General features: G+C 45.6%; 1 protein-coding gene across 1 annotated transcript; it reads right to left on the bottom strand.

The window, feature by feature from the left end:
• Positions 1-2,924: 2,924 nt before the first annotated feature.
• On the bottom strand, positions 2,925-52,161 carry lats1 (large tumor suppressor kinase 1). The gene is made up of 8 exons (XM_038800624.1): positions 52,016-52,161; positions 49,491-49,998; positions 36,595-36,745; positions 30,419-31,989; positions 16,869-17,451; positions 9,604-9,786; positions 6,551-6,657; positions 2,925-4,603 (listed from the first exon to the last, which is right to left on the bottom strand). Exons 2-8 carry the CDS (start codon positions 49,881-49,883, stop codon positions 4,088-4,090), a joined length of 3,504 nt encoding a protein of 1,167 aa, XP_038656552.1. The 5' UTR covers positions 49,884-49,998; positions 52,016-52,161; the 3' UTR covers positions 2,925-4,087.
• Between the last annotated feature and the right edge of the window lie 5,583 nt (positions 52,162-57,744).

Consider the following 57,744-nt stretch of genomic DNA (forward strand, 5'->3'; position numbering starts at 1 on the left):
AAATGCTAGGATCCCAAAGAAGGCCCTACAAAAAACAAAATCCAGGGGGGGGGGCTAGCCCTCCCGAATCTACAATTCTACCACTGGGCGGCAACAGCCGAGTGAGTAAGGGGATGGATCCAGGAGCCAGAAGCCGAGTGGGTGCGTGCGGAGGAGGCCTCCTGCATGGGGACCTCCCTCCGGGCCCTCGCCACGGCAGCACTCCCATCCCCACCCAAAAAACACTCCAGCAGCCCAGTGGTGACAGCCACCCTCCAATCCTGGAACCAACTGCGGCAGCAATTTGACTTGACCAAAATGTCGGACAAGGCTCCCATCTGCAACAACCATAGGTTCACACCAGCACTGACTGACGCCACCTTCAAAAGGTGGAGGCAGGACAGGGGGACACTGACAGTCAGGGACCTATACACGGACGACAGGATCGCAACACTGGACGAACTGAGAGAGAAATTTCGGCTAGCCGGGGGGAACGAGCTACGGTACCTGCAGCTCAAAAACTTCCTACGAAAGGAGACAAGGACGTACCCACAACCGCCACGACAGACACTACTGGAAGACCTACTGGACGCAAGTATCCTAGAGAAAGGGAACTGTAGTGACATGTATGACCGACTGGTAGATAGGGACGACACCGTACTGGACGCAACAAGAATGAAATGGGAGGACGACCTGGGGATTGAGATTGGGTGGGGACTCTGGAGCGAAGCACTGCATAGGGTCAACTCCACCTCCACGTGCGCAAGGCTCAGCCTGACGCAACTAAAAGTGGTACATAGAGCCCACTTAACAAGAAACCGTATGAGTAGGTTCTTCCCGGAGGTGGGGGACAGATGTGAACGGTGCCAGAGGCCCAGCCAACCACGCCCACATGTTCTGGTCTTGCCCCAGACTTGTGGAGTACTGGACAGCCTTCTTCGAGGCTATGTCCAAAGTGGTGGGGGTGAGGGTGGAGCCATGCCCGATAGTGGCGGTCTTCGGGGTTTCAGACCAGCCAGATCTATTCCTGGGGAGGAGGGCGGACGCCCTTGCCTTTGCCTCCCTGATTGCCCGCCGTAGAATCTTGTGTGGCTGGCGGTCAGCAGCACCGCCCAGAGCTGCAGACTGGCTGTCCAACCTCTCGGAATCTCTCCAAATGGAGAAAATCAAATTCGCCACCCGAGGGTCAGACGACGGCTTCCACAGAACGTGGGAGCCATTCATGCAATTGTTCTGGGACCTGTTTGTGGCCAACGAACAAGAGGAAGAATAGTCGGGTGGCCAAGAATCAGGGGAAAATGGATGGGTTCGTTATGGGGGTTTGATGGCTAGCTAAGGCCCAAAACCAAACTGTAAATAAATGCCTATAAACATGTGCCTCGGCCATATTGGGGAATGTAAAATATGTATGCCGGCTAAAGGGGGTGGCCACAGTTGTTATTATGAAGATGCTTACCTGTAAATACACATGTTAATATTTGCGTGTTTTTTTTTCTAATAATTTGTAATTTGTTGGATATAAAATATGAAAACTCAATAAAAACATTTCAAAAAATTTAGCATGGCCAATTCACCTATTATGTATCTTTGGGTTGTGGGGGTGGGACCCACAGACACGAGGAGAATGTGCAAACTCCACATGGACAGTGACCCGGGGTCAAAATTGAACCCAGGTCCTCAGCGCCATGAGGCAAAAGCTAGCATCTGAATGTGGAAGAGCCCACAGATGCTGTGGCTGCTAACAGTACCATTCCACGGGGCAGTGTCTTAAGAAACTGAAGGATGTATCAGGGGTTGTAGAGTTCTTGGGGTTTTTTTCATAAGATTAAAAAGGTTATGAAGCAAAGATGTTTATGTGTCGATGGGGTGTTCGAGGTTAGGTGATATTAATTGGTCATTAAATTCAGAGCGGGGCAGCACAGTGGCGCAGTGGTTAGCATTGCTGCCTCACTTTCCCCGTGTCTGCATGGCTTTCGCTCCCACAACCCAAAGATATGCAGGGTAGGTGGATTGGCCACGCTAAATTGCCCATTAATTGGAAAAAAAATTGGGTACTTTAAATTTATTAACAAAAAAGAAAAGGACATTTTTCTAGATGCCCTTAACCTATTACCGACTGATGCTTTTACCTTCATGTCATTGAGGAGTGTGAGGTCTTATTCACTAAAGTTATGACACCCGATCCCCCTCATCTGATTTTCACACAATGTTATCTACACCAGTAAAAAACTGGTGATTTTCAAACTGTTTTACTTAGTTGTCACTTTAAAAAGGTTGTCTATTGCATTTTTCCAGTTAAAGTTACAAAAAATTGCCACGGTTTATAAAATAAATTATGCTCAAGTTTTAAAAATAAACTTTAAAAAGTTTTTATGAGTTATCAAAAGCTTTGTAGAACACTCCATAAAATTACTCACCTGCCTCTCAGCGGAAGACTGACCACAATGGGAGTATCTTCGATGTACAATGCAATCAGGTGCTTTGCTGCAGGGGACTTGCAGTTCCTGCTTTCTGTTCTGCAGCCAGAAGTTAAAAATCTAACTTTAGCCACACGAGGACAGGATTTTTAGCTTCGCCGGTAGTAAATGTCGAAACTTACCACAAAATCCAGATCAATCATGTCAATCTTGAGCATGTAACAGTTCTACTTTTAAAAACGTTTTTATTACTGGGAGTATTTGGGAAGGTTCAACATTTAGTTCCCAGCCTTAACTGCCCATGGGAAGATGGTGGTGAACTGCTGCAGTGGTTTGGGTACATCCACAGTTCTGTGAGGGAGGAAGAGCCAGGATTTTGATCCAGTGACTGATTGAACGATAATATAGTTCCAAGTTAGAGTGGTGTGTGGCTTGGAGGGAAACTTTCAGGTGGTGGTGCAAAATGTAAGGATAGTAATAACACGGGTTGATTTGCTTTTAAACTGTTAAAAGATTGAAAAACAAACATTGAAAATGATCTTAGATTTAATGTCATTGGAAGCAAAATGAGACAATGAAGGTATTTACAGTCAAATTAAATGTTTATACAACATGTATAATTTATAAATAAATTCAATGCATAAATTAGAAAAAAAGAAACCTAATAACCTGTGTTCTACACACTTCTAAAAGAAAATTATTTTCATGTAAATTACACCAAACTGATTTCTTCATATTTGGTCAAAGCTAAGCAAGGATGGTTTAAGGCACAGCGTAAAAGACCATTTTCCAGGCTTCAGACATGTATGTTTGCTCCCAAGGCACAACTTGGATAGACAGGACTACAGGTCCCAAATTGGCTCCTATAATGTTATAGCCCTATCCCCACTCCCAGAATGGTCCAAATAATGTTATAGCCCTACCCTCACTCCCAGGATGGTCCCAATAGTGTTATAGCCCTAGCCTCACTCCCAGGGTGGGTCTCCAATGACCCATATAGTGTTATTGCCCTACCTCTGCTCCCAGTGTGGGTAATAAAACGGGCCCTGTAGTATTATAGACCTGTTCCCCACTCCCAATGTGATTTCCATAATGGGCCCTAAAGTGTTAAAGCTGTAATATCACTCCCAGTTTGAGGCCTCGTCAGACAGGTGCATGAGTAATAGCCCGATACTGTTGGAACTCTATCCACTCTCCCAACATACAGCTTCACTGGCTGGAAGTGGAGGTTTGACCCTATGCCATTACATTCCTACCTCCAACTTGTGCTCTCTCCAAGCAAGGCTCGTGCTGGGAATGGAGCCTCGCAAAATTACTCCTTTATACTTTTAATGAAAAAAAAATAGGCACCTACTGTGCACTTGCCTACAGAAAACTCTCCAAGAACATGGGACCATTTACGGTAATAATTAAGACTTAGTGTACATGAAGAATAAAGTCCAGCACAACTTTGCTGATTGACTACTGATCAAATGATCCAATTGATTTTCAACTCTAATGTTAGGTGCTCAAACCAGCATTCTAATCATTCACATGTAACTGCTGGAGGCTTCAAATTACAACATTCAAATAAATTAATACTTACAAAACATATTTTTCTGTAAGTTCTTAAACTAAACACAAAAGCATTGGGTAAAGACTAAAATCCATCCCTGGGAATTAAACAAGGGCAAAGAGTAGAGATTCTCACTTCATACGTAAACCAGCTCTCTATTCTGGCTCCCTTTCCCCGTTGCAGTGTTTTCCCTCTTACTTCCTGTTTGATGTTCAGATGTTTCTCTACCGAGATAATCACACTCTAATGGTTTGGGGTAGCTGTAGGGGTAACCATTATCATCGAAAAACCTCCGGAATGTGAACTCATAGAAGGCATGTTCGGGGTGCTTCCCGTTCTGGTACCAGCCATTGAGTGTGTCATTGACACTTTCACCATCACTGCCATCGCTCCACAACTTGTCGGGATCCACAGGATCAAAATTAGATGTATCTGTCGAGTGCGTAATCTGAGGAATGTATGGAGCAGATTGGTGCCGGATGTCACTGGAGAAATCAATCAATCTGAAAAATGGATGGGCTTTTATTTCATCTGTGCCATTCTTCCCGATCCTATCTTCGGGACCTCGACAGAGCTTGATGATGAGATCAGAGGCCTCTGGGCTAAGTTTAGCCTGTGGTGGGATGTGAAGAGTCGTCTGCCAGTTTATAACCTGGATGATAATGTGCAATAATATAAATCAGAAATCTACCATTCCACAACAGAGATTATTGCTGAATCACTGGATTTTTAAAAAATCTGGAATTGTGTTTAAATGCATTTTAAATGTTAAAAAAGTCCCTCCTGTTGGTGCTGCCATCAATTAGATTACGGCTAAGAACATAAGAACTAAGAGCAGGAGTGGACAAATCAGCCCTTTGAGCCCGCTCCACCATTCAATACGGTCATGGCTGATCTGATCTCCACCGTCCTGCCCGCTCCCCATAACTCTTCATCCTGCTACTAATCAAAAGCAATCTTAAGACATTAAACTAACTGGTCTATAGTGTCCTCCCTTCTGCCTTTCTCCCTTTTTGAATTGAGGTGTTACATTAGTCTTATTCCAATCCACTAGAACCTTTCCATAGTCCAGGGAATTTTATAATAATATAACCATTATCTCTGCCGCCATTTCCTTTACCATCCTAGGATGTAGGCCATCAAGTCTTTGGGGACTTGCCTGCTTTTAATCCCAATAGTTTGCTCAGTACTTTTCCCTAGTCATGGCGATTGCTTTCAGTTCCTCCTTTTCATTACCTGAAACTATTAGATGGTTCTAGTGTCCACCACCGTGAAAACCAAGCAACTATTGATTTAATGTCTGTGTCATTTGTATTTCCAATTATTAACTTCTCAGCCTCATTGTCTAAGGGACCAATTTTGGATTTAGCTACTCTCTTCCTTTTTATATACTTACAGAATCTTTTGCTATCCATTTTTATATTTTGAGCTAGATTTCTTTCATAATTTACCATTGCTCTTTTTCTTCCTTTTTAGTAACCCTTGTTGGTCTTTAAAGGTCTCTCAATCCTCCAGCCTGCCACTGACCGTTGCAATATGGTATGCCTTCGTTTTCACCTTTAACCTCCTTGATTAGTCACAAATGCATTCCCCTACCCCCTTACAATCTTTCTTCCTATCTGGAATATATTCTAGTTGGGAGGAAGTGGAGGAAGTGGACATCTCCTTAAATATCTGCAACTGTTATTCAACTGTCCTACCGTTAAGTCTTTCTACCAGTCCATTAGGGCCAAATCCATATGCCTTCTTTCTTACCTGCTGCATCTGCATATTAACTTTCTGTGATTCGTGCACGAGGACACCCAGATTCCTCTGCACCAAAACATTTTCAAGTTTCTCTCCATTTAGATAATACATTGCTTTTTTAATGTAATTTACTGATGTAATTATCTTTGTTTAACACCAGAACACTAATGTAGGACTCAAGTTTATTGCCCTCAGGCTGAATTTAAAATTCAAGCACGTAATGATCAATCTTCCCTAGAAGATCATTTACTACAAAATTCATCCCAGCTCATTACCAATCACTAAATCCAAAATAGCCTGCTACCTGGTTGGTTTGATAACAATGTTCGAATAAACAATCTCTAATACACTCTATGAACTCTCTCTCGAAGCTATCCTATCAATTTGATTAATCCAGCCTATATGCAGATTAAAATCACCCATGATTATGATTGTACATTTCTTATCAGCCCCCAATTATTTCCTGGTTTATACTATTATTATTAGGGGGCCTACAGATTGCTCCCACCAGGAACTTATTTCCCTTACTATTTCTTATTTCTACCCAGACTGATCTACATCTTGATCTCCAGTGCCAATATCATTTCTGACTGATCCCTATAAGGATGATCCCTTTAACTATAAACTCTTTAACTGGGATTCTTCAGAGGATAACTCCACGGGGACTATACATTTAGACTTTCCTGACAAATAGCCATTTTTTTGCTCTGTGTTGAACAGTTTTATTTCACTGCCATTCATGCTTATTTTAATAAAATATAATAATTGTCCCCAAATGGGCTAAAGAGGGAAAGACGCAAGCATCAGAGTGCAGAAAAAAAAAAGAACAGAACATGCACAATAAATTCATTACCTTGATCTGTGTTTCCAGTGGAGTTTGTGCCAAGAAAGGAGGCTGTCCCACTAACATTTCATAAAGAATGACACCAACACTCCACCAATCACATAACTGGGTGTAACCTACAGGGTACAAATTGATATACACATTACAACCAAGTCAATGATACCATGATTTGTTATTCAGATTTCTATTGCTGACTTGTGTAGCCTGGCTTTGTTATTGAGGTGAGAACTTTTTACTTCTACAAGAAAGATATAATTACTGTAATTGTATATACTCCTAAAACCATGATGTGTCCGTGAAGAATCTATTTATTCCTGGAACCAGGTTTTGTTATTGGTATTATTCAATAATCCAACAAAGATTTGTTATTATTTAGTCATATTCGATTTTTGGATTGAGGTTTGTTCTATTTAACAATATAATGTGGTTTTGTATTTGGTGTACACGGCAAAATCTTGTGAGTGGAATCCCAGGGGACCCACCCACAAGTTAAGTGGATCTTTGTGATCGCTGAGGAGGCCTAATCCCCACATGAATGCATCTCTATGTAACCTGATATGCCTACAAATGTGGTCTATGTCAAAATCAATAGATTCAAATGCCACACGAAATGGCAGCAAGGCAGTCAGTGTGTGAAAAGGTTCTTTATTCAATTCATTCAAACCTTATAATGCCCTGGCCTTGTAAAATCTGGAGCTTTGCGTTGAAAAATGTTGGGAGTTAGCTCCAGAAAGATAGAATAATATTTTTTCTGCTTAGCATGCTGTCTTTCGGCATGCTCGTACAGTCCACCATGTTGTCAATGCAGTCAAACATGTTTGCGGTGTTTTTGTGCGGAAACATTTTACGACCATGATAGCATGGTTAGGGAAACAGATGGGCGAGCAGGTCAGAATTCATTGAACGCTTCATGGGTCTTCAGCCCACTTGGACTCCATGATTTAACGCTCACATATAATCTAACTCCTCTCTGATTAGTCGGCCCCATCATATGACAAGCTTAGACAAATTCCACTAGTCCAATGTTATCAGTACTGAAATTCAGCTCATCATGGGCATCATTCCATGGGATTTGCTATTGTGCTGGCAGTAGTGATTGTTAAGTTTTGACAAAACAGGAATTGTGTCATCCAAGTTTGACTCATTGTGATTTCACTGTGCTTTAGCCCCTTTCAACAGGTTTTATTTAGATTTCTATTATTCATCCCATAACCAGGTTTCAGAGTCCGTTTTGCGTATTCAGATACGTCGTCAGGTTTTTAAGTTCAGGTTTGCATTCTTAACCTTTCAGAACATAGGAACAGGAGGCCATTCAGCCCCTTGAGCTGGTTCCACCATTCAGTCAGATCATGGTCAACGTTCCTTCTATGCTGCATGGGTGTGCAGTTGTGTTGCAATATAGAACATGCTGTGCAGGAACAAACAGGCCATGCAGAGGCAACATTTCAGCTGTGTGAATCACATCAATATTAACATGATTGCAACATACCAGTTGTGCACAACAAACAGAATAGATCTGCATCTTAATTCCACCTAGCCATCTTAGTTCTATAATCCTTAATACATATGCCAAACATTGTCTCAGTTTAGAAAGGTTCAGTTAACCCCCAGCCTCAAGACTTTTATTGGGCTGGAAGAGTTTCAGACAGCTCCAGTTCACGGATTTACTATGTTGCGAGACCAGAACTAGGGGCTATAAGTATGGTTCCAATTCCAATTCTCTTCCCGCACCCTACAAGTACGATAGTCAGTAATAAATCTAATCGGCAATTCAAGAGATAATCTTTATCTAATGAGCGGTGAGAATGTGGAACTCATTACCATTAGGAATTCTTGAGGTGAACAACAAAGATACATTTATGGGGAAGGTGGATGAGAACGAGAGAGGAACAGAATAGAAGGCCATGTTTCTAGGATTAGATGCAAATGGGAGGAAGATCGACATGGAGCATAACACCAGCAAAGACCATTTGGGCTGATTGGCTGCAAGCACTATGAATGGCCTGGGTCTAATTTGGTTTTGTTTTATAGGCTGGGAAGCTTTCTGTCACGTAGAAAATGAAATGTAGACAGAGAATGTGACCAGAAGAATCTTTTAAAGGAAGTCTATATTATGGATGAAACTGGGTGAAGGCAGTTAGCGAGGATTCAGGCGATGATCTCCCTGGCGATGGAGAGGAGGGAGATTCCGTGGTAGTTCCCACAGTCTGCTTTGTCTTCTTTCTTGAAGATGGAGATGATGGCGGCATTTCTGATTTCGGCAGGAATTTTTTCTCGGTCCCAGATTTTCAGCAACAGCTGTCGGAGATAACGGGTGATCTCTTCTCCTCAGAGTTTGAAAATCTCCACTGGGATCCTGTCCACTCCTGCGCCTTTTCCATTCTTCTGGTTTTCGGGTGCTAAATAAAATTGTGTCACCGATCCATAGGAGTTATTAGGACAGGTGACCAAAAGCCTGGTCAGAAGTGTTTTTCACATTTTTCCAATTAAGGGGCAATTTAGCGTGGCCAAGCCACCTACTCTGCACATCTTTGGGTTGTGGGGGTGAGACCCAATCAAACACGGGGAGAATGTGCAAACTCCACACAGACAGTGACCCGGGGCCTGGATTGAACACGGGTTCTCAATGCCGTGAGGCAGCAGTGCTAACCACTGCACCACCGTGCCGCCCTTTAAGAAGCATCTTAAAGGAGGAGAGTGAGGTGGAGAATCCCGAAACCTAAGGCTCAGGTAGGTGAAGGTATGGTCACAAATGGTGGAACAATGAAAATGAGAATTGGAGAAGCGCAGAGATCCGAGGGTGGGAGCAGGTTACAGAGACAGGGAGGGGTCATGGAGGGATTTGAAAACAGGAGTTTTTAAAATGGAAATATTAGCGAACTGGAGTCACTGAAAGGTAATGAATACAAGGACGATAAATGAACAGGACTTGGCGCACGTTTGGATATGGACAGAAGTATCAAGTTTGGCATTGCAAATGTTAGAGGAACTGATAGATTGCAAAACAAAACCCTCTCTTGAATTAGACCAAAGTGTGCTTCAATTAATGTAATTAACCATACCTGTACGGAGCAAGACCTCTGGTGCAATGTAATTTGGTGTGCCCACTAGGGAATGTGCCAGGCAACGTTGATGTTGTCGAGCTGCCCTCCGCTCCAGTGGCTTTAGTCTCTCTGCACACTTACAGCTCTTGGGGTCACCCCATTCGTTACTGAAATCCATGCTGTCCTGCCGAGGATGATCACCTGGGTGCAAACGCATCAAGAATCAGACAAGTAGTGTTTCTGAAGATTGCAACTTCTAGGAGTCTTTGTTCTGTATTGTTTCTCCAGCACTCTTTGCTCCCAAACTTGTCTCTACTACTCTTAGGAGAGCTGGTCAATCTACAAGGACCACCTAGTGATCAGTTATGGGGCTGGCAATAACCATCCACAACACATGTTAAGCAGCCATCTTTGAACTATTTGGCACAGTTACAGCTTTTCTGTTCTGTGCTCTGGAGGTAACTGACATTTACGGCCAGGTGCACGGAGGTGTTTGGACTTGTCTATGTGAAGCTGGGATATGTAAAGGGAGAAATGACCAGGATGGGATTGAATAAGGGTTTTATTGGCAACAGAAGTATCAAAAGTGGTGATCAGTGGTTAATAAAATGTGCACCAAAGTGCATAACCTCAAATCTTTCCATATTGTATTCCATCTACGATTTCTTTGCCCACTTTCCTAGCCTGTCCAAGACCTTCTGCAGCCTCCCCGCTTCCTCAACACTACCTGTCCCACTACACATCTTTGTATCATCTGCAAATTTAGCAACAATGCCCTCAGTTCCTTCTTGCAGCTTGTTAATGTATTTCATGAATAGTTGTGGTCCAAACACTGACCTGCCACTAGTCACCGGCTGCCATTCTGAAAAAGACCCCTTTTTCCCCCACACTCTGCCTTCTGCCAGTCTGCCAATCCACTATCCATGTCAGTACCTTGCCCTGAACACCATGCGCTCTTATCTTATTTAGCAGCGTCCTGTATGGCATCTTGTCAAAGACTTTCTGGAAATCCAAATAGATCAAGTCCACTGGTTCTCCTTTATCTAACTTCCTTGTTACTTCCTCAAAGAATTCTACCAGATTTGTCAGACATAACCGCCCCTTGACAAAGCCGTGCTGACTCAGCCCTATTTTATCATGCACTTCCAAGTACCCTGTAATCTCATCCTTAATAACGGACTCTAAAATCTTACCAACGACCGACGCCAAGCTAACCAGCCTATAATTTCCCATCTTCTGCCTCTCTCCCTTCTTAAACAGGGACATTACATCAGTTATTTTGCAGTCCTCTGGGACCCTCCCTGACTCCTGTGATTCCTGAAAGATCACCACCAATGCCTCCACAATCTCCTCAGCTATCTCCTTCAGAACCGTGGGGTGTGGTCTATTTGGGCCAGGTGATTTATCCACCTTAAGACCATTCACATTCCCCAGTACCTCTCCTTCGTGATAGCTACTACACTCACTTCTGCCTCCTGACTCTCGAGGTTCTGCTATGCTACTGGTGTTACACACCTTGGTGCACATTTTTTTAACCACTGACTTCACCACTTTTGATACTTCTGTAGCCAATAAAACCCTTATTCAATCCCATCCTGGTAATTTCTCCCTTTACACTCCTGGCTTCACATAGACAAGTCCAAACACCTCAATGCACCTGGCCATAAATGCCAGTTGCCTCCAGAGCGCAGAACAGAAAAGCTTCAACTATGCCAAATACTTCAAAGACTGTGAAAACTGATGCAAAGTACCTATTCAGTTCTTCTGCCATTTATTTGTTCCCCATTACTACCTCTCCAGCCTCATTTTCCAGTGGTCCAATGTCTATTTTTAATTCTCTCTTTTATATATTGAAAAATACTCTTACAATCTTCTTTTATATTATTAGGTAGCTTCTACTCATATTTCATCTTCTCCCCCATTATTGCTTTTTTAGTTGTCTTCTGCTCGCTTTTAAAGACTTCCCAATCATCTGGCTTCCCACCAATCCGTGCCACATTATATGCTTTTCATTTGCTGTCCCTGACTTCCCTTGTCAGCCATGATTGCCTCGTCCTCCCCTTAGCATGTTTGCTCTTCCTTGGGATAATTAATTTATGTTGTTCCTCCTTAAAAAAAACCTCCTGCCATTGCTCTTCCCTGCTCGGCTCCCCTTCCAATCAACACTGGCCAGCTCCTCCCTCATCTCTTTGGAGTTACCTTTATTAATTGTAATTGGTAGAATAAATACTCCAGGTAGACGAAGTACTCTCAGTGCATGGATTTCCATTCTTATACCTGTCCTCAAACCCCTCCATGTTCCTACATATCTCCTGCAAACTCTCCCTGCTCTACATTTCTACCTGCACCGTCGGCTCTTTTGCCTGTTCCCCTCTTTCCACCCGACATCAGCAGATGTATGCTCTGGTATTTTGTTTTCGTGACTTTCATTTTGAGAGCTGCAATTTTGGTTAATGCAAGTTGAATTCAGAAAATGAGAACTCTTATGTGTTTGCGAGATTTGGAAGAGGATTTGGGCAAGGGTCTGCGTGATGGTGCAAGGTACGTTGACACCATCCTGCATTAGCTGCCGTGTCTACAGACCTGAGGATATCTGAAGAAATCGACCATTGCAAGCTCTTTTTAATTAGATTGGTCTGCTAGAGCACTCCAGGTCTTTCTAATCTGCTTCTAGTGACATGTGCAACAGCTGTGCTCAGAGATACAATTCAGACGACAGATCTGACATTCATTTAACTATTTCATAAACCCCTATACTGCAAGCTGTCAACATTGATAGTTGGGCAGCACGGTGGCGCAGTTGGTTAGTACTGCTGCCTCACGGCGCCGAGGTCCCAGGTTCAATCCCGGCTCTGGGTCACTGTCTGTGTGGAGTTTGCACATTCTCCCCTTGTCTGCGTAGGTTTCGCCCCCCATGACCCAAAATATGTGCAGGTTAGGTGGATTGGCCATGCTAAATTGCCCCTTAATTGGAAAAAATGAATTGGGTACTCTAAATTTATAAAAAAAACATTGAGTGTCTTTATATTTGACCTGTGCCCCTGCCTGGCAATACCTGCATATACAGATAGGAGCTCATAAAACCTACCCCCTTTTTTAACTGTTGCAATTGAACACCAAGCTAACATACAATAGAGTATAATAGTTGGTCAATCTTTTATTGCAAGAGATTTTTGAGCAAGCTCATAAAGTTAATGACATTCATTTTACATACACTCTAATTATTTTCACCTAGTGTTTAGAACTGAATAAATTTAAAAGCTGTGGAACAAGTTTCCACCAACATAGGAATGTGCATACCACTGTTACAAAATGTGGGCATGCATCATCTGCCTAAACAACCATGAAGTAACAAATTTAGAAAATGATTTCACAGTCCCAACTGTGCCTACATCTTATAAAACGGAATACTCCCCCCCTGATTTGAATGATAAATTCTCAAATGTAACAGAATAGGAGCAGACACTAAACATAAACTCAAACTTTACTGCAAGTGTAAGTGATGAACGTTGGCATAATGCACTTTTAGTGATGTCTGCTGAAGAATCAACATTGGCCAGGGCACCAGGGGAAACTCCACTGCTCATCTTCAAAGCAATGCCATGGGATCTTTTGTGTTTACCCAGGGCCTTTGCAGTTTAACATCTCTTTTGAAAGAAGGCACTTCTAATAGTGCAGCACTCGCTCAGCACTGCATTGGAACTTCAGAACTTCTGTGCTAAAATAGAAAAATTCGCAATGTTCTGGCTCAGAGGCCGAGTGTTACCAACAGAGCTTACATGGCTGACATAAAGCAGGAAGAAAAGTCAAAACCCAGCATTAGGATGGATAACAAATGCATTCCAGCGAAGGAAGCACATTGAGTAGCAAGATGTTCTGAATCATAGAGACATAACCAAGAACTAAACAAAATCATTCAGGAGGGAATGTTTAAGGGGCTCTAGAAGAGAAAGGAGGTGTACAAGCTGCAGTATGACGAGTTGAAACGTGCACAGCAGACGGCAAATAAAATTTAGGGCGTGTTTCACAGATAGGAAAATTGGAACAAGAATGAGAAGATGAATGAGAAGTGAAGGATATTGGTTTATTATGAAAAGAATAAATCATCACTTTAAAGATACCTATATTAATACGTTTTCAGTAATCTTTTAACATCCTAAAACTTATTGGAGAGAAGTGAGGAGGAGGAAGATAGTGAGAGATAGTAGAGGAGGGGAGACAGTCAACAAGCTTTTCATTCTAAAGCCAGTGTGAGTGCCTCTTTCTTGCCAAGCTCAGTTAATTATCAGAAACAGTGTCACCTAAGGAACAAGCTTATTAACTTATCACTGGGGTGTTCCCCACTGATTGTGATGCATTACAACATAGAACATAGAACAGTACAGCACAGAACAGGCCCTTCGGCCCTCAATGTTGTGCCGAACCATGATCACCCTACTCAAACCCACGTATCCACCCTATACCTGTAACCCAACAACCCCCCCTAACCTTACTTTTATTAGGACACTACGGGCAATTTAGCATGTCCAATCCACCTAACCCGCACATCTTTGGACTGTGGGAGGAAACCGGAGCACCCGGAGGAAACCCACGCACACTGGGGGAGGACGTGCAGACTCCACACAGACAGTGACCCAGCCGGGAATTGAACCTGGGACCCTGGAGCTGTGAAGCATTTATGCTAACCACCATGCTACCCTGCTGCCCCATGCTACCCTGCTGCCCTGCATTGGAGTATCAACATTGGTTACAATGGACTGGGGGTATTGCAGTGTTATGAATTCAAGGATTTTGGGCAGCACGGTGGCACAGTGGATAGCACTGCTGACTCACGGCACCGAGGTCCCAGGTTCGCTCCCGGTTCTGGGTCACTGCTCATGTGGAGTTTTCACAATCTCCCCATGTTTGCGTGGGTTTTGCCCCCACAACTCAAAGATGTGCAGGGTAGGTGGATTGGCCATGTTAATTGGAAAAATTGCCTTTTAATTGGAAAAAATGAATTGGGTACTCGAAATGTAAAATTAAAAAATCAAGGATTTATGTTTCTAAGTGTCTTAAGGTGCTTCACACACAACGGGGAAGCAACTGAAGAAAAACAAGTGAAGGAGAGAGAGAAACTGAACTGAAAGGACACAGAACCATAATCAGAGATTTCTTCAACACAGGAGAGAGAGAATAATTAAGGAGGCAGGAGTGAGAGAAAGAAGTGAAAAGAAGGAAAACAAAAGAGTCAACAGGAAGGAGAAAAATAAATAGGACAGTGAGAATAATGATATTACAAACTTTGCAGACAGGTACAAGCTTCAGGATCCATAACTAGTGGGGCAGAATCTTCAAGATGTTTCTCAGTAGGGTCCAGCTTAGTTTAAACATTTCAGAACTGTGAAAAGCCCCTCGTCGTCACATTCCGGCGCCTGTTCGGGGAGGCTGGTACGGGAATAGAATCTATGGGATTCTATTCCCGTACCAGCCTCCCCGAACAGGCGCCGGAATGCGACGACGAGGGGCTTTTCACAGTAACTTCATTTGAAGCCTACTTGTGACAATAAGCGATTTTCATTTATCATTTTCATTTTAAGTTGTGAGGATCCTCCTGTTTAAACCTGCTTTCCCCAGTGTATTCTCTTTATTTTCTGTTCCTCTTTGCTTTTATAACTTTTGTGCCTGGACAGTTGCTGGAATTTATGCCTTTCAGATGGACTACACGTTTATTTTTCTTTAAAAACTGGACACCCCCATCAGATGTGCTATTTGATCTTGCCTCAGGAAACGCCCGGTGAGATGGGCCGCTTGGTTTGGTCGAATGATGGCTCATCTTGATTTGGCTGGCAGCCAACCAGCTACTTTAAATTACCAGGTCTTAACTAACCCTCAATGCTGATTGGGGCTAATCATTTCGGAATGTTCCTTGCTGTGTGAGTCTGTGTGTTTGTTTCAGAACTCAGACCTGAACAGAACTCTTTTAAATGTCTCTTCCAGAAAGGGGGAACTCTTTCTCGAATACCTTGCTGAGGCTCACTCCAGGTAAACGGAGCAGCAAGTGTTTTTCTCTCTATCCTGCTAATGAGTGTTTAATGCCTGAAGAGGGAGCTGGGGGGAACTTTCCAGATTCCTCTCAGTGTTAAGATTACCAGATCACTCTAAGACTTTGTGGAAGCTGCTTCCCTGAAACTCTGCTTATCTGGGACAAGCTGTTGGCCAGTCTGCTGGAGTGGGAAACAAATGAGAAATTGAACAGATCTGAAGTGCATCTTCCATGTGAAGGTCCAGGATAACACAAGTTAAAGTGACTCCCTGGAGGGGATCCTACAGTCTGAGAATCCGGCCTGACTGTTTCAGTCAGAAGATCCAAGCTAACTGGTGGTTTCAGCACTTCCTGGGAAGATAGTTGGCTACAACGATCTCAACATCATAACACGGACACTCATCTCTCTTTTTTCAATTTTAATCCCTATCATTTTTACCCTTCCCCTTCCCTTTGTGTGAGTCTGTCTTGTGTGCTTTTGGGTATAGGGTGAGACGATAAAGCGTGCAGGGTGATGGGGGAGGGGAGAAAAAGTAATAGAGTTGGCCTATATTCTACAATAATTATCACATGTTTTATATCTATTGGTTACAAATAAACAGCTTTTTTGTGTTTCACTTACAAAATTGGTGGCTGTAAGTCGTTGAAGGAGTCAAGGGTCAAAGATCTCAGAAACTACATACAAATGATTGATTAATTCACTGCTGTTGGAACTCCAGGACTTGTGGGTCTGGAATTGACCGTGGACTAACCAGGATGTCGTAACATGGTAGTCACACAGGCAAATACTGAGGTAAGCAATTCATCACATGTAAATACTCTGCTGAATTCTGACCTGTGCATTCAGTGCGGCAATTTGATTGGGAGAAGCAAGTTAGCCTAATCTTATTATGCCATGATGTTAGCCGAATAAACGTTTAAAGATTCTAAGAGAGAGACTTGAAGACAAGGGAATCAATTATCGTCAAAATAGTGTCCTTAGCAGCAGAGGCATCTTTTGATTTCTCATCACTGAGCCCTTTCCTGGGGCCCCAGTCTACATCCTTGGGAGCAGCATGTCACTGCTCTGAATTCCTTTGGTGTGAAACTGAATTTATAGACATGAGTAGCCAACCCAACAGGAGACCCATTCTGATGCACTTCTACCAGTGATGACTTTGCCAGAACAGTTGTCTCAATTATTGAACAGAGCAGCTATTAATATTTCTCTACCTGGAGTAAAATTCCCATACTATGGGTGTTAATAAATATTACTTACTGCTTTGGTAATACTTGGAATCGTGGGTCCATCGAAAACCAGTGCACAACCCAAAGTCTGTCAGTTTTATATGGCCATCTCGGTCAATCAGTATGTTATCGGGTTTAATATCCCTGTGAATGAAGCCCATTTTGTGGACACTTTCCACGGCACAGTTCAGTTCAGCAATGTAGAATTGTGCCAGAGGTTCCGGAAAAATGCCCATTCTGATTAGGAGACTCATCATGTCCCCTCCTGGAATGTAGTCCATCACAAAGTAAAGGTTGTCTCGGTCCTGGAATGAATAATAGAGTCGAACCACCCATTCATTGTCAGCTTCTGCCAAGATATCCCGCTCAGCTTTCACATGAGCCACTTGGTTACGCAGCAACACGTCCTTCTTCCTCAGTGTTTTCATAGCATACAATGCATTGGTATCTACTTTCCGAGCTAGGCACACCTCCCCAAACGCACCTATTCCCAAGGTCTTGATCTTCACAAACATGGATTTATCCATCTTTGCCCTTTTTAGGCGGATATAATTGGACTCTTTCTGGCACAACATCTTGCGCATCTGATCCTGGGCATCTTTAGACAACCCAACCTATAAATAAACAAAGGCAGACAACATTTTCAAATTGAAACCCATTGAGGTACAAGTTCTGATCGCAGAGTGCACAATTTATTAAAGAACTGATGTAAAATGATTTCTAATTCATTTCCTGTAGATTGTATATGGGGTGTCCAGACCAAGGGCAGTCTTTGGGTGAAAAGGGTTGGTGGTGCTAATTGGACAAGGACACACACTGAACTGCAGTTCAGCCCACATTTTTAATCATCCATTTGGTCCATGTTTCTATATTTTCATTATAAATGCCTATGTCCACACATAAAATTAAAACTGCCGACGTAAACTTGCCATGCTGTAATTATCTCCCCCTGCCGGTAGTAACAGCAACCAGTGTTACAAATTTTGACTGTGGGAAGCAAACTATCATGGATTCCTCAATGCACAGACCAGAGAATTGAAAAAATAAATTTAAAGTACCCAATTCTTTTTTTTTTCAATTAAGTGGCAATTTAGTGTGGCCAATCCATCTAACCTGCACATTTTTGCGTTGAGGGGGTGAGACCCATGCAGACACGGGGAGAATGTGTGAACTCCACACGGACAGTGACCCGGGGCCAGGATCGAACCCGGGTCCTCGGCGCTGTGAGGCAGCAGTGCTAACCACTGTGCCACCATGCAGCCCTTGCCCACACCAGAGAAGAAACAACTAATCAACAAGGCACGAGAGCAAAGATTAGGTTAGTATTCCATGGAAATTTCAATTTACTCCAGATATTCCCACCAATTGAGAAAAGAATATCAATAAAATGCAATTCATTTAAAATGAGTAAAATCATGTTGTGATTTGTTGGGTAATGACAAAGAGACAATACAATTTTAGTTCAAAAGTAGGAACTTGCCTTTGTAATACTTACCCTTTTAAAACTTCAGGATGTCCCAAATTGGACCACAATCAATGAAGTGCAACGAGTTTTGCAATGCAGAGTAACACACAGCTAACTGGTGCATAGCAAGGTCCCACAAACAGCAATGAGATAATGACCAGGCAATCTTTAGTGGTGATTTTGGTTGGCCGGGACACCAGGGAGAGAGAATTCCCCTGTTCTGCTTCAAATAATGCTTTAGGGCTTTTAAGTCCATCTGAGACAGAACTACAATTTAATATCTCATCGGAAAAAATTGCACCTCCAACAGTGTTAGCCTCCAATAGGTTGTGTGTCCAAATCTCGGAATTGAAAATAAAGTCCCCACTCGGAATTTGGAATAAAGCCCCCACTCAGAGATGAATGTGCTATCACTGAATCAAGGCCGATACCATTTAGAATAATGTGTTTGAATGATCAATATAGTAGTTACTCTACCATGCACAACTGAACAAATTATATCCCAGTCACACTATTAAATGAGGATCTGGTTAGAAATCTAGCACAAATTAATTCTTAGTAGTGTCTTCATTCTTTGAAGATACATTCTCCATATTGTTGTAATTAACCTGGTCTGGGTAAACTATACAAAAGGTCGACTGTCATTTTGCTCTCAGATGGTTACCTCATTATCATGTGGTATTTGAAATTAATGCTGACATCAATATCAGTAACACCACCTCTAGAAGAGGAACAGACAGCAATACGGACATCGCTCAAGGCTTGCCATAGAGGTCTACAGCACAGAAAAGGCCTTTCGCCCTTCGTATCTGTACTGGTCCAAAACCTCCGAACTATTCTAATCCCATTTTCCAGCACTTGGCCCTTTGTCTTGGCATCACTAGTGCACATCTTTTTTAATAAATTGAGAGTGCCCTTTTCATTTTTTCCAATTAAGGGGCAATTCAGTGTGTCCACTCCTGATGTTGCCGGGGGCGAGTGTGCGGAGCGAGATATTCCAGGAAAACTGGCTCGCTGTATGGCACTCTGCGAGAAGGCGGGACATGCAAGGACGGGGGGGATTTCAGGGTCCTGGGATGGAAGCCCTAACTGGTTGTCGGTCTCGCTCCTTCTCTAATTCCTATAGATACCAATATGGATGGTGGTGTCAGTCCCGCAGACGATACCCTCGCGGTGCTGGTAGCAGCAAAGCACCGGAGAAGGAAGCAGCAACGACACAGGCTGGAGGCCGCACCCATGTGCAGGAAGCCACTGCACACCCTGAAGATCCAGCCGCCCATCAGGCCAAGGAGGAACCCAGAGGGGGACGCCAACGACAGCCCATGGTGTATAGGTGTTGTTGGTCTTTCAAGATGGCGGACAGCAAATGCAGCAGGAGACTGTTTCAGCAAAGAGACATTGCGGCACCCAGTGGAGGAGGACACCCACTCCAGGTGGCCGTGAAGGTCATCACAGCCCTGAACTTTTATGCCACTGGTTCATTCCAGGGTTCGAGCAGGGACTTGTGCAGCATGTCACAAGACTCAGCCCACAAGTGCATTTGTGAGGTCATTGATGCCCTGTATGCTCGGACATCAGACTTCATCAATTTTGAGCTGGACCAATAATATAAATGCCCGGGCTGCAGGATTCTTTACCACCCCCAGGATGTCCCAGGTTCAGGGGTAATTGATGGCATGCATGTCACCTTGCACACCGGGGCATCAGGGTGTGCCCTTCATTAACAGGAACCATCACCTCCAGATCAGGCATGTGTGCGCACTCTTCCCAGAATGTGTGCATGACAGCTACATCCTGGGACTTTTGGAGATCTCCGGCATCTTCAAGACTATCCCACGATGTTGGGTTGGCTCTTGGGGGGGGATAAGGGATACCTGCTAAAGTCCTGGTGAATGACGTCAGTGCGGAGGCCAGAAACCGAGACCCAATATAACGGGGCCCATGTTGCCACCCGCTGGGTCATTGAACAACACATCGGACTGCTCAATATGTGGTTCCGTTGCCTGGACCGCTCTGGTGGTGCACTGCAGTACAGGGTCTCCTGCTTTTGGTGGTTTGCTTTTCCCTCCACAACCTGGCACTGTACTGGCGCGACATGCTGGAGGAGGGGGGACATGCAGACTCAGCTGAGGAGGAAGACCAGGAGAGGATGGAGGATGAGCCTGGGGAGGACCCACAGATTGGAGGGTCAGGTGTTGGTGAAGGTTCAGCACGCCTGGAGGAGGGAGGCCTCATCGTCACCTGATTCTCACAGGACGAGGCTTTGTCCATCAGCTCACCTCCCCATTTCCCCACCCCCCTCCGTTCCACCGTCCAAGGGCCTGTGTAACATCAATGCAGAGTGATGGGCCTGTGTTGGCAGTGTCAGGACAGCAGGGTGGCGCAGTGACATCGCTGCCCCACGGCACTGAGGACCCAGATTCGATCTCAGCCCGGGTTGCTGTCCGTGTGGAGTTTGCACTTTCTCCCAGTGTCTGCGTGGGTCTCACTCCCACAACCCAAAAGATGTGCAGGATAGGTGGATTGGTTGCACTAAATTGCCCCTTAATTGGGAAAAAATAAATTGGGTACTCTTTAAAAAAAAAAATGTTTTAAAAATGAACATTTCCATTTCCTCTAGCTACACAGTGACTCCCTCCAGTGCCCACTCAATGCTCCTCAATCTTCTTTATCTTACGTGGTTTAGTGCTGCATCTAGGTGTATCCCCGGGATGTACATCAGAGGTGGAGTCAGCCTGCTGCTTTTCGTGCCCAGAGGCCTTTGATGCCCTTGGCGGATGTTCTCTGGAGAGCCTGGAGCCAGAGGGCCCTGGCTAACTTACAGGTGTCACTGGTGTCACTACGCTACCCTGTTCTGTCCACTGCCTTTGAGATGTGCTGGTGTCAGGAAAAGTGGAGGGGGGATTCAGAAAAACAGAAGGGCGCTGTCGTCTCCTTGGTAGCAGCCCCAGAGTTGAACTCCAGCGCTTCCTCCTCCCTAACGGTGCCCCTAGGGGTCTCTATTGGATAGAGGGCAGCTGAATGAGCTCCAGATGCCTCTCTGTCATATGGCTCTGGCAATCCTGGCACCTCACCGTTGTCTGCACCATGGTGTCAACGCTCTGAGCGATTCTCCTCAGTGACTGGGCCATGCTCTGAAGTGCCCTGGTTATATTCCTCTGCGAATGGGACACGCCCCGCTGTGAATGGGATACGCCCCGCTGCGAATGGGACACGCCCCGCTGCGAATGGGACACGCCCCGCTGCGAATGGGACACGCCCCGCTGCGAATGGGACACGCCCCGCTGCGAATGGGACACGCCCCGCTGCGAATGGGACATGCTCTGCCATACCTCAGCAATGTCCACCTGCCTATGGGGCACCCCTCAGGGACATGATGTTAAGACCCTCAGTAGTGGTTATCACAGACTGAGCCATGTCTTGACACCACCACTCAATATGCTGGCCTCATGCTCCAGGCTTTCCACTGCGGTCATCACCCTAGCAGTGTTGGCCTCGGTACCATGCATTGTCGGTATCATCTCCTGCGCCCATAGCCTTTGAGAGTTCTCCAATCAGCTATACACTCACTGGAATGTCGTTGACATCCCTGCCTGAATCTTATGCCATATCCCAGCATCTGCATCAGCTCTGGGATAACCTTGTCCAGAGGCTTGGCATCTGACTTGGACTCAGCTGATTTCTGGGATCCAGCAGACCTCCGATTGCTGACTCTCTGGGATGTTTCTGCCTCCATGTGCATCTGTGTGGTGCTCACTAGATTGTGCCCGAGAATGTATCCACTAATGTCGTCATTGAGATGTGCGTCTCTGCGCTAGTGGAAGGTGGAGGTGATAGCTGTGACGCCTCAATGATCTCCTTGAAGCTCACGTTTGAGGTGATCACTTGGGTGGCAGGGGGGCGGAGGGACGACTCCGGACGGCCTGGCCCCATCAGATTGAGATCCTGCGAGAGAATGGACATGTGGTCAGTGAGAGGGAAGGATCATTTGTCTGACAAGAATAACTCACTTGAGACAGGTCATTTGGGTGAAAGGGCAATGGATCCTCACCTCTGCGGCGGATGCCAACCTCGAAGCATACATAAAATCGAGGCGACTGATGAAGCTTTGGAGGAATATCGGGAAAGTAGGACAAATCTCATACGTGCAATAAAGAGGCTAAAAGGGGTCATCTTTGGCTAACAGGCTTAAGGAAAATCGCAAAGCCTTTTATTCGTATATAAGGAGCAAGAGGGTAACTAGAGAAAGGATTGGCCCACTCAAAGACAAAAGAGGGAATTTATACGTGGTTTCAGAGGAAATGAGTGAGATTCTTAATGAGTACTTTGCATCGGTATTCACCAAGGAGAGGGACATGACAGATGTTGAGGCTAGGGATGGATGTTTAAATACTCTAGGTCATGTCGGCATAAGGAAGGCAATAAGGTGGACAAGTCCCCAGGACCGGATGGGATCTATCCCAGGTTACTGAGGGAAGCGAGGGACGAAATAGCTGGGGCCTTAACAGATATCTTTGCAGCATCCTTGAGCACGGGTGAGGTCCCGGAGGATTGGAGAATTGCTAATGTTGTCCCTTTGTTTAAGAAGGGTAGCAGGGATAATCCAGAGAATTATAGACCTGTGAGCTTGACGTCAGTGGTAGGCAAACTGTTGGAGAAGTTACTGAGGGATAGGATCTATTCACATTTGGAAGAAAATAGACTTATCAGTGATAGGCAGCATGGTTTTGTGCAGGGACGGTCATGTCTTACAAACCTAATAGAATTCTTTGAGGAAGTGACAAAGTTAATTGATGAGGGAAGGGCTGTAGATGTCATATACATGGACTTCATTAAGGCGTTTGATAAAGTTTCCCATGGCAGGTTGATGGAAAAAGTGAAGTCGTATGAGGTTCAGGGTGTACTAGCTAGATGGATAAAGTAGTGGCTGGGCAACAGGAGACAGAGAGTAGTGGTGGAACGGAGTTTCTCAAAATGGAGAAAGGTGACTAGTGGTGTTCCACAGGGATCCGTGCTCGGACCACTTTTGTTTGTGATATACATAAATGATCTGGACGAAGGTATAGGTGGTCTGATGAGCAAGTTTGCAGATGATACTAAGATTGGTGGAGTTGCAGATAGCGAGGAGGATTGTCAGAGAATACAGCAAAATATAGATAGATTGGAGAGAAATGGCAGATGGAGTTCAATCCCGGAAAATGCGAGGTGATGCATTTTAGAAGATCTAATTCAAGAGCGGACTATATGGTCAATGGAAGAGTCCTGGGGAAAATTGATGTACAGAGAGATATGGGAGTTCAGGTCCATTGTACCCTGAAGGTGGCAATGCAGGTCGAGAGAGTGGTCAAGGCATACAGCATGCTTGCCTTCATCGGACGGGGTATTGAGTACAAGAGTCGGCAGGTCATGTGACAGTTGTATAGGACTTTGGTTAGGCCACATTTGGAATACTGCGTGCAGTTCTCGTCGCCACATTACCAGAAGGATGTGGATGGTTTAGAAAGGGTGCACAGGTTCACCAGGATGTTGCCTGGTATGGAGGGTGCTAGCTATGAAGAAAGGTTGAGTAGATTAGGATTGTTTTCGTTGGAAAGACGGAGGTTGAGGGGAGACCTGATTGAGGTCTACAAAATTATGAGAGGTATGGACAGGGTGGATAGCAACAAGCTTTTTCCAAGAGTGGGGGTGTCAGTTACAAGGGGTCACGATTTCAAGGTGAGAGGGGGAAAGTTTAAGGGAGATATGCGTGGAAAGTTTTTTACGCAGAGGGTGGTGGGTGCCTGGAACGCTTTGCCAGCGGAGGTGGTAGAGGCGGGCACGATAGCATCATTTAAGAAGTATCTGGACAGATATATGAACGGGCGGGGAACAGAGGGAAGTAAATCCTTGGAAAATAGGCGACAGGTTTAGATAAAGGATCTGGATCGGTGCAGGCTGGGAGGGCCGAAGGGCCTGTTCCTGTGCTGTAATTTTCTTTGTTCTTTTCTCACTGTTAGTGACGGCTCTCTCCTCGGACAACCCTGCAATTTCCAGGGCCCGTTCCTCATAGGATGCGAGGGCTTGGACTCCGCCACCGCCTTGGACCTTTGCTGCTGATTGTGGGCTATTCGCTTCTGCGGGGACAAGAGAGGGCATTGTGAGCCATGTGGATCAGGCGTTTACAGCAGGTGACATGTGTGGGGCACCTCAAGTGGACATGAAGGGGTTGTGCTGGTGGGTGCCGGGGTGCTTAGGGACAAACACAAAGTAGGAATTGTGGGAGGGTGCGAGGTATCAGCCAGTGATTTGCGTGGGTGGGGGAATGCAGTTTGGTAATTTGGGTGGTGGTAGGTGGAACTGATGTCAGGAGAGAGGTGGAAACTTACCCTTGCAACTCGGTGGAGACTGTTGGTCTTCTTCGACATTGGATATTGGTCCTCCTATCCACGCTGACTGCCGCGGTCACAGCCACCCAAGTGGCATTGGTGACCCTGCTGCTTCCTCCAACCCTTTTAGTGGAACAGGACGTCCCGTCTTGCATCGTCGGTGTCCAGCAGCCTGTCCAGGTCAGCACCCCAAAGCGTGAGCAGGTCTGCACGCTGCGCTGCCATCCTGGTGTGTTGACTCGGAGTGAGCGGTTAGGGAGCATTTAAAATCAGCTCTCCCTTGTTAATGGCGAGAGGCTGAGGCACGAATCAGATGCTGAGACTCATTTTCGGCAATAAGTGCCATTAAATACAGTAAGAAGTCTTACAACACCAGGTTAAAGTCCAACAGTTTTGTTTTGAATCACTAGCTTTCAGAGCAGAGCATTCATCTGAGGAAGGAGCTGCGCTTCGAAAGCTAGTGATTTGAAACAAACCTATCGGACTTTAAGCTGGTGTTGTAAGACTTCTTACTGTGTCCACCCCAGTCCTACGCCAACATCTCCACATCATGGCTACCATTAAATACAGGCTATGATCTCACCAACACCGTTGTCAAGAAACACCCTGCCAATTGATCCTTGAATGACACTTAGAAAATCTTCCGTAAACCCATAGAATCAAACAGAATTGAAATCATGAGAGAACAGTATCGTGAGATGGACATTTGAAGAATGAGATTGAAATAGGATGGGTAAAAAGCCAGGAGCAGCCAAGACTGAACTCAGTAAAGGGATTCATTGTTTAGAACTGTTCCAGCTCACTTTAACCAACGCTGATAGAGGATACATGCACACAGGTATCATAAGAAAAACTGAGGGCAAGAAATGTTACATGTGTTTGAAAATAATCAAATATGAGAATGGACACCACAAAGATAGTAGAGAAGCTATGAGAAGGGAACATAAAGTATACCCACGTATTTGCCAGCTGGAAGCCTCATATGGCAAAACATGATTAGGCAGATTTCCTACAAGCGAGGAAAAATTTTAGGGGTAAATTGTCATGTTTTGTCTGAATTATTTAATTTTTAATTTATTTATCGTGTAAAAGATCGCATGGTAGTAACTGAAAAAAGCCAGAAGTGCACTTGTGATTTATGCCAGAATTAGTTGTTCAACAGCCACCAATAAAAAGGATGAACCATAAGAAGTTCATAACACAATAAAGTCCATTTGATCTATCATGTCAGTGCCAGCTCTTTGCTGGAACTTTAAACTCCATGCCCTTTACCTTTCTCAGCTTCAAATACTTTCTCAGGTTTACATTAAAAGGTGCATTAGTCTCTGCTTCAACCACTCCCAATAGCAAATCCTATCGACTGTATCCCCTGGGACTATTCTTTCACTATTGTGTTCAAAAAAATATTTTGTCAAATACAAATTGCATTTAACAATTTCACGATGGCCGACCTTTGATAACTCATACAATTCCAAATGCCATTGTCAATGTTTATACAAAGGATTATCCTTTGTTGCTACTCTTTTCTCCTATTTATTTTGCACTGCATCATGTCAGGGGCTGGTTTAGCACACTGGGCTAAATCGCTGGCTTTTAAAGCAGACTAAGGCAGGCCAGCAGCACGGTTCAATTCCCGTACCAGCCTCCCCGAACAGGCGCCGGAATGTGGCGACTAGGGGCTTTTCACAGTAACTTCATTGAAGCATACTCGTGACAATAAGCGATTTTCATTTTCATTTCATTTCATGTGTAACTCTCAGTGATGAGCCAGTTTGCTTTCTCATTCCATAATGTAAGACCAAAGCATCTTTACATTTCAGTGCTGTGATGAAATGTTTTATATAAGCCGGCACCCCAGGAACAACGGTCTGAATTTCTACAGCACCGTTCAGAATTGCAGGGGCTAAAAACTGAGTAAATTAAGGAAATTATGTCAGCAGAGAAAAAGTAATAGCAAAACTTGAGGGGCGAAAATCTGAGAAATCCCCAGGACCTGATGAACTCAGGTCCTAGAAGAGATAGCCGCAGAGATACTGGATGAGCCAGCTATGATTTTCCAAAATTCCTTAGATTCAGGAATGGTCCAACGAGATTGGAAGTTGGCTAATGTTAAGCACCTTTTCAAGAAAGGAGGGTGAGAGGAAGCAGTCAACTACAGGCTGGTGAGCCTAACATCAGTTGTCGCGAAATGCTGGAATCCCTTATGAAAGAAATCTTAAGAATGCACGTAAAAAAGCAGAGTATGCTTAGAACAAGTCGATATGGTTTTACGAAAAGGAAATCCTGTTTGACAACTAGTAGGGTAGATAAAGGGGAACCAGTAGATGTAGTATACCCAGATTTCAAAAAGGCATTTGATAAGGTGCCAAATGGAAGGTTAAAAGGAACAAGAGTAGGCCATTCTCCCCATTGAGCCTGCTCCACCATCCAATTAGATTATGGCTAATCATATAACTCAGTCACTTTCCCACACTATTTCCATATCTCTTGATGGCATTAATCTCCAGAAATCTAGTGATTTCTGTCTTGAACATGCTCAGTTATTGAGCTTTCACAGCCCTCTTGAGCAGAGAATTTCAAAGATTCACGACCCTCCAAGTAAAGAAATTCCTCGTCCTCTTAAATGGCCGATCACCAATCCTGAGATTATGTCCCCTGGTTTTAGACCTGCTAGCTGGGGAAATATTATGCAAACATTTTGTATGTTTCAATTAGGTCTCCCCATGTACTTCAAAATTCTAGGGAATACAGACCGAGGGCGTGATCGAGTGGCCCCGTTCACAGATGGCATGAACCCTGATTTCCATGAAATCAAACACTTTTTAATGTAATTAAAGCATTTATGCCAATTCCCCCCCCCCCCCAATAATGTATCCTCTGGAGGTGCAATGTCACACCAGCACAGATCATGGCTGAGTTTTAAGTGTGAAAACTGGTCACGATGACCTCGCCTGGTAGTGCCAGGGGCACATGAATGGGAGCAGTGCCGCGAGGCTCTAGCAGGGGGGTAACCACATTGGGGGACACACCCTTATGTGTGGTGGCAGACGGTAAAGCTCACCTGGCATGGGATTTATGAACCTTCAAATCAGTTAACTTTTCAAATGCTACCTCTTTACTAATACTAAGTTTTTTAGTTCCTCAGTTTTGTATGTATCTTGGTTGCGTAGTATTTCTGGGAGATATTCTGTATCTTCCATTGTGAAGACAGATGGAAAATAACGGTTTAGTTTCTCTGCCATTTCCGTTCTGTACTAGAAATTCCCCTGCCTCCACCTCTAATGGGCCCACATTTTTCCTTGCTAATGTTTTCCTTTTCACATACCTAAAGAAGCTTTTACAGTCTGCCATTATGTTCTTCACTAGTTTGCATTGAAATTCTACTTTTCCCTTTCTTAATCAGTTTTTGGTCCTCCTTTGCTGGGTTCTAAATTGCTTCCAAAAGGTAAGATAAGTGCTCATGGAGTTGGGCGTAACACTTTAGCATGATTAGATCGCTTAACGCACAGAAAGCAGAATGAGAGTAAATAGTGTTTTTCAAGTTGGCAGGCAGCAAATAGTGAAGTGCTACAAGGATAGTGCTGGGGCCTCAGCTATTTACAATCTCTATTAATTACTTAGATGAAGAGACAGGGCTTTTAAAAATTATTTCATGGGGTGTAGTTGTCTCTGGCTGGGGCAGCATGTATTGCCCATCCCAAATTGCTCTTGAACTGAGTGGCTTGATAGACCATTTCAGAGGGCATTGAAGAGTCAACCACTTTGCTGTGGGTCTGGAGTCACGTGCAGGCCAAACCATGTAAGGGTGGCAGATTTCCTTCCATGAAGGGTATTAGCGATGGATTTTCATGCCAATCAATAATGGTTTCATGGACTTTAAATTCCAAGTTTTTATAAAATTCAAATCTCACCTATCTGCCGTGGTGGGATTCGAATCCGGGTCCCCTGGAGCATTGCCCTGGGTCTCTGGATTACTAGTCTAGTGACAAGTAATATATCAACATTTTATGATGATACCAAGCTCGGTGGGAAGGTACGAACATACGAATGAGGAGGAGTAAGCCACTCGTCCCCTTGAACCAGCTCCACCATTCAATAAGGCCATGACTGATTTAATTGTATCCTGAACTCCTAATTTCTACCTACCCTCGATAGCCTTTCACCCCCTTACTTATCAAAAATCTGCCTTTCACCCCCTTCCTTATCAAAAATCTGCCTTTCACCGCCTTACTTATCAAGAATCTATCTACCTCTTCCTTAAAATATTCAACCACCTTTTGACTAAAGAGTTTCAAAGACTCTTGGCCCTTGGGGAAAAAGAAATTTCATCTGTGCCTGAAATGGGCAGCCCCATATTTTTAAACAGTGACCCATAGTTCTAGATGTTAAGCTTTGGGGAGAACACAGAAAAACTGCAAAGAGATATAGACAGGTTAAGTGGGAAACAAGATGGCACATAGAGCATAACGTAAGGAAGCACAAAGTTATTCACTCTGGCTGTAACAATAGAGAAGCAGAATTTAAAAAAAGTATGAAACTGATGTTCAAAGAGACTTGAGTGTGCTTGTAAAAGGAACACAGAATGTTAGCATGTAGGTGCAGCAAGCAATTAGGAAGGTAAATTGGCCTTTATTATTGAAGAATAAAGAAGTCTTGCTACAGTTGGACGAGGTTTTGGTGAGACCACATTTGGCACAGTGTGCAGTTTTGGTCTCCACATTTAGGAAAGGATATATTTACGTTGGAGGTGGTACAGTGAGGGATCACTAGCTTGGTCCCTGGAATGAGAGGGTTGTCCTATAATGAATTGGGCTTATATTCTCTAGAGTTTAGAAGAATGAGACGCAATCTCATTGAAACCTAAAGTATCCTAAGGTGGATTCATTGGATGGACGCTAAGAGGTTGTTTCCACCAGTTGGGGAATCTAAAACACAACGGTAGTCTCAGGCTGAGGGACTAATCATTTAGGACTGAGATGAGGCAAAATTACTTCACTCAAAGGGTGGTGAATCTTTGGAATTCTCTACCCCAGAGGGTTGTGGAGGCCCCATCATTGAATATATTTAAGGCTGGGATAGTCAAATATTTTTGTCTCTCAGGGAATTAAGGGATACGAGGAGCAGGAAGGAAAATGGAGTTGAAGCCCGAGATCAGCCATGATCGTACTAAATAGAGGAGCAAGCTCGGGCAGTCACATGGTCTATTCCTATTTCTTGTGTTCTCAGGATTTCCCAAAGTGAAATTTTACAGCAATAAAGTATTTTTAAAGTGTAATCACTGTAGAAAATGAAACAAAGTCCCATAAACAGGTGGTTGAAGGAGAAATAATGATCAGGACGTGAAGGAGAACTCTGCTCTTCTTCGAATAGTGCCAGGGGATCTTGCACATCAACCGCACAGGACCTTAGTTTAACATCTTAATCTGAAATACAGTGCAGCCCAGATGATGTGCTCAAGTCTCTGCATTTAAATGAAGAGTATTTTTTCTGACCTGAGGCTAACAGCGTGGTCAAAACACAGGGATAAACTCAAAATTCATAAGGTTTTAATTTTCCTGCATGAGGCCTGAGGCTGTTTAAATGTCAATGACATGGCACACCTCCTGTAAAACTGGAATGATAAGTGCAAAAGAGTGTAGTCATTTCTATCCTCTTGCCTGCTCACAAGCAATGCCAGCAAACAAAAGGATTGAGTGGGGGTCTGCCTGAAGAATGCTTGTTACACTATGTGTCTTATGGAGAGAAGCTTACCCTCGACATTTCATTTTCCAGTTGTTTTTTACGATGCAACCTCTGCTGATGTGACTTGAGCACATTCTCCACGTGCTGCTCCATGAAGAATTTGAAGGCTTGCGAGGAGTAAATTTGAATCCGTGACTCTCTACGTTCCTCATCCTTTTTGTTTTTCCTAACCGGGACAGGTGATGTCGTAATCTGTTTCTTGTCCTTTTCTGTCGCATCAAACCGTTCCCCGTATTCAGCAGCCTCATCCTCTTCTGTGCTCGGAGTAACTGGTGGTATGGACTGCTTTGCTGTGTGTTCGTCTTTATTGGCTTTAGCGACGGAATCATAAAGTGGCACAGATTGGTTCTGCTGAAGCAAGTGCTTGGGGTACGGCGGAGGTGGAGGCTGGTAACTCGGAGTTTCAGCCAGAGTGGGACACTCGGGAACTGGTCCAGTCTGCTGCATCCAGGGAGGGTGAGTAGGTGCGAGTGCAGTCTGCAGCTCGGGTTTCTGTACACGGATGCTCTTCACAGGCTGCAGAATAGGGGCAGGGGTAATGGCAGTCACAGTGGTGGCGGATGGTTGGGAGTTAGAATGAGGCTGCCGGCTGGACAGAAGGTGATTGTTGAAGGAATTGGACCGTACAGGTGCATTCAGGTTTTGAGATGGGTGCCAGTTAGGCATCTCCAGGCCACCACTTGAAGACTGGGGTTGGGATGGAGGTGGCTGTGGCCACGAAGATGCACTCGTAGGCGCACTGAGGTTGTAAAGATCCATGTTCTGGCTGTTGCGGTTCGGCACCATAACCGACTGTGAAACATTTCCATTCAGGTTGCTGCTGTAAGTGGAAGCAGCAGTGCCACCAGCTTGCATCTGGAGGGCACTGGGACTCAGTCGGCTAGACTGAGAGTGAGAGTATGGTGGTGGTTGGCGACTCACTGGGTTTCCTCCCATAACACTTGCATGTGAGACAAAATGGCCACCTATTGAGCCATCTGGTTGCACTGATCCATTCTGGTGGCCTGTTCGGCTTGCTGGGTAGTTGTATTTACTACAGGTGGCATTTTGCATGATAATAGGTTGCCTACCCAGTGGAATAGGACTAATCCCCCTCTGGCCTTGGGGAGGTGGATTCATCATAGAGGCAGCACCAAGATTGGCTGGCGGGAACCCATCCTGCCAGGCTCCTTGTGGCACAGGAGATATCCGCGTGATCATATAGTCCATGTTTCCAGAGAACCGTTTTGGCTGCTGGTTCCCCTCCCAGGAGGATGGGGGAGGAGTGGTGCCACGTGGGGGAGGAGTCTGTCCTCTGGGTGGAGGTGGTGGAGGAGTTACACTCCTCACTGGAAGTGATGGTTGGGGATTCGCTCTCTGAGAGTTCACTGCTCCCAAAGGTCCCTGTCCACTCTGGGTGTATGCAGTTATTCCAGAACTTGAAGACAACGGCCGACCCATTTCTACCTGGGGGACAGGGCTGTCTGCTCGATATACCACGCCATCCATCAGTGATGAACCATGTCGCTGTGCAACCAAAGATTCTTTTGAACCCTTCCAGCTTGGCCTCCTGTTAACTGTTTGCTGAACAGTGTTTGATGCTGTTTAGGAAGATGACAAAAATAAAACAATGATAATGTAAATTGACATCAGGAATTCAAACAAGATACAGTTTAGAAGATTAAATGACTTTTGCAGAGGATGAAAAATGCAACAATTATTATTCCTCCCATATTAGATTGCCAATTAGCTTCATAATATTGTACTTTTCACCTCCATTCTCTGATGAATATCAGTTCATCAGCTGAGGGGAATCATAACTGGGAAATATCAAAATCAAGCATTCCAAAGTGAAGCACAGTAGCTGGCTGCAGAGTAAAGCGTTGCCTTTTTTTATATATATTGTAGACCTTGGCCTCCCTACTTCTGTAATCCCCAATCCTAGGAGAAGCTTACGCGCCTCCATTTCTGGCCTTGTAAATCCACAATTTTCACTGCCCTCTCTCTTCCTTCTCAAAAGCTACCTATTTCCTTGATGAAACTTTTGTTTGCCTGTCCCGATATTTCCTCGTGTGGTTTGGTGTGAAACATTGTTTGATAATGCTCCCATGAAGTTCCTAGTTTTTAAAATTGCTGTAAAGGTACGATATAAATGCAAGTTGTTGTTCCCTACTCTAGCTGTTCAAATAATATGCCTTAATTTCACAACACTTTTAAAATGCTCAACGTCTCACACTACTTACGGTCTGCAAAGGATTGCTAATTTATTTCTAGCTTGTGCTCAACAGGTCCTGTAGAATTCGGCATGACTCATGCAAGTCCAACCACGATTTAGGATATCAAGAAGATAATTATTTTAAAAATATATGAGCACAAATATGTTAGTCTGGTGAAACTTGGATACTTTAAAATGTTTAAAAGCAACTAATTGTGTTTAGCCCCAAAATGCTGCTCAGCTGTTTACACTAACTGTCTGGGTACAACTGAGTTCTCACTCCTAACTTCCCCTACAGCGGGGAAGCAGTAAGTAATACTGGAAATATTAACTGAAAATACAATGTTGAAAATGCAGGTTATTTGGAAGTTTCAAAACTGAGATTGATAGGAAAGGGTATCACGGTTACAGAACCAGGTCTGGTAAAAAGAGAAAAGGATAGTTCAGCTTGAGAACTGAATGACACACTCCTGTTTTTATGTTCTGTCTACAGATCATTAGACCATTCACTGTCTCTGTGCTGTCAACATTCCTAACTCCACCCAAACTACCCTGATCATTAACAATTTAGTCCGATGGCTCCATGCCCATAGGGAAGTCGACTTTGTACTTGCCGGAGGAAAGTGTTTGTGCTGAGCTAACAGAGGTGCGGATCAAGGGGAAGCCTTCAGACATGAGGTAACATTTTAACAAAAACAGAAAACACTCAGCAGGTCTGACAGCATCGGTGGAGAAAAAAGGGAGCTGGATGACTCTTTGTCAAAGCTCGAAACGTTAGCTCCCTTTTCTCCCCACAGATGCTGTCAGACCTGCTGCAATTGCCCAGCATTTTCTGTTTTTGTTTCAGATTCCAGCATTCGCAGTAATTTGCTTTAATCTAAAATTTTAACAGTTAAACTAGGAAACGCAGTGAGGCTAACCCACTCCACCACCTAATGTCCCCAACAGAAAATTTAGTCACTCCAATAGCTGTATATAAATAGCTACTTTGAAATAAATATTGTCTTAAAACAAACCAATAGACAAAAAGTCAATTGATCAAACATATGTAGCTACACCTCTCTCCCATTGTGTGCTCTCTTCCACTGCTCAACCAACTTCAGATACAATAAGCTTTGTACAAATCATCAGATATCCCCATACTCCATGGAAAGGGAGATTCAACTCTTATCTCCTACATGCTTAGACTCATCTTTACACACAAAACTGAAGCCAATGGGAATCAGGGGAAAAACGCTCCACTGATTGGTGTCATACCTAGCACCAAGGAAGATGGCTGTGGTTGTTGGTGGTAAATCATCTCAGCTCTAGGACATCGCTGCACAAGTTCCTCAGGGTATTGTCCTAGCCCCAACCATCTTCAGCTGTTTCATAAATGACCATCCCTCCATCATATGGTCAGGTGAGAATTTCACACGTGATTTCGCAGGCTCAGCACCATTTACAACTCCTCAGACACTGAGCAGTCTGAGTCCATATGCAGCAAAACCTGGACAACATTCAGGCTTTGGCTGATAAGTGGCAATGACATCAATGTCACACAAGTGACAGGAAATTACCATGTCCAACAGGAGAAAAGCTCACCATCTCCCCATGACATTCAATGGCAGTAACCCCATTATCAACATCCTTGGTTACCACTGACCAGAAACTAAACTGGACCAGCCATATAAATACTGTGGCTACAAGACCAGGTCAGAGGTTGGGAATTCTACAGCAAGTAACTCAGCTCGTGAGTCCCTAAAGTCTGTCCATTATCCACAAGGCACAAGTGGGAAAAATAAAAAGACAACAGGGTCAAATAGAGACACAAGCACGTGGACAGATAAAGAGACATACACGCACGGGGACCAATAAAGAGAGACACACGCACACAGGGACAAATACAGAGACACACGCACACAGAGACACACACACAGGGACAAATACAGAGACACACGCACACAGGGACAAATACAGAGACACACGCACACAGGGACAAATACAGAGACACGCGCACACAGGGACAAATACAGACACACACACAGGGACAAATACAGAGACACACATGCAGGGACACATGCAGAGACACGCACAGGGACAACTACTGAGACACGCAAACAGGGACGCAAATAAAGAAACATACATACAGGAACCAATACAGAGATACACAGACAGAGACAAATACGAGACAAACAGACTGGGACAAATACAGAGACACACAAGGACAAATAGCGAGGGTGTGATTACAGGGATATGGCAGGGGGTTTGGACCTCGGTAGGGTGTTGTATCTGAGGGAGTGTGCAGACACGATGCGCCGAATGCCTCCTTCTGCACTGTAGGGATTCTATGATGGAATACTTTCCACTTGCCCGGATGACAACAACATCAGAAGCTCGATACCGTCGAGGACAAAGTTCACTTGATTGGCGTGCCATCCACAATCTTAAACATTCACTCCTTCCACTACCGGCACACAGTGGCTGCAGTGTGTACCATATACAAAATGCACTGCAACAACTCACCAAGGCTCCTTTGACAGCACCTTCCAAACTTGCGACCTCTACCACATAGAAGGACAAGGGCAGCAGGTGCAGGGGAACACCACAACCTGCAAATCCCCCTCAAAGTCGCACATCATCCTAACTTGGAAATATATTGTCGTTCCTTCGTAGTCGCTGACTCAAAATCTTAGCACCCCCCCTCCTAACAGCACACCAGCACTGTTGATACAGGAAATGAGACCATAGCGGTTCAAGAGGTGGCTCACCACCACCTCCTCAAGACAATTACAGATGGTCAACAAATGCTGGCCTAGCCAGTGATACCCACACCTTGCGAAAGAATAGGTGTTCAACCCCAGCAGGGTAACTGCAGAAAGACATACATGTGACAGAGTGGAAAATGGGGAGGCAAACAAAGAATTCATAACAGCAAAATACATCTTTGTCTTCATGTGCTGGATTGGAATTTTTCAGAATACAATTGGCCAATATATATCTGGATAATTTATGTTTCCAATCCTACTCCTGGAGAGGAACTTAGTGAACATTCTTTCCAACTAGTGGGCCTGGATTGTGCTGATGCCAAAGTCCAGTGCATCAATCAAAAAACTACTCTGGTCTTCCGAGGACACCTGCGTGATCCAAGTACATGAGACCCACCAGTACATTGAGGAGACCAAAATAAAGCTGATTACTGTTGTACAGTATTTGCAGTGAAGTATTGATGCCGAATCTACAACTGGGTTTCCAACAAGATGTTCGGTGGCAAAATGATCTGCAGAAGTGCATAGTATCAAATTCCTTGCGCAGTGAAGCAGTTGAGGCTCCTTTATTAAATGTTTTAAAGATAAAGATAGATAGCTTTTTGATGAATAAAGGGATTAAGGGTTATGGTGTTCGGGCCGGAAAGTGGAGCTGAGTCCACAAAAGATCAGCCATGATCTCATTGAATGGCGGAGCAGGCTCGAGGGGCCAGACGGCCTACTCCTGCTCCTAGTTCTTGTGTTCGAAATATGAAAGGGAATTGTTTTTACAATAGCACAGAAATATAAATGTCAATGGTGATGTGAAAACCCAAAGCAGTGGAATCACCAATAAACATCACTGCAATATAAAATTCAGGTTTTGTCTAGTATTGTAAATGCAAGGCCTAATAATGGTGACCCCGTAAAATTGATCACATGACCGAGGTCCCAGGTTCGATCCCGGCTCTGGATCACTGTCTGTGTGGAGTTTGCACATTCTCCCCATGTTTGCGTGGGTTTCGCCCTCACAATCCACAAAATGTGCAGGGTAGGTGGATTGGCCACGCTAAATTTTCCCTTATTTGGAAAAAATTAATTGGGTACGCTAAAAAAAATTTTTTTTAATTGATCACATGCAAGAGGATGCTGCTACCTCAACAGGAGTTGATAACCAAGTGTGTGAAAGGAACCAGTAACAAAGATACAAAGTACATCTTAGAATGAATGAGTTAAAGGCGATGTAGTGTTTCAGTTATGTATACCTGATGTTTTCACACTTGCATTCATTGGTCTTGCAGCTGCAGCGACCATCTGCTCTCGGCGTGTATCCTGGTAGCTCATCTTACTGATGTATTCAATTGCAGCCTCGATACTGCGGCTGTTGGTCTGCTTGAGAGCTCGAACTACCATGTCCTAGAAATGATCAAATGCAACTGGTGAAGAACACATTGCATCTAAAACTGCTTTATTTGTATTGATAATAAAACCAGAAAACATTTTACATTGTTAATGATTTTAGCATTGCAGCACAGTGACACATGGTTAGCACTGCTGCCTCACAGCATTGAAGATGCCTGCCTCGGGTCACTGTCTTTGTGGATTTGCGCAACCCCCCCCCGGTGTCTGTGTGGGTCCCGTCCCCACAACCCAAAGCAATCAAGATTATTTTAAATAAATGGTGTTTTCTCTCCCACTAAGCACAAAGACCTACAAAGTACAGGTGAAGGAGGTCATTTCCTAACAACTTTCGATAGAAACCAACACATCCCCACCCACACAACATAGCACCAAGTACCACATGTTCTTATCACCGCGCTACTATCTGGAGACCACGGCACGTATTTAGAAGTGCATAAAGAAGTGCTTATTGAACTTTTTTCTTTTATCAGTTCATGTTTACTCTGGGTCATGTTTAGGCTTGGTTTTGAAATACTCGGGAGTAAACTGTTGCTATTCTGCTGAGTGTTGTCTATAACTCTTTGAAGTTCCTTCCCATTCATTTTCAAATTGAAGATTTATTTTTCTCCATAGCTCAGCTCTCTGACAGTAGGGATTGGCCTCATTGCTCTGAGCTGCCACTGCTTCTAGGGTTCAGATTTATTCCTTGTGCTTCAGCAACCAGAACTGAACACTAAGATTGAAGGTGTGACCTAACCTCTGCAGAATACAAAGTCAGCATGGACTGCCTCGGGCGCATACCCCACTGATTTGGCAACATAATCCAGCATTCAATTTGCTTTGCTGTGTTCACTTGTCTACATGTGAATACACATCAAATGCAAAATGCTTTGTTACATACAAGAGCATAGAGCGTTATAAGAATTCACGTTCATTTTTCCCTGTGCCTAGATTTTTGAAGATGGTGGAACATATTAAAAAAGCAATTAGATATGGGATCTTGGGCTTCATAAATAGAGGTATTGAGTGCAAAAGCTGCACATTCATGTTGAACTTGTGTAAATCTCTAGATAGGCCACAACTACAGTACTGTGTACCGTTCTGGTCACCACACTTTAACGAGGGTGTGAGGGGCCTTGAACATAGAACATGCAGTGCAGGAGGAGGCCATTTGGCCCATCGAGTCTGCACCGACCCACTTAAGTCCTCACTTCCACCCTATCCCCATAACCCAATAACCCCATCTCACCTTATTTGGTCACTAAGGGCAATTTATCATGGCCAATCCACCTAACCTGCACGTCTTTGAACTGTGGGAGGAAACCGGAGCACCCAGAGGAAACCCACGCAGACACGGGGAGAACGTGCAGAATCCGCACAGACAGTGACCCAGCAGGGAATCGAACTTGGGACCCTGGCGCTGTGAAGCCACAGTGCTAATCATTTGTGCTATCGTGCTGCCCAAATGGATGCTGAGGAGATTTAGCAGAATGGTAATAATGATGAGACATATTAGCTTCAAGGCTAGGTTTCAGGAAGCTAGGGTTGTTCCTCCTGGAGCAAAAGAGATCAAGGCGAGGTTTAATAGATGTGTCCAAGATCATGACATGTTTTGATATGGTAGACAATGAAAAACTAATGCTACTAGTACTGGGGAAAATCAATTTAAGATTAGGCGAGATCCAAAGGGTGGGATATGAAGAAGGATTTTTTACACAGTGAGTGGTAATGATCTGGAACTCGTTGCCTATGAGGGTGTGGAAGCAGAGATGATCAATAATTTCAATGGGACATTGGATAGGCACTTGAGCGAAATAAAGCTGTATTTAGGGGAGAAGGAGTAACAGAACTACAGAGAGTTGGCACAAATGGCCTCCTATGTTGTAACGATGCTATGAACTGCTGTTTTGTCATGGCTAGGCATAATCAGTGTTACATCCAGAGTGTTGATTTCTCACAACCATTTAAGCTTCTCTACGCATCAATCTCGTGCTGTGTGCAAAACCTGGTTAGGGGCTGGTTTCGCACAGTGCTAAAGAGCTGGCTTTTAAAGCAGACCAAGGCAGGCGTGGTTCAATTCCCGTACAAGCCTCCCCGGACAGGCGCCGGAATGTGGAGACTAGGGGCTTTTCACAGCAACTACATTTTTTGAAAAAATATTTTTATTCTCCTCCTTTTTCACATTTTCTCCCGAATTTACACCCACCAACAATAAACAATAATCAGCAACAAATATGTCAATCTCCAGAACAACGATCTCATCCTCCCACCAACCCCCAAACATCAGTCCGCATGTTTACATAAACAAATGACAAAAAGGAATCAGGGATTACCCATAGTCACCCTCAATACACACAGCCGCCCCCCCCCACCCAGACTAATGTTCGATGTTATCCAGTTCTTGAAAGTGCATAATGAATAATGCCCATGACTTTTAGAACCCCTCCATCCTTCCCCTCAATTCAAACTTAACCTTCTCAAGGGTCAAGTATTCCAACAGGTCCCCTCGTCACGCCAGGGCACGTGGTGGAGAGGCTGCTCTCCATCCCAGCCGGATCCGCCTTCAGGTGATCAACGAAGCGAAGGCTACGATATCTGCCTCTGCACCCGTTTCCAACCCTTGCTGATATTCGACACCCCGAATATGGCCTCCCGGGGACCCGGGTCCAGTTTCACGTGCACCATCTTGGAAATTACCCTAAAAACCTCCTTCCAGTACTACTCTAGCTTTGGACAGGACCAAAACATATGAACGTGATTAGCGGGGGCCCCCCCCCACAACGCTCACACACATTACATAGAATTTACAGTGCAGAAGGAGGCCATTCGGCCCATCGAGTCTGCACCGGCTCTTGGAAAGAGAATCCTACCCAAGGTCAACACCTCCACCCTATCCCCATAACCCAGTAACCCCACCCAACACTAAGGGCAATTTTGGACACTAAGGGCAATTTAGCGTGGCCAATCCACCTAACCTGCACATCTTTGGACTGTGGGAGAAAACCGGAGTACCCGGAGGAAACCCACGCATACACGGGGAGAACGTGCAGACTCCGCACAGACAGTGACCCAGCAGGGAATTGAACCTGGGACGCTGGAGCTGTGAAGCGATTGTGCTATCCACAATGCTACCCCTTATACTCCTTCAAAGAATCGGCTCATCCTCGCCCTCGTGAGGTGTGCTCTGTATATCACCTTTAGCTGTATCAGCCCCAACCTCGCACGAGGTGGAGGCATTCACTCTCCGGTGCACTTCACACCAGACCCCCTCCTCAATAACCTCTCCCAAATCTTCCTCCCACTTTGCTTTGATCCCTTCCAGTGGTGCCTTATCCTCTTCCAAAATAGCTCTGTACACCGCTGACACTACCCCCTTCTCCAGTCCGCTTGTCGTCAGCACCTCCTCCAGCAATGTGGAGGCCGGTTCCTCCGGGAAGCTCTGTATCTCCTTTCTGTCAAAATCTCGAACCTGCATGTATCTAAACATTTCTCCCTGCTCCAGCCCATTAACAGTAACTTCATTTGAAGCCTACTTGTGACAATAAGCGTTTTTCATTTTCGTTTAATTTCATTTCAACCTTGCTGTTACCCGTATTGAATTTCACCCACCCACTGATCTTGACCACTTACAAACACTGTCTCGATTCTTTGATAATTCCTTAGCTGTTTTGTAAGGATTTCCTGCCCCTAGTTTGGTTATCAACTGAAAATTTGATCAATTGTGTTTCTGAATCCAGATCAGTAAAGCAAGTGAGAAACAAGGAACCAACTTCTCAACCACCATTGGGTAGCACCAACATTGCTTCGTGATGCAGCCGCATTCCTGTGGAACTTTGAAGCTTTGTGGAATTTCAAGTATTTGATACAATGGGGCTTTCCGATATCTGCACAGGACATCAACTCCTCAGAACGGCAACATCAATCAGACAGGTTGTTAAAAATATACTTGAGCAAAAGTAATGCAAATTAAAAGCGGGAGAGATTTCTGTAATGTGTTTAGATGAAGTATGTTTTACATGAACAAGGAGTTAGGTAGTACTGGAACCAATCCTAGAAAATGAAATGGAGCAAGTAGGCCCTGGAAGTATGCCAAACATGTAAAAAAAAACACTGACCATGACTTACTAATGAAAGAAAAATCAAAATAGCTATTTCAATTCAATAGGAAAAATAAATCCAGATAAATTCAACTGAAAAGTTAGCAAGAATGCACAAAAAATAGGAACTGTTACAACAGGGGATGATTAGGGTAGAGATTATCTGGAGTTCTTTAGATTTGTGCAGAAATTAAAATGAGACTTTGAAAATACTAACAAAGGAAGATCAAGTGGAGTATACAAAATTGAAGCATAGATTGGCCAATGGCCAAGAGATTTTGTGGCTGTTGAACGGTTAAGGAGGGTATGAAGGAACCGAGAGACAGTTTCTTCTGGTGGGGGTACGCCAAAACAAAGGGACAGAATCTTCAAATGAAACCCATGCCATTTAGAAGAGAAATCAGGAAGCACTTTTTCACAGGCAGGCGGAAGGCAATGTGTAATTCTCTCTTCAAGAAGGCTCTGAATGCTGGGTCAATTAAAATTTTCACAGCCGTAATCGATAGATCTTTGTTAGATAATGGTTATAAGGAATATGGATGAAATCCAGATGAGACACAAAAACAGACCAATCATCAAGTAATTGCAAGGTAGAACAGGTTCAAGAGCTGAATAGCCTCCTCTTGTTCTATGTTCTTAATACAAAAAAGTAGTTCGATGAGTTGGATTAGCAGCTGTGCTTCATAATTTTGAACTAAAGGCAATGTTAATTAAGCTTGATGATCGTTAGTTTTTTTAAAAATTCCTCGAATAACTGACCGGTAGACAGTGCTCAGAAATTCAATAATCTATTGTCCCATTCAATCTTAAGTAAGTTACAAATTTACAGGCAGTAGATATTCTCGAAGGCTCAGCATCACTTCTCTTTCTCTCTCTCTCCACCCAACTTACAAGTCTTTGAACCCTGCCTGGGTATTGTGATTAACCTCAGGTGCTGCATGCAGACAGCTTTTTGAAAAGGATTCAACCCAGCACTACTCCAGAAGAACATATAAATCGTCTATCTGCATCTTTAAATCACCTATGTGGGTTTTGTGTTTGGAGTAGGGTTTCGCCCAGCAAACCCGTGGAGGTTGGGTGTGGCATTGCTGCTGGATAAGGGGAAGCTTGAGAGTCTAGCCGCTGCTACAGGAATGTACGTGGAGTTTAATAAGAGCGAGGAGGTCACAACTTCTACGTTCTAGGCGGTGATATGGAGGGAGCTGATCTCGATTAAGGCACACAGAGATATGGCGGGAAGGATGGAGAGAGAGGTTGAAAAGGCGATTCTGGTGGTGTTTGAGACTTTTTACCGGGAGTTATAACCCCCCTCCGAAAGAGGGGTTCTGATATGATACAATTCTTGGATGGTTTGCACTTCCTGGTGGCGAAGGAGAAGGTGTAGTGCTTGAGCTGGAGGAAATATGAGGTGCATTGCTCTGTGCAGTCTGGGCAGCCTCGATGCCACATCTACTGGGAAAGCGGGGTGGGGGGGGGGGGGGGGGGGGGGATCAAATTGATGTATAAGACAACGACTGCCAGCGTTTGTACCAATACATTAAGCTTGAGGTACCTTTGACTGTATAGGGAAACAAGGCAGGGGTGTTCACTTTCCCCATTACTTTTTGCATTGACTATTGAACTGCTGGCTATTGCATTGAGGTCGTCAACAGAGTGGAAGAAGTATGGAGCATAGAGTGTCCCTAAACACGGACGACTTGCTGTTGTATGTAACAGACCCTCTCTCCAGTGTAGGAAAGATTATGGAGGCGTTAAGTAAGTTTGACTCCTTTTCGGGTTATAAATTCAACATGGGGAAGAGTGACGTCTTTCCGGTGAGTTCTCAGGAATAGAGAGTGGGTTGGAGAAATTGCCATTTTTGCTGGCTAGGTCGAGTTTTAGATATTTGGGAAAGCAGATGGCTCGCGACTGGGCATTGTTACATAAGCTGAATTTGAGTGAAGGGGGGTTTGAAAAGGTAGGATGCCCTCCTGTTATCATTGAGAGAGGGTTCAAATAGTGAAAATTATGATCCTTATAAAGTTCTCATTTACATTCCAGAGTCTTCTGATCTGTTTACTTAAATCTTTTTTAGTGAAGATTAATAAGCTGATTTCAACATTTCTATGGGCAGGCAAGACATCTTAGGTTTGGAGAGCATTTTTGCAGAGAGATAGGCAGTCAAGGGGTTGGCGTTGCCCAATTTGATGAATATCAAAAAGGTTCGGAAATGGGTCGTGGAGGAAGGTTTGGTTTAGGGGCAGATAGGGCAGGATTCCTGTACAGGGTCATGTTTGAAGGCATTGGTGACGGCTCCACTACCGTTCACGCCAGCCAGATAGTCTATGCGCCCGGTGGTGGTAACCTCCTTTGGGGGGGGAATGAGTTCAGGTATTTACAGGTGAGAATTTTTTCTTGGAAGGAGCTTGTCTTTGTTCCTTGTTTGCTGCCCACCCCCCCTCCGATGGGTAAGGTAGAGTCTTTGGATGATATGGGTCTCTGCTATTTATGGGCAGTTGGTGGAGAGGGAGAGGGCTTCACTGGAGGAGATAAAGAGAAAATGAGAGGAGTTGGGATGTGCATTTTGGAGAAGTAGGGCAGGGTTGTGGAGTGAGGCCCGATATAGGGTAAACTCTACTACCTCATGTGCAAGGCTGAGCCTAAAGTCGCCACAGTCCTAGATGTCCATAGGCTGCTTTCCTCTTTGAGGGAGAGAGCCGACTGGTGGTGATTTAACCTGAGGATCCCCACACCGCAGGCGATGGCAAGGTTGAGAAGGCAGGGCCTTCATGAATAACCTCAGCTGGTCCGGGAATTGAACCCGCGTTGTTGGCCTTGCTCTGCATCACAAACCAGCTGCCCAGCCAACTGAACTAAACTGGCTCAGGGAAGTAGGTCAGTGTCAAGTACACTTTAAAGTGAGGGCAGCACGGTGGCGCAGTGATTAACACTGCTGCCTCACGGCGCCAAGGTCCCAGGTTCAAACCCAACTCTGGGTCACATGTCCGTGTGGAGTTTGCACATTCTCCCCATGTTTGCGTGGGTTTTGCCCCCACAACCCAAAGATGTGCAGGGTAGCTGGATTGGGCATGCTAAATTGCCCCTTAATTGGAAAAAAAAAAGGAATTGGGTACTCTAAATTTAGTTTTTAAAAAGTACACTTTAAAGTAGTGCACTGAGCACAACTGACTAAATCACGCATGAGGGGTTCTTTTCAGAGGTGGAGGATAGATGCAAGCATTCGTTAAAAGGGCCTGCGAACCACTCACATGTTTGGTCCTGCCCCAAATGAAGGAGATTCAGGGAGACGTTTTCGAGACTATGTCAGAGATTTGGAGGTAAAGATGGCGCCGTGCCCATGGGTGGCGATATTTGAGGTATCGGGTAAATAAATTGAAGCGGCAGGAGGGAAAAGACATCATGTTTTGGCCTTTGCCTCCCTGATAGCCCGGAGGAGGATTCTGCTAGGGTGATGGACACCGGAGCCGCCTAGGATGGCGACTTGGGTGAGGGAACCTATCGGAGTTTTAACATCTGGAGAAAATCAAACAGGACATTGGGGGTTGGAGGCTTTTATCTCCTTTTTTGGTAGTCATCAGCAAATGGGGGGAGGGTCACAAAAGAAGAACTGTAGATGGCAGGTTGGTGGGTTGTTAATTATTATGAAAATTGTATAAAGTTGAATGAGTGTGTATATTGTAAATTGGAAAATGTCCTGAACAAAAATATATATTTTTAAAATCTTTAATTCACCTCAACCTTTGAAGCACCAGGGCAATCAAATTCAGACTGAAGCAAGTCACCAATCTCCACAAACTGTGTACCCCTTTCATTTTACTGGATTTTAACTTCTTTAATCATAGAATCCCAAAAGTGCAGAAGGACGCCATTTGGCCCATCGAGTCTGCACCGGCCCTTAGATAGTGCACCCTACTTAAGCCCACGCCTCCACCCTATCCCCGTAATCCAGTAACCCCACCTAACCTTTTGGACACTAAGGGGCAATTTACCGTGGCCAATCCACGTAACCTGCACACCTTTGGACTGTGGGAGGAAGCTGGAGCACCCAGAGGAAACCCATTCTGTAACATTTGTATTTGTGTGTGTTTGTATGTGCATGCGTGCACGCAAACGGGCATGCACATTGGACGGGAGCTTATTATTTTACTTAGACTAGGTTAAGGACAGGTTAAGGATAAAAGCTATCCTCTTTTCTTTGTTAAAATTCAAGAAAACCTGTCTGATTGTGTATTTTATGATCACAGCGTGTAAACAGCTAAACACTCAGCTGAATTGGCAAGCATATCCATTTAAACAAAAAAAACAGGTGTAGTCAAACAAAGAGGGAAAAGATGGGAGCCAATTGACCCCCTCTAACCTGGTTGTAACATTATACACAAGATGACAGTTACTGAACAAATTGGTACTTATCCTTTCTCTTGTAGGCCATATCCATTAATGTCCCAGCTCTCTCCATCTCTGTCCGATTAAAAAGCACAATCCTTTTGCCGCTATTATATAATGACTTCCCCAAAAATGGATCAAGACATAGACCAACTTTTGATCGCACCTTCAACTGCCTCAAGGATTGGCTTCCCAAGTCACCAAAGTTTCCATCTTGAACGAGACCCACACTTCCCAAGTCAGCCAGGCATGACCATTCGCAACAACTACTTGTTTGTTCTGTCAATCTTCTGTGCTAAGTCAAACTCATCCTAACATTGAAGATGGAAACAGTGCCGGGATGAGCTCAATGAGATCCGATCACCTTGGAATCTAAAGTGATGCCAAATCATGAATGCAACACAAATTCTTTCAAGGGTTAAGAAAAATCTCAAAACGTTACAAAAAGCCTACACTATTTTATGCCGTTTCACAACTGACTCAAAATTACAAGCAGGTTTTGCGATTGAACATGCTGTCAATTATTACAACGGCCAACCTAGTTCCTGGTTAAACATGTATTCAGGATGTTCCACATTAACAGGATGCTATCATATTGAATAAGGCTCAACTCATTAAAGAAAATATTTTAAACAACACTTACTCACCCTCAGGCTGATAAGAAATAAAAGTACAACACACATGTTTTACTGCAATACAACAATCTGTTTCACAGGTCAAATAAATTAGAACACCATTTAAAAAAAAAAAAATTTAGATTAGCCAATTATTTTTTCCAATTAAGGGGCAATTTAGCATGGCCAATCCACCTACTCTGCACATTTTTGGGTTGTGGGGGCGAAACCCACGCAGACACGGGGAGAACGTGCAAACTCCACACGGACAGTGACCCAGAGCCGGGATCGAACCTGGGACCTCAGCGCCGTGAGGCGGTTGTGCTAACCACTAGGCCACCGTGCTGCCCCAATTAGAACACCATTGACCTTGATTACAAGTCTAACAAGTCAAGAGTGCATTCAAGTAGAGCACATGCCTCCATCACACTGAATTAACTCAACATTATTACAAATATGTGGCTCTTCCTTATGCTTTTCACTGCCTAGTTGATGCTGCTTTGAAACTACAAAGCTGAAAGAAGAACTCCTTCTATTAAAAGTTTCCATCTCACCGAGGAGGCTTCAGGACAATCCATATCCAACAACCTGTGCTGAAAACTCTGCTCCCATTTTGACTGCGACAAATTGCATTGCAGCAGCTGAAACAATCCTCAACATTCTAAAGTAAGTAATAACATTCTAAAAAAAACAACCACAACACTTTTTAAAAAGTCAATTTGCCCTATTTTCCAATGTTAAAAGATCCTTTAAAAAATATTCCAGGATCTGGATCCATAACTTTGCCAAAAATTGATCACTGCTTCCTTGGATCTTAACCAATCTGTGTACCAGGCTTTGTTGAAATCAGTTCATTATTTTTTTGCGATATATTGTTTTCTGACAAACAGGGGCAAAATGTGACTTTTTAAAACATGACAAAAGATCGACTTATCAGCATACCCTCATTAAAGGCTGCTTGGAAGGACTATAAACATTTCGAATTGGAACAACTTAGAGCGCTATCAGCATCCAAACTTGCATCGGAAAACATTCCCTGGTGGAAATTATCTTATTCCACCAACAGGAGAGAAGAACTTTCCATGGCCTGAATTAACCTGCACAAGGACCGCTCCAAACCTAGCGTAAAGGTAGGACAGAGGTAGAGTTAACTACCAACTCACTTGGCCAGAACTAAAACACAACATAAGAAACTATATAAACGGGGAGAGCAGATCTTCATAGAATTTACAGTGCAGAAGGAGGCCATTCGGCCCATCGAGTCTGCACCAGCTCTTGGAAAGAGCACCCTACTCAAGGTCAACACCTCCACCCTATCCCCATAACCCAGTAACCCCACCCAACACTAAGGGCAATTTTGGACACTAAGGGCAATTTATCATGGCCAATCCACCTAACCTGCACATCTTTGGGCTGTGGGAGGAAACCGGAGTACCCGGAGGAAACCCACGCACACACGGGGAGGATGTGCAGACTCCGCACAGACAGTGGCCCAATCCAGGAATCAAACCTGGGACCCTGGAGCTGTGAAGCAATTGTGCTATCCACAATGCTACCGTGCTGCCCGTGGATGTTACAACAGCAGTTTTTACTGTGGCTAGATGGGTCATAGGAGAATGTAACTTCCTTGATCTGCTGTCCCTGTTTACTTTTTCTGATGTTGCTGCTTCAGGCAAATTTCACTGGATGTTGGGTACACATGATTCCTGTAGAGTGTGGCCTCTGGCACAGCAGCATTGCCTTCAAGTACCCAGATCTCCCGGCCTCAAAAGATATTTGTATTTAAAATGCACGCAACTGCAGCAGTACTGTTTATTGCAACAAATGACATTCAGCTAAAAGTATCTTCAGGTTAATAACATGTTGCATCAATTGTATACTGATAGGATATAGTAGGAAAAATCTTGCTGCATAGTCATAGAGTTTATACAACACAGAAAGAGGCCCTGCAGTCCATGGGTGTCCATGCCGGCCATCAAGCACCTATGTACTATGATCCCATTTTCCAGCACTTGGCCTGTGGCCTTGTATGCTACAGCATTTCAAGTTCTCATCTAAATACTTAAATATTGTGAGGGTTCCCACCTCTACCACCCTATCAGGCAGTGCGTTCCAGATTGCCGCTACCATCTGGGTGAAAATATGTTTTATCACATCTTCTGTAAACCTCCTACACATTACCTTAAATCTATGCTTTCTGGTTATTGACCGCTCTGCTAAGGGAAAAGGGTTCCTTACTATCCACTACCCGAGCCCAACCAGTCTCTTTTGTTAGCTGAAACTCTCCAGCCCACGCAACATCCTGCTGAAACTCCTCTGCATGCTTTGTCGTGCCATCACATCCTTCCGATAATGTAGTGACCAGAACTGCACACAGTACTCCAGTTGTGGCCTAAGCAGCGTTTTATACAGCTCCATCATTTTTTCTTTTTTTTTCCTTAAATTTAGAGTACCCAATTCATTTTTTCCAATTAAGGGGCAATTTTACCTGGCCAATCCACCTACCCTGCACATCTTTGGGTTGCGGGGGCGAAACCTATGCAAACATGGGGAGAATGTGCAAACTACACGAGTGAACCAGAGCCGGGATCAAACCTGGGACCTCGCTGCCATGAGGCAGCAGTGCTAACCACTGTGAAACCATGCTGCCTAATACAGCTCCATCATAACCTCTCTGCTCTTATAATAATAATAATCTTTATTCTCACAAGTAGGCTTACGTTAACACTGCAATTAGGTTACTGTGAAAAGTCCCGAGTCGCCAAATTCCGGCACCTGTTGGGTACACTGGGGGGGGAATTCAGAATGTCCAATTTACCTAACAGCACGTCTTTCGGGACCTGTGGGAGGAAACCGGATCACCCGGAGGAAACCCATGCAGACACAGGGAGAACATGCAGACTCCGCACAGACAGTGATCCAAGCTGGGAATCGAACACGAGACCCTGGCGCTGTGAAGTAACAGTGTTACTTACATATTCTATGCCTCAGTTATTAAAGGCAAATAGCCCACATACCTTATGAACCAGCTTATCTACCTGACCTGTTGTCGTCAGGGACCCATAGACATGCCCACCAAGGTCACTCTGATCCTCTGTATGTCCTATGGTCCTACCGTTCATTATATATTCTTTTGCCTTGTTAGTCTTCTTAAAATGCATTACCTCACATTTTTCAGAGCTAAATTTCATTTGCCACTGTTCTGCCCATCTAACCAGCCCGTTTATATTGACCTGCAATATAAGCAATCTAAGGCTTTCCTCCTTACTATTTACACCAATTTTTTGACATCTTCAACCTTACAGATCATACCTCCCACATTCACGTCAACCGCTAAGTTTAATGAACAATTAATATGCAATTGGAAGAAATTCTCCAAAATAATGGGAGGTTAAGGGTGAGATGCCATTGAAAAGAAGCAAACAGGAGAGGGGCATAGATCGACCAGCAAGATTCACAACTCGTGGCATATCGCTGAATTTCCTGGACTTACTAACAAATTAGCACTTAATAATGCACGCATTGTTAGTATGTTTTGCTGTTCTAAAGACTTAGCTCTTTTGGCAAGCTTTACAATGGAATTTAGCAATCAGCAAGGAATTTGCAATGTTGTTTGCACAGCCTAAGTGGATTGAATCTATAGTATTTCATTTAAATAGCTCTCACCTCATCAAACCCGGCAGTTACCAAATCCTGCAACATCTGCTTGTTTACATCTGCGGGTCCACGGACTGACGAACTGTACTCATTTGAAAATGGCAACAAGGAATTCCGGATCTCCTGCAAGGCTTTTTGGTAAGTTACGAATTTAAGAGCATTCCGGCCTTGTTGCCTTGAATCTTCTGTGCCCAATTTCATCATACTTTGATCCGTGCTTCCAGCATCTCCTGATGGTTTGGGTAAATGCCTGAGACTCTCTCTGATCTCCTGCAACATCTGGCGGCTACTCCCAGAAAAGTTGCTGGCAGGGAATGTTTTTGGTCTCATTTGTCTATGTCCATCAGGCTTCTCTCCCCTCTTCATGAAGGTGTCAGAAAAAAACAACCACTCTTGGCTCATTTACATAAGTGAAGTTCCAGCAGGTTACAGGCGGTCTTGGTTTCTGTGTCAGATATCCAAGACTCTCAGCTGCAAGGTTGTTCTGCTCATCTGCGTATTTGCACGATCCAGTTATCTGTAAAAAAATGCACGGGCATTAAATGATGCACATTAACCCCCAAATAAAATGATCATACAAATGTTTACCACCTGAATTACAAACTGAAATAATAAATACAAAACCAAAAAGGTCAAGCTCACATCGATAAAGAAATAAATCAATTCATAGCTGCCATAAATGTTTGCTTCTTCGGAGAAAGTATCTCACATTTTAAGATCTCTCAAAGGATAATCTGCCTAATATGTCACTTGGGTTTGTGGGGGGGGGGGGGGGGGGGGGGGGGGGTAGTGTCACACTTTGTCACATATACTTTCTGGCAGTGGTTCTTAAATTGCAATTGGAGCAGAAATGTTGCTCTGTTTTTTTTCCTTATGTAACCCAAGGAACCTGAGGCTAAGTGAAGCGTGTATAGCACAGTTCAGGGACTCACAAGGTTCAGTACCACACCAACCAACAGGGAAGGAATTCTGCACAAGATAATTCACCACTCATAGTGTATTATGAAAATAATAGGCAGAATGGTTAGGAAATCAATAATAATTTTCCGGCTTCTCAAGTCCACCAACTGACTGAGGACAGGGTTGGTCTTCATATATAAACAAACATTAGCAGACCTTTTCATTGGCAATGTCATATGCAGATTTACAATTAATGTGAAACTACAAAGACTTAAGAACTGGGTTATCATGGAAGGAGAATTTCAAATGTAAAACCACTTTTGTTCCACCTTGAACGGCATCCAATAGGGTCCTCAACAATCACATCAACATGTGCTGAATTTCACATGGGGAAATCATCACATGCAAACATGCTAACACAAAATGCAAAGTTCCCCACTGTTGTCTAACTTCAAAGAAACAGAAAGCCCATTTACTTCACACATACTGTCAGTCCTATCAAAAAGTATTCTCATTCAGGGTCATTAGGAATTTGACCTGTATTTCAGTACTTTTATTACAAGGCTTTTGTAAGTGCCACATGCGATGAAATGTGGATTGTCCGCAAATCCAATTGTGCCCAAAGCAAACTGTATACCATTTGATACAAAGCAAAGTAGGGTCACATTCACAGTTGTTCAAATGATGCAACTTTATTGCTTTTAACAGTTTAAGGCTAGTATCACATTCAACACAGATTCAGATTCATATATGTCACTAAGGGACTAGTTACAAGGAAAGGGTAGGGTAATTGTTATTGTTCTTCGAGCAAATAAAGTGAGAAAGAGATTTGTTTGCCGTTATCATAGAATCCCTAGTGCAGAAACAGGCCATTCAGCCTATCGAGTCTGCATCGACCCTTTGAAAGAGCATCTTACTTAGGCCAATTCCCCATACCCCCACCTAGAAACGAAGGGGCAATTTAGCATGGCCAATCCACCGAATCTGCACATCTTTGGACTTGAGAGGAAACCCACAAACACGAAGAGAACATGCAAACTCCACACAGTCACCCCAGTTTGAAATTGAACCGGGGCCCTTGGCACTGTGAGGCAGCAGTGCTAACCACTGTGCCACCCCAAGGGTTCAAACTAAAGTAGAGAAGCTGTTTTCCACTGGCACCTAGAAAAAAAAATCAAATAGTTCTCAAAAGAACCAGGAGGCAGAAATGGGGTGTAATTTACACAAAACGTTATGATGATCGGGAATGTGCTGCCCTAAACAGACCCAGTGATAACTTTCAAAAGGGAATTGGACAAATTCTCGAAAGGGGAGATACAGCAGAGCTGAGGGATGAGGAGGACTGGGACTAATTCGCACATTAACAGTTGTTGGCACTCCAAATCCTCCCTCCCCAGGTAATTCCTACTCTGGCTGCTAACAGCACGCCCAAGCTCCGGACTCCTGGTCGACCAAAGGGCCCCGGGCCTGTAGCGGGAGACTGGGCCCGAGCCCAGTCCCTTCCTGCCCGTGATCCCACCTTTAGGCCCCCACGGCCATCTTAGGCTCGGATCTTCCTGCCAACTCATCGGCCCATTGCGCAGCCGGCCCGGGATCCCTTCCCCGCGGGATGGGTAGAGGAAGGCGAATGTTACCCCTGTCTAGCCGCCGACATCGACGTCCCCCCGGTTGGTCTGTCTGTCTACCCACCACCACCGCAATTGCCGCTCAGACCCGCTCCGATCGCCGAGCTCAAGTCCTCTCGCGCGATCGCGGGTCGAGGTTTCAGCTGTGTGGGTGCGTGCAGCGCCCCCTCAGGCTCGGAGGAGTCACCGCCGCGCAGCGCCCCCTCAGGCCAGGAGGAGTCACCGCTGCGCAGCGCCCCCTCAGGCCCGGAGGAGTCACCGCCGCGCAGCGCCCTCTCAGGCCCGGAGGAGTCACCGCCGCGCAGCGCCCCCTCAGGCCCGGAGGAGTCACCGCCGCGCAGCGCCCTCTCAGGCCCGGAGGAGTCACCGCCGCGCAGCGCCCCCTCAGGCCCGGAGATACTGTCGCCAGCCCAACCCCATCAAACCTCCTGTGTATTTGTTGTCGTCTACATTCCTGTTTACAGCTTGTTGTATAATAATATATATTGTTACAAGTAGGCTAACAACACTGCAATGAAGTTACTGTGAAAAGCCCCTAGTTGCCACATTCCGGCACCTGTTCGGGGAGGCTGGTACAGGAATTGAACCCGCCGGATCTGGCACCTGGAGAAAACCCATGCAGACACAGGGAGAACGTGCAGACTCCACACAGAGTCACCCAAGCCAGGAATTGAACCTGGGACTCTGGCACCGTGAAGCAAGTGCTAATTTGAGAGAGAGGGTCAATATCCAACATTTCCTGGAGTCTCTTCCATTCTTTATGCTTCATTGTACCTGTGTGGCCGCATTATGAACATACCTTCCTTGAACATCAAGTCCTGGGGTAGGACTCGCAGAAAGTAGAAGCAGGAGGAGACCATTCAGCCCTTCAAGCCTGCTCCGCCATTCATTATGATCATGGCTGATCATCAAATTCAATACCCTGATCCCCCATATCCCTTGATCCCAGAGCTTCCAGCTCAGCACTATCCCCACTGCACCACAGGTTCACATTTTCCTGATCTAAATTTATAGCCTTAAAGTAAAGTTAACATCGCCCCAGATGTTCATAGGCTGCTTAGCCCTTTGAGGAGAGCTGACTGGTGGTGGGTTAATCTGAAGTCCCCACACCATATCTCATCTTCATGAATAACCTCAGCTGGCACAGGAATTGAAACCAAGCTGTTGACATTTATCACAAATTGGCTGTCCAGCCAACTGAGCTAAACAGCACGCCTCCTCCCCCCCAATGTATTTGCTTACTGATGAGCCATAAATTGCACGTGAGACGAGTTGCTGTACAAAAGCTAGGCTTTAATAAGCTAGAACTTAGCCCTGCGGTCGACTACAATAAATGGACGACCGCCGGGCGTTCTGACTATTTATACCTCGGTATGGAGGCGAGGTTAACTCAGCCTCTCGACCAATCGGAGAGCCGTCACATTACTGGTCTCAACCAATCGGTCGAGAGGCACATGACTGACCAGGGCCAATGGTAAGCCGGTGTTCTGTACCAATGGCAGACAGCTATGCAAATCATACCATCACATTCACCCCTTGCGGAGAAAGATGCCGGGGGGCGTATTAACGAGAGCCGGGGGGGGGGGGGGGGGAGAGAACTGGTGGTATGAGTAGCAGCCGGGAGAACAAAAATTTTCTCTTTTCTTTTATTACATTTTTGGCTTCCCACTGGCCCAGACAATTAGCAATAGTACACAAAGTCCCAACAAAGTCCATGGAGCTGTTGTAATTTAAATCGATTCGATCAGTCTTTTCGTGGCCCGTGACGTTCTGGCAGACCGCCGCAGTGGAGTAGGTGACGTCGGTTCACCCGATGGTGGTGGTTCCGCTGACGTCCTGGAGTCTGGGAGCGATGGTCCTTGAACAGTCTCCGTCACCCGAGCTGGCTGTGGAGACGCCATGGATGGGGCGCTGGGGGGGAAAAAACAGGGGGGGGGGTCTGTGGTGAAGGGGGGGAAGGCCGCACGCCGGCGGGTGCCAGGTCCCGGAGGGAGACCATGTCCTGCCGACCGTCGGGGTACTCCACATACGCATACTGCGGGTTAGCGTGGAGTAACTGGACTTGTTCCACCAACGGGTCGGACTTGTGCACCCGCACATGCTTCCGGAGCAAGATGGGTCCGGGGGCGGCCAGCCACGTCGGGAGAGGGGATCCGGAGGACGACTTCCTGGGGAAGACAAGAAGACGTTCATGAGGTGTCTGATTTGTTGCGGTACAGAGGAGTGAGCGGATAGAATGTAGGGCATCGGGGATAACCTCTTGCCATCGGGAAATAGGGAGATCTCTGGACCGGAGGGCCAGTAGTATGGTCTTCAGGATGGTACCATTCTCCCGCTCGACCTGTCCGTTACCCCGGGGGTTATAGCTGGTCGTCCTGCTAGAGGCAATGCCCCTGTTGAGCAGGAATTGACGCAGCTCGTCGCTCATAAAGGAGGACACCCAATCGCTGTGTATGTACACGGGGTAGCCGAACAGGGAGAAGATGAAGAGGAGGGCCTTAATGACGGTCGATGTGGTCATGTCAGGGCAGGGAATGGCGAAGGGGAAGCGGGAGAATTCATCAATTACCGCCAGGAAGTAAATGTTGCGGTTGTTAGAGGGAAGGGGCCCCTTGAAGTCAATGCTGAGACGTTTGAAGGGGCGGGATGCTTTGATCAGGTGTGTGCGCTCGGGGTGGTAGAAGTGCGGTTTGCACTCTGTGCAGATGTGGCAGTCACGGGTTACTGTCCTGACTTCCGCGATGGAGAAAGGCAGGTTGCGGGCCTTAATGAAATGGTAGAAACGGGTCACCCCTGGATGGCAGAGGTCCGTGTGGAGGGAGCGGAGGCGGTCTATCTGCGCGCTGGCGCAGGTACCGCGGGACAGGGCATCAGGAGGCTCATTGAGCTTCCCAGGACGATACAAGATCTCATAGTTGTACGTGGACAACTCGATCTGCCACCGTAAGATCTTGTCGTTCTTAATCTTGCCCCTTTGTGCATTATCAAACATGAAGGCTACTGACCATTGGTCTGTGACGAGGGTAAACCTCCTGCCGGCCAAATAGTGCCTCCAATGTCGCACCGCTTCGATTATGGCCTGGGCTTCCTTTTCCACTGAGGAGTGGCGGAGTTCGGAAGCCTGGAGGGTTCTGGAGAAGAAGGCCACGGGTCTGCCCGCTTGGTTCAGGGTGGCCGCCAGAGCTACTTCTGATGCGTCGCTCTCGACCTGGAAGGGGAGGGACTCGTCGATGGCACGCATTGTGGCCTTTGCGATGTCCGCTTTGATGCGGCTAAAAGCCTGGCAGGCCTCTGTCGACGGCGGGAAGATCGTGGTTTGAATGAGGGGACGAGCCTTGTCGGCGTAATTGGGAACCCATTGGGCGTAGTAAGCGAAGAAACCCAGGAAGCGTTTGAGGGATTTGAGGGTATTGGGGAGAGGAAGTTCCATCTGGGGGCACATGTGTTCGGGATCGGGGCCTATCACTCCGTTACGCACTACGTAGCCGAGGATGGCTAGACGGTCGGTGCTAAACACGCACTTATACTTATTGTAAGTGAGGTTAAGGAGTTTTGCGGTTTGGAGAAATTTTCGGAGGTTGGTGTCATGGCTGGTCGTGGCTGCAGATGGTGACATTATCGAGGTACGGGAAGGTAGCCCGTAATCCGTACTTGTCGACCATTCGGTCCATCTCCCGTTGGAAGACCGAGACCCCATTTGTGACACATAATGGAACCCTGAGGAAGTGGTAGAGGCGCCCATCAGCCTCGAACGTGGTGTACTTGCGGTCACTCGCGCGGATGGGGAGCTGGTGATAGGCGGACTTGAGGTCCACAGTGGAGAAGACCTTGTATTTAGCGATATCGTTTACCATGGCGGAAATACGGGGGAGAGGATACGCGTCCAGTTGCGTAAACTGGTTGATGGTCTGGCTATAGTCGCTGACCATCCGGTTTTTCTCCCCAGTCCGGACCACCAGCACTTGGGCTCGCCAGGGACTGTTGCTGGCCTCGATGACCCCTTCCGTCAGCAACCTCTGGACCTCGGACCTGATGAAGGTCCGGTCCTGGGCGCTGTACTGTCTGCTCCGGGTCGCGACGGGTTTGCAATCGGGGGTGAGATTAGCAAACAAGGAGGGGGGGTCCACTTTGAGGGACGCGATGCTGCAGACAGTGAGGGGGGTATAGGGCCGCCGAATTGGAAGGTCAAGCTCTGCAGGTTGCACTGGAAGTCCAGTCCTAGGAGTGCCGGTGCGCAAAGGTCAGGGAGGACAAGGAGTTTATAATTTTAAAAAACCTTCCCTTGGACCGTGAGGTCCGCGATGCAGCAGCCGGTGATGCGGACAGAGTGCGAACCTGAGGCTAACCCGATTTTGTGTTTTACAGGATGGACAGGGAGCGCGCAGCGTCTTACCGTGGCAGGGTGAACAAAGCTTTCCGTGCTCCCGGAGTCCAGCAGGCAGCCTGTCTTGTGGCCGTTGAGGTGGATCAACGTCGTTGTTTTGGCGAGCGTGCGTGGCCGTGACTGGTCGAGTTGAATGGCCGCGAGCCGTGGAAAAGATCCATCGTCGTAGTCGTCGTCGGCCGAGTAGGTGCTGGCAGGACCTTGTGTGCCAGTCCAGGATGGTGGTGCCCAGGACCCGCACGTGGAGTCGGCGCCACAAGATGGCGGCGCCCATGATCCGCACGTGGCGTCCGGGGCCCAAGATGGCGGCGCCCGCGGGGTCCTCGTGGTTTCTGGGGGCGGGGTTAGCGGTGCCGGCGGGCCGATCGGAGCGGCTGATAGCGGGGGCAGAGAGGCGCGCAGGCCGGGCGCAGGGGCCCGGGGGCGGTGGGGGAGAGATTTGCGCGGTGTGCTGGAAGGGCCCGGAAAGGCCTGGAGGGGGGATCCCCGGTCGCTGCGCGGTACAGCAGCGACCGATTTGGCCTGGCAGACCGTTGAAAAGTGGCTGGGCGGGCTGGGCAGCGCGGGCGAGGGTGTTTTGCGAACCCACAGAAATAGCAGTGGGGCCCCGCGGATTTGTCAGGGCGTCCTGCGGCGCAGGCCTGAGGGGGGTCGGGAGCGGCAGATGGCGGTGGGGAAGCGTGCCAGGAGGCCCAGGGCGCTGCAGCACGGCTGGGGACATAGGCGCGGGCGTTTAAGTTGGCGACCTCCAGGGAGGTGGAGAGAGTCTGTGCCTCAGTTAGGCTGAGGTCGTCTTTCTCCAGCATCCGCTGGCGGATAGCGGGGACTGCATCCCAGCCACGTAAGCATCTCTAATCAAAAGTTCCATGTGCTCCGTGGCTGAAACTTGGGAGGCAGGTGCAATTCCTCCCCAGGACAGCGAGGGCCTGGTAAAAATCATCTAATGACTCACCGGGGAGCTGTTGTCTGGTAGCCAGCAGATGTCGGGCGAATACGCTGTTTACCGGTTTAAGAAACTGTGATTTCAGCTTATCCATGGCCGCTTCGTAATCTTTTTCCTCCCCTATCATCGCGTAGACCGCCATGCCCACGCTGGAGTGGAGGATATGAAGCTTCTGTGCCATGGTGGGGGGGCTGCATGTGGACGCCAGGTAACCATCGAAACATGCCAGCCAACGTTTGAAGATTTCTGAAGCGTTCAGAGTTTGCGGGCTGATGCGGAGTCATTCGGGCTTGATCCGGAGCTCCATCTTCAAAATTCTAGCTTATTAAGTTGATGTACCATCAATTGAACGCGAGATGAGTTGCTGTACAAAAGTAAGGCTTTAATAAGCTAGATGTTAGCCCTGCGGTC

Source organism: Scyliorhinus canicula, chromosome 6 (genome assembly GCF_902713615.1).
Source record: "Scyliorhinus canicula chromosome 6, sScyCan1.1, whole genome shotgun sequence".
Taxonomy (NCBI): Eukaryota; Metazoa; Chordata; class Chondrichthyes; order Carcharhiniformes; family Scyliorhinidae; genus Scyliorhinus; species Scyliorhinus canicula.

What these genes read in the sequence shown, in the direction of transcription:
- lats1 (XM_038800624.1), bottom strand. Translation starts at nt 49,883, where the DNA reads ATGAGCCAAGAGTGGTTGTTTTTTTCTGACACCTTCATGAAGAGGGGA. An exon ending in TTCCAAGTATTACCAAAGCA is followed by an intron (nt 9,787 to 16,868) that starts GTAAGTAATATT and finishes GTTTGCACCCAG; the next exon opens with GTGATCATCCTCGGCAGGAC. An exon ending in AGAGGTCTTGCTCCGTACAG is followed by an intron (nt 6,658 to 9,603) that starts GTATGGTTAATT and finishes TGTACCCTGTAG; the next exon opens with GTTACACCCAGTTATGTGAT.